Below are 71,513 nucleotides of genomic sequence, written 5' to 3'. Positions count from 1 at the left end.
TCATTGCAACAAGTAGTAGACATAGCAAAACTAGCATCCCCAAGCTTAGGGTTTTGCATATCATTAACACAATTGACATTAATAGAATTTATAATAACATCATTGCAATCATGCTTTCCATTCAAGGAGCTATCGTGAATCACTTTATAATTTTCTTCTTTCAACACTTCATCACAACTTTCAGATTCACGAATTTCAAGCAAAACCTCATGAAGATAATCTAGTCACTACAAAAAAAAGACACATCCGTGACATTTTGGGCCGAACGAAAAAAAATTCTGTCATACATATGACACTTCTATGACGATAATTGTGACAAAACCCGGTATCATCATACATGTGGTGGGCTCCTACTTCTATGACAAAAAATCATGACAGAAAATGGGCTTTTCGTCCTGGGCGGGCCAGAGACGCGGCTGCATGACATTCTTTGGGCCGTCCAAGATGGAAAAAACCGTGGTAGAAGCGAGGGCGAGGAAAATTTCGGGGAGTTCCCGATTATGGTGGGAGGTCGGGGGCCGAGCAATGCGCGTTTCTCTCGTACACGTACGCGCGTGTGTGCGAGGCGTTGGCTCTAACTGAACCCGAGCGAGGCATTGGGCTCTAACTGAACCCCAGCGATTGCACTGCAGGCTACGCGTTACTGAACCCGAGCGATCGATCGATGGCTGTTAACTGAACCCGATCGAGCGATTCCTTCGCTACTGCTGCTAACTGAAGCCGATCGATGCTACCTCTGGGATGAACAGTGAGCGTTGCGGGGGGGTTGGATGAACAGTGAGCGGTGGCGTTGCCTCTGGATGAACAGGACCCCATGGTGTGGAGGGCTGGGTGAACAGTAGACGGTGGAGGGGTGCCCATGGAGGGGTGGTTGAACAGGACCCCGTGGTGTGGAGGGCTGGATGAACAGTAGACGGTGGAGGGGTGCCCGTGGAGGGGTGGTTGAACAGTAGCCGGTGGAGTAGAGCGCGGTGGAGGCTGGATGAACAGGAGCCCGTGGAGGCTGGAGGAGGTCGACAGTGGAGATGAACAGTATCCCGTGGAGTCCCGTTTTGTGGTACGCCACACCCCTCCCGATGAACAGGACCCCCGTTTCGACCGTAGGAGGTCCGTTTCGTCCGTTTTGCGGTACGCCACACCCCTCCCGATCAACAGGACCCCCGTTTCAACCATAGGAGGTCCGTTTCGTCCGTTTTGCGGTACGCCACACCCCTCCCGATCAACAGGACCCCCGTTTCGACTGTAGGAGGCCCGTTTCGTCCGTTTTGCGGTACGCCAAACCCCTCCCGATGAACAGGATCCCGTTTCGAACGTGGCCGGTCGAACACAAGGCCGTTTCCTCCGTTCTGCGGTACGCCAGGCCTCGTTTCCATCGCCTATTCCGTCAAAGCCCTCCTGATGAACACAACCACGCATTCCGTTCCGACCCAGCCGGTTGGCTCCCACGCGTTCCGTTGCCTCCCGATGAACACGACGCATTCCGTTGCCTCCCGATGAACACGACGCATTCCGTTGCCTCCCCATGAACACGACGACGACGCTGTTTCTCCGTTCCGACCCAGCCATGTCAACGAGTCCTTGCCGTACGTATGCGCAAGTAGGCGTTCGAGACCCCGCCCGTATGTACACATACGTGGCCGTATTTTCTTTCTTGCACCCTGGCCGCTGTACGTACGTGTACATGCTACGTGCGCGCCTCTACTACGACACGTGCGCGCCTCTACATCCACCAGTATATATGTACGTACACGTTCGCGACCAGAATGACAATGCTACGTACGCTTCGACCAGGTGGGTCCTGACTGTCACGCACTTCCTTGCGTGCGAAGATGTAGCTGGTGGGTCCCAGCAGTCAGGGGGGTGAATCGTTTTTTTTTTCGGATGCACTTCCATGCGTGCGAAGGTGTAGCTGGTGGGTCCCAGTAGTCAGGGGAAAACGTTTTTTTCGCGAAATACGGTGGCCCGTCCGGTGGGTCCCCGCTGTCAGGTGGAGGAATAATTATTTTGCGCGTAATAAGGAGGCACTTCCTTGCTGCGGCCGTGGACCCAGCTGTCAGCGTCTCCACGCACAGTACTCTTCCGATGGAAGTCGGTCGTTGACCACATTGACCACGCCGCGCCGAGAGCACCACGGCGGTGGACGACGGCGAGGCCTAGGAAGGGGACGACACGGAGGTAGGGAAGACGCGGCAGTTGTTTCCCACGCGGAGGGGAGTACGACTGTACGAGGGTTTACTGGTTCGTCTACCGTCGCTGGAGAATAACATCAGGTGTGGGTGAGTACAGGGATGGCTAGGCCAGCAATGGGAGTAAGGTGGGGCGGTGAGGCTTGCGCGGCAGCACAGCCGGCCGCGGGGAGGAGGGAGCAGGTAGTCCCGCCGGCGCTTGTTTGAGCGGCCGGAGCAGGAAGAGCAGAGATTGAAGAAGCACGACGGTCGTTGGATGGACATCCAACAGTCAGTGCTTGTGCGTCAACCTTTTTTTAGGAAAGCCTCAAATCTGTGGAAAACAGCATACAACCCATCTGCCATTATTTCTAATAATTTACAGCCCATTTGCTAATTCTTAAGGTTTTTTTTAGCCCATATTCTTTTTGTTAGCATTACAGCCCATATTGTGGCCACGGTTAAAAAATTATACGAAATTTTGCATATTTCGGTGCGGTCCGAATTGTTTTTAATCCTGAAATTTCGACTCACATTCAAACTGATTTTAAAAATAAATGTATATCAATATAAAATCCAACAAATTCTCCACGCATAAAAATTAATGTAATTTAAAATCTTGAAATGAAAAAAAAGATATTTGAAACTAATTGCCGGTTTGATGTGTTTTAAAAATGTACAGCCCATTTCTCATTACCGATGGGCCATTTTCTCGGCCAGCCGAATGAAAGCTCTCCTCGTCTTGAAAGATTTGCAGCCCAACAGGCCTGACAAAGCGACTTACTTGGCAAATCACAAAAAACTAGGCTGTGGCCGTGGACCCAGCTGTCAACCTCTCCACGTACAGTACTCTTCCGATGGAAGTCGTTCCTTGACCACGTTGACCACGCCGCACGGAGAGCACCACGGCGGTGGACGACGGCGAGGCCTAGGAAGGGGACGACGCGGAGCCGGGGAAGATGCGGTAGTGGAAGCCCGCGCGGAGAGGAGTACGAGGGTTCACTGGTTCGGCTGTGGTGTGAGGCTGCCGTCGCCGCAGGGCCTGGCCAGCGGTGGGAATAGTAGGGGCGGTGAGGCCTCTGTGGCAGCACAGCCGGCCACGGGAGGCAGGAGCATGCGGCACGACCGGCGCTGCTTTGGGCGGCTGGAGCAAGAAGACCAGAGGTTGAAGAAGCACTACGGCCGTTGGATGGACATCGTACGGTCACTGGAGCTAGAATCGTTCATATTTACTAAGTTGACAAAGCCCTTCGTCCCCGTCAACTTAGTAGGCCCACAAGTCAGCCTCCTACCAAGGTGGGTCCCAGCTAGCCGGGGGAGTATTCATTTTTTTTGTGCGTAATAAGGAGGCACTTCTGGTGGGTCCGAGCTGACAGCGGGGGGAACGTTTTTTTGCGAAATACGGTGGCCCGTCCGGTGGGTCCCAGCAGTCAGGGGGAAACGATTTTTTTCGCAAAATACTGGTGGCCCGTCCGGTGGGTCCCCGCTGTCAGGTGGAGGAATAATTATTTTCCGCGTAATAAGGAGGCACTTCCTTCCGGCTGCCGTGGACCCAACTGTCAGCCTCTCCACGTACAGTACTCTTCCGATGGAAGTCGGTCGTTGACCACATTGACCACGCCGCGCCGAGAGCACCACGGCGGTGGACGACGGTGAGGCCTAGGAAGGGGACGACGCGGAGCCGGGCAAGATGCGGCAGTGGATGCCCACGCGAAGAGGAGTACGAGCGTTCACTGGTTCGGCTGCGGTGTGAGGCTGTCGTCGCCGCAGAATAACAGGGGGTGTGGGTGAGTGGAGGGATGGCCTGGCCAGTGGTGGGAGTAGTATGGGGGCGGTGAGGCCTCTGCGGTAGCACAGCCGGCCACGGGAGGCAGGAGCAGGCGGCACGACCGGCGCTGCTTTGGGCGGCTGGAGCAAGAAGACCAGAGGTTGAAGAAGCACTATGGCCGTTGGATGGACATCATACGGTCACTGGAGTATTGACTAAGTTGACAAAGCCCTCCGTCCCCGTCAACTTAGTAGGCCCACAAGTCAGCCCAACAATATGGTGGGTCCCAGCTAGTAGGGGGTATTCATTTTTTTGGGCGTAATAAGGAGGCACTTCCTTGCGTGCGAAGATATAGCTGGTGGGTCCGACCTGTCAGCGGGGGGAACATTTTTTCGTGAAATACAGAGGCCCTTCCTGTGGGTCCTAGCTGTCAGGTGGAGGAATCATTATTTTGCGCGTAATAAGGAGGCATTTCCTTGCATGCGGCCGTGGACCCAGCTGTCAGCCTCTACACGTACAGTCCACTTCCGATGGATGTCGTTCATTGACCTCGTTGACCAGGCCGCGCCGAGAGCACCAAGGCGGTGGACGACGGCGAGGCCTAGGAAGGGAACGACACGGAGCCAGGGAATACTCGGCAGTTGTTTCCCACGTGGAGGAGTACGAGGGTTTACGGGTTCGTCTGCCGTCGCCGGAGAATAACATCATGTGTGGGTGAGTAGAGGGATGGCTAGGCCAGCGATGGGAGTATGGTGGGGCCGTGAGGCCTGCGCGGCAGCATAGCCGGCCGCGGGAGGAGGGAGCAGGCAGTCCCGCCGGCGCTTGTTTGAGCGGCTGGAGCATGAAGAGCAGAGATTGAAGAAGCACGACAGCCGTTGGATGGACATCCAACGGTCACTGCTCTCGTGTGTTGACTAAGTTGACAGGGCGTTGCGTGTGCGTCAACCTTTTTTTTATGAAAGCATATGCGTCAACCTGTAGTATGCGCACAAGTCAGCCTCAAATCTGTGGAAAACAGCATACAGCCCATCTACCATTATTTCTAATAATGTACAGCCCATTTGCTAATTCTTAAGAATTTTTTTGGAGCCCATCTTCTTTTTGTTACCATTACACCCCATATTGTGGCCATGGTTAAAAAGTATACGAAATTTTGCATATTTCGGTGCAGTCAACTGTTTTTAATCCAGAAATATCGATTCACATTCAAACTATTTTGAAAAATAATTTATATAAATATAAAATCCAAATAATTTTCCACGCATAAAAGTCAATGGAATTTAAGATCTTGTAATGAAAAAAATTGAAACTAATTCCCGATTTCATGTGTTTTAAAAATGTATAGCCCATTTCTGGGCAAACCGAATGAAACTCTCCTCGTCTTGAAAGATTTGCAGCCCAGCAGGGCCGATAAAGCAAGTAGGCCTTGTTTGGGTATTTCTTTTTTAAAAAATAGAACTGGGCTAGCCATTTTCAGCAAGAAAAAAACACAACTGGGCTCATGATGTTGTAAACATAAATAAAACCCTGGCTAGACGGGCCACAGCCCCCGCATAGCCCCTCCATCGCCCGCGCGCGCTTCCCGCCCGAAACGGCCAGCGCCGCTCCAAAGAATCGGTGCCGCATTCATGCCCGGGCAGAGCGGACGCGACCTCTCACTGGTGCAAGAGTGACGGTTGCTTCGTCCGTCCAACTTACTGTTGGGTCTATGTGATTTGACGGCTCATTGGTCTTTATTACTGAGGTGGTAGGACTGCTGGATGTCCCACTCTTTCGGCGAAAGGAGGTACTACTACTAGATTACAATTTTCTCCATTCTTACAGCGGAGGCGTGCAAGAGCAGTGAAAACATGCAGGCTCAGTGATTACATGGCCCACCTCACACTATCACCGTGCGACACCTAACTCTTTACATAGTACTCCCTCTGTTCCTATATATTACTAGATGAGTCCCCGCGCGTTGCCGCGGAACAGCGGTATATCTCTCTGCGCAAAATTATCGATTTCATAGAACTAAAAAAAACTCTATAACCGCATGATAAATGTGGTAGCCAAACTAAATAAACTCCCATCATCATTTAGATCATCCCACGTAAGGAAAAAAGATCAGCCAATTCCTACTGCATAATGGGATTATATTTTTCTTTTTGACATGTTAATGGGACTTAAAAGCTCACTTACATGCATGCTACCGGTGCATGCTTGCATGCAGACATGTTGATGTGATTTAAAACCCACTCACATGCATGTGCCATGGTATTTCTGCATGCTTGCATGTGGCTTAGTGCGGAGCCTCTTAACGTCTAGATCAGACGGCTATTATGGACTGGTTTACTTCATCTGACGGCTACATCAATTTTGATGATGTGGCTCAAGGAGAGGATAGAGAATTCCTAGTAGTGGGGGCTAGCTATTACTAGTAGATAAGTCTTTGTAGAGATTCCACTACATACGGAACAAAATGAATGAATCTACACTTAAAATGCATCTATATACATCCGCATGTGGTTCATGGTGAAATCTCTACAAAGACTTATATTTAGGAACGGAGGAAGTACTAGTATAGTACGTACTGTAATTTATCAGCGAGATAAATTTGTACAATGCTATGAAGCTTCTAGCTTCTGTTACATGTATCTTGCGTCCAAGGTTGCCCGTTGCAACATTTCATCAAATACAAAGGAGACTAACATGCATGCTATTGCATCTCAATGATTGATAGATCATAGCAAATATGTACTCCCTCCATTCCTAAATAAGGGTCTCAACTTTGTGCAAACTTTAGTACAAAGTTGTACTACTACTAAAGTTGACACTTATTTTGGAACAGAGGCAGCTAAAGAAAAAAACAATCCATGCAGTCCCTAGCCCTTGAACCGTGAACCCTGACCAGGCTTCAATTTGCTGGCAACGTTCGAGCTTCCTAATAAATGAAGTTTGCAACCTTTTGACCATCGGATCATTTTGTGCAGTTTCACCAAAATCGAGATGAGCATCCATGTGGCAAAGAAATTGAAGAAGCGTGATTGAATAAGATTACTGGGACTAGTTGATGAGACATAAAATCCTCACAAATACAGTACGTAGAAGCCAGTAGAGGTATGTGCGGGGCAAAGAAGTAGAGAAATATCCACAGGGAGTGATGTGGGCAGCTGGAGCAGTGGTGCAAGCCGGCTGTAAAGGGAGTTGTACCTGAGGGACGGAGCTCAACCTTGAGGAGGGCGGCGGGAGGCGGCAACTGCCCACGTCGCGGCAGTGAGCAAGGGACGAAGGCAACCTCACCAGCTTTGTGAGAGAGAACGGCGGGGACCCCTGATGGGGACGTGCCGATAGTGGGTTTTCGCCGTCGGCGACGGCCACCGCATCTACACTAAGCATCCACCCCTTCCCCAAGCGGACGTGATCCACCGGGATGTTAGAGATGTGGCCACAGTCGTTTTATGTGAGAGAGTGTGAAGAGAGCAACCCCAGCAAGCAACCGTGTAGGCTGGCCCATCCTGACTATGTATATAGTGGAGCGGTTTCCTTTTCTCTCCATATGAACCTATCATATTGCGTACGTGCCACTGAAGAAAAAAAACTTTATTTATAAATGACGCGGCACCTACTACTCGTTCTCCTATAACCTTGCGCTTGGCATCTCCAAAATATTAACCTTGTGATTGGCTCTTCGCCTCTTCGGGAAGTCGAGCAATAATGGTAGTGCAGTATATATCGTTCTGGCTATATGAGACCGAATGAATTGCTGCACGTCCACCACGTGGGCGAGGGTCGAGGGGCGAGGGAGAGTGCTACATACGGAGAAAAATGAGTGAATCTACACTCTAAAATACGTCTACATACATCAGTGTTTGGAGTATGTACTAGTAGTTCATATTGAAATCTACTAAAGGACATATATATTCCAAACAATATGATATAATCTCTATAACCAAAGTAGTAGGGACGAGGAGTAAACGGAGGGAGTAGTAAAATTTTCTCCTCGTCCTGCGAGCCACCGCGCGCATGGGCGAGGGAGCGGGCGTAAGGCGGAGCAAGCTTCACCTCATCCTGCGAGCCATCGCGCCCGTGGGAGGGGGAGACGGCGTACTAAGCAAGCTTCTCCTCGTTCTGCGAGTTGACGGGACACATCAAAAGTACTCCAGTGTATAGAGCCTTGCCTCTAAGGTAGGCCCCACATGGTTTGCCTCTTTTTTTAACATAACACGTCAAGTCGCAATTTGTTTGTTCACCCGTGGTAGACGATCCTCCCTCCACCAAGTGGACAACTAGTACACGTGCCAAATTACCTCGTGGGCTGCCTTTTTCGTACAAAAATGAGCTCCACCATGTATCCGCGCGGGTGTGGTTGGGAAAGAGACGGGAGTACGTGCGCCGTGCATGCACCTCTTCTCTTCGTGCACGTCCCCCACCTACGTGGGTGTGTGTGATAGATACAAACCGCATTCGTGAGTGTTTTTTGTTTTGGGGTGGGGGTGGGGTGGAGGGTTGATTTCGTGAATTATTTGTGGGAATATATGTCGATGACATCTCAAACAAAATTTTGCATGCAATGTGTGTGAAATGGAGGCCTATCCATATCATACATAGAGGGTCGGGCAATCCACGAGAAGAGAGGGAGCGGTCATAGCTATCGATAGAGTCTAAGAGAGGATCAAGTGGGTGGGTGCGAGATCGATGAAGAGAGCCATCGAAATTGTGTGTGTGTGTGTGTGTGCAAGTCAAAGATATAGGGCGACTGGCCTACCGGAACGTTAGAGGGCACATGTCAAGTTTGTGTGTGGCAGGGAGACATGACTAGAGCGCTTGATGTATCGATATGTGTGGGGGGAGGGGGTGGGGGGAGGGGTAGGGGTAGGCAGAGGCCTAACTATAGAGGTAGAACGACTCGTATATGTGTTGAGAAGGAGAGACCCAGCTATGTCTTGAGGGAGATCGGTCGACATCCATACATAACTAAAGGACGGGAAATATGATGGGACAGAGAGAGAGAGGAGAGAGAGAGGGAGGGAGAGGGAGGGAGAGGGGTATAGTGTTGGATGGGTGATGGAGTTGCTTCTCGAAGATGGTGGGAGAGGCCTACTAGACAAACTGAGGGTGGAACTGCAATGTTATCAATAAGAGTGGGGATGTGTTTCTGTGTGTGCCTGTGCGTGATAGATCTGTCGGGACGCATCCATGGATGATGAAGGGGAACCATGTGTTTGGTAAGCAAACCTAACTAGATCGGTAGATCAATTGTTGTTTGTCGGAGGAAGGGAGAGACACAACTAATGAGGTAGATCGATTAACGTGTGGGTAAAAACGAGTTATAAGGACCTAGCTAGCTATATGTATAGCGAGAGATCGGTCGGTGTACGTCCATTTGTTAGATGCAAATAAGGCCCAGCGAGACGGATAGACAGAGAGAATGGAGCTAGGAGGTGGTGCGAGAGGCCCAACTACTAGCTAGATAGGGGGAGGAGTGTGCGGTTGTGAAATCGATGAAAAGAGGGGCGAGAGTTTACACGTGTGACTGACTGTATGAGAGACACGAGGCAAGGACACATAAAGGAGGAGATTGAAGGTGTGTGTGTATGTTGTAGGCAGGCATCGCTGGAGAGGTTTATCGATCGGTGTGTGTCGGAAAGGAGTTGTGGAGACTCTGGGAGAACGACCTAAAGAAAAAAATGAATGTGCCCGGTGGATAGAATGCCGAGGGAGGGGGAGGGCGAGGAGGGCGTGTGCATGCACGAGAGAAAGTTAGTGGTAGCTACAAAGGTTAGAGGATTGTGTGGGTGTAAGAGACTAACAAAGATCATAATTTGATATGAAAGCGGATTCATATATTTGAATAGGAGATCATAGTGTTTTAAACATTGCATGCATGAATATAGCGGTGATACACGTGCTGTGCACATGTTATACCATAATGTGATAATGCATGGCGTTTGCAACTCACAGCTAAATGCCGAACAATCTAAACCATACTATACATCAAACAATCTCACATTTTATTTGAATTTGTGATAATGTGTGGCGTTTGCAGCTTACAACTAAATATCGAACAATCTAAACAATACTATATATCGAACATTCTCACATTTTATTTTTGTGGTAATGTGTGGTGTTTGCAACTCACATCTAAATACTTGTAGGCGTAGGGGGCGGGGCACCATACATAATGTGATAAACACATTATACATATGAGATATGGTTTAGATTATGAAGATCTAGCTAGAGCTAGAAATGTAATGTGATTTGAAATCAAAATAAAGTGGATTCAAAAAATCTAGTTCGAGTTCATATAGTACACATAGTTCATATGTAACTCGAGACTAATCATGTGGTGTGCTGTGAAGATAATACACAAACGATGGTTTAACTTGACAATAATGATGATTATAGATCTTATTAAAACAGAGAAACGAATCCAAATGCTTTGACTTCACAACAATCATTACTGTAGATCTTATTCAAATAGAGAAACGAATTCAAATTTAGTTCATATTGAAGCGGTAGTATATACGTTTGGAATGCACTAAAACGTTCATTTGAGTAGTAGGTTGCATGCATTATACACGTAGCGAAATATTTTAATTGAACATAACATGAATTCAAAGTTTTGAATGACATTTGTAGTGCGCATTGATTTGGTACAGTACATGTTAGGATTGTCCGGAAATTTCAACCCGCGCCTTGTTAGCCCGAAATATTTAAGATATATCTTTGTCTCATTGTGCTCCGACAACTCCCTCCATCTCAACCCGCGCCTTGCTATTCCGAAATTACAACGCGCACGAAAACTCCCACCTCCTGTGAAATCCCGACACGCGAAATGCCTGTGGTACCCCTGAACCGAAAGAACCACCTCAAATTGGCGGGGGTACTTTCATAACTTACCCCACATTTCGGACAAGCGCGTCTCTAAGCCATGGTTCCCCACTACCATCCCATCCGCCCACCCATTCGTACACCGAGGCCGCGAAAACCCGCGACAAAACCCCACACCCTGCTCCGTCCGCCACCCAGCCGGAGCCTCTTCCCCGACAACGTCGTCCACAGCAACACCTCGACGTCCCTCATCCACCGTACCGGATGAGGATCCGTCGTCGATCTCATCGTCCCGCCGGTTCAGCCACCCCGTCCTCCACCTCCAAGGAGCTGCCCCGACGTTCCCCTCGTCTTTTGCGCCACCTCCATTCCCAGACCGCCGTCTTCACCTGCACCACCGGAAGAGCATCATCATCACCGTTTCCTCGGATGAAGCTGCGGCCTAATCGGCGCCACCAAAGAGGTTGTACACTAATCACCGCATTTTCTTCTTGATTCGATCTCACGGTGCTACTGGCGCTCGGTCCCGAGCCGACACGGCGCGGCTCCATCCACGGCGGCGTCGCCGGCCACTTCCTCCACGGCGTCGCTCCCTCGGCGGCGACGTCCACATCAGTAGGAGTTGCTGCTGCTTTAGCTCTCGCTTGCGCTGCTGCTCTGCTCTTGCTCTCGGTCCCCTGCCTGGTCTGCTCTTGCTATTGCTCTTGCTCTCGCTCTTGCTCTTGCTTGCGACTCTGCTCCGATTTAGCTACACTTCAGTCGACTGAATCGACTTTTGGGTCAGTCAATTTTCAGGGGGTGGGGGGCTCGCCGGGTGAAGGAAGAACCAGCCGCAGCAGGGAGGGGGGCTCGCCGGAGAGGTACCCCACTATCTATCTTAGGGTTCAGGATGGGGGCGGTGGTCGCCGGCGGTGGCGGGGCGGTGGCGTGGGGATCGCCGGAGAAAAAGCTCGGCACGGGGGGGCCTAGAGGGATGGCTGGGGCGGCGGCGGACCGGCGGTTGGGAGTGTTTTTGGGGCGGGCGGGGCGGCGCACCGCCGGCCGCGGGAGGTGGGGGGCTGCTGTTTGGCCGGTGGTGGCTGGCGGCTCAGGGGGGTGGAGGTTGAAGATGAACCGCAGGCCCTTGATTTCGTATCCAACGGCTGCAAAATCGACTGACCAGAGATGAAAAAGTCAGTCGACCGACGTGTAGCCTCACCTTGCTAGTGCGTTCAGTTTCGACAGCAAAATTCAGTTTCGACAGTTAAGTTCAGTTTTGACAGTTAAGTTCAGTTTCGACAGTTAATTTTAGAGATGAGCGGCTGATGTATTTTACATCTAGCACTTTGTGGTTATGTATTTTACGTCATGTATTGGAGATGCTATTAGAATTCCACTCAGGTTAATGTTGTTCGTTGTCTCTCTTGTCCTGCTTCAGCCTCGGCGTCGTACAACTCACCGGAGCTGCTCCAACGACGAAACCCTCCATCACAGCGGAGCAGTACCTCGGGCTCCATCTCCAGACGCCTAAGATCTTCTTCCCCTCCTCCGACAGCAAAGTCAGCCGGAGCATCCTCACCGGCCAACCCAATCACGCTGAGATCGACATGGCTTCGCCAAAGAGGTTGTACACTTGTTGCATCTCTTTTTTACTCTACATGTTATATATATTGTCCACTGAGCACATGGATTTGTTCCTTTAGTGTCTCCTTGAAAGAAAAAGCATAGGAATTTTAATTTTCACTTGTCCTCCTTTTCAAATTCCTATTCATGAAGCACAAGACTAAGAGATAGTAGCATAATAGCATTATAACTGTACATTTTCTTGTGGTTTGACTTAATCTCACCATGCTTCTTTGCATCCTGTGATCTTCCAATTGTTGTGAATCAAACACCCAGATTGGCAGAAATCCTGTGTTTTTAAATTCTCTGTTTTGCACGTGCATTCCTATCCTATTCCTGTCTATTTCCTATCCCTGCATTGTTGGAATCCTCCAATTCAAACGAGCCCTTACAGAATTACTTCTCTTACAGATAGTTGTCAAAGAAAACCTTGCGTGGTTTGTCCCGCTCCTGCTGCGCCGTCGTCCACCCCAGCTCAGCTGCTCCAACGACAGAAGGGTCCAGCACAGCAGGGATCCGGCCTCCAGACTGTCTTTCGCCGCCTCGGATCTTCTTCCCCGCCGCTGGCAGCCATGAAAACTGCATTACCATCATTAACCGAGCAGATGACCTCGAGGACTACATGGGTCCGCAAGAGAGGTCGCACTCTTTCGTGTCTGCTTACGTTATGCATCGCTTAATATTACATGCTACTTTATCGTCCTGTTCACCGATTAGACTCTGAGTCAGCTCCAAACTAATGGTCAAACTTGAGTTTTTAAATGGTTGTGGGGTACATATCGGGGCCACTATCAATAGTATCTATCTACTATCTGGTTAATCTCCGGTGTCTACTATGAGTTTCATGTTGGGTGGGAAATAAACAGTAAAGAAGCCATTATCTGTATTTTTTAACTGAAGCCACTATCTGCCTGCTATTATTGGTTTTGGGTCTATCCACAGGTTGCTACCATCACTCTGGATTTCTGCATGCACTCCTTACATAATCTCACTATGTTTTATTCCTATGCATGACAGTTATTGTAAACAATGGAACTGAACATGTAGAGCAAAAGAGACGAGCCTTGCGTGGCAATAAAATTTCATGCAGACGTCGCTCCATGGTAGGCGCAAAGGCAGCCCCCCCTCCACGCATTTCGGATTGTAATCGAGAGGAAGATATGTGTTCTAAGGGGGATTCAGAAGGAGAAGACAACTCCTATTTACCCCTGAGGTCTTCGCTCTAACTTGGCATGCTGATGTTGGTTATATCATGCATATGGTGTCTTGCATTGCTTACTTTATACATCAAATATGTCATATGCTTAGTTTAGACATCCTTTGTGCGAATGCCATCTGTTCAGTTTATTCATCGTTTATGTGAATTATGCAACGCCATCTTGTTTAGCCAGGCATCATATATGTGAATTTTGCAATGCCATCCTGCTTAGCCAGTCATCTTATATGTAAATTATATTAGGCCATCCTTTTTTTCGTTACATATTACATTTGTCAACAATGTTAGTACATTCAACTGCTCTTCGTGTGCATCAGCCATTTGACACGGTGATGGCAAATTCTGGAGTGAAAACAAGGTCTTTAGAGCAGACTATGCTATCTGACGAAGCGCATATCTCGCTGGTTACTGATAGCTCCTCAGAGGAGGATTCAGAGACAGATGACCAGTCCTATCCCCCCCCCCCGAGGTGTATGCTCTAACTTGGCAGGGTTATGTTGCTCATATCATGCGTATGGTGTCTCGCATTGCTATGTCATTTGATTAGTTTAGACATGCTTTGTGTGAATGCCACCTGTTCAGTGTCTAATTACCATATATGTGAATTATGCATTGCCATCTTGTTGCAAGACATTATATATGTGAATTATACAATGCTATCTTGTTGCAAAGGCATTATATATGTGAATTATGCAATGCCATGCTGTTTAGCCAATCATCATGTATGTGAATTATATCATGCTATCATTTTTTTGTATTACGTGTTCCATTTGTCGACAACGTTTGTATATTCAACTACTCTTCCTGTGCATCAGCCATTTGAAGCGGTGATGGAAGTATCTGGAGTGAAAACAAGGTATTCAGAGCAGACAATGCTACCTGCTGAAGCAGACATCTTGCTGGTTACAGAGAGCACCTCACACTACAGGAAACAGCTACTTTGCCGTCTGCCACGGCGGACGGCAAAGGCTCGAAAGGCGGACGGCAAAGACCTTTGCCGTCAGCCGCGGACGGCAAAAGGCTCCGGCAAAGAAGGCTACGGTAAACAGCTGCTTTGCCGTCTGCTTCCTGGAGGCGGACGGCAAAGGCTCTTTGCCGTCTGCGGCGGACGGCAAAGAGGGCGGACGGCAATAATTGCGCTGTCAGTCCGTTAAGTGGCTAACGGCAGACCTTTGCCGTCCGCCGCAGACGGCAAAATTTCTCTGGTCTTTGCCGTCCGCCTTATGATGTCATCTACACGTCACTAGATGGCAGGTTCTTTGCCGTCCGCCTTATGATGTCATCTACACGTCACTAGATGGCAGGTTCTTTGCCGTCTGCCACTGATGGCAAAGTGCAGGTTCTTTGCCATCCGCCACGGACGGCAAAGTCTTTGCCGTCTGCCACTGTAGGCAAACTGACCAAATGGGTCAGCTCCCAGGAAGCACAGTTGGCTGCCACGTGGCTTCTTTGCCGTCCGCGGCAGACGGCAAAGAGCTCTTTGCCGTCGGTGGCAGACGGCAAAGAGCCTGCATATTGTCTGTTTTTTCTGTTTTTTATTAAATCCCACAATTTGCACAGAAAATATATAAGTTTCATATCACATATCCAGCACATATCCAGCACATAAGTTTCATATCACATATCACATCAGTTTCATCCATACACATTGTTCATACATAAGCAAGTTCCATCCATACACATAGTTCCATCCATATATATATTACAATGCAAAGTTTCATCAACATAGCAAGTTAGATGCAATGATCCATATCACATAGTTCCATCCATCATAACAAGCTAGATACAATGCAAAGTTTCATGAAAGGAAAAGCAAGCACTCCATCATAGCAAGCTAGCTTCCATGAAGTGAATGAAATCTGCAAAATGGTAAATAAGAAAGTTAGAAATAGGTGACTAGAACAAGAAGAAGACTAGAACAAGAAGTATATGTCATTTATGAGCTAACTTAGGTGAAATGGATCATATATGAGCTAACTAAGTTGAAATGGGTTGTTTATGATCTAACTTAGTTGAAATGGATCATTTATGAGCTAACTTAGTTGAAATGGGTCGTTTATGAGCTAACTAAGGTGAAGGGCATCGTTTTTGAGCTAAGTAAGGTGAAATGGGTCATTTTGGAGCTAACCTGGGTGAAATGGGTCATTTTGGAGCTAATCTAGGTGAAATGGGTCATTTTGGAGCTAACCTAGGTGAAATGGGTCATTTTAAAGCTAACGTAGGTAAAATGGATCATTTAGGAGCTCATCTACGTAAAATGGGTCTTTTTAAGCTAATTTAGTTGAAATGGATCTTTTTGAGCTAACTTAGGTGAAATGGATCATTTAAGAGCTAATTTAGGTGAAATGGATCGTTTTTTAGCTCACTTAGGTCAAATGGATCGTTTATGAGCTAAATTAGTTGAAATGGATCGTTTATGAGATAACCTAGGTAAGATGGGTCATTTTGGAGTTAACCTAGGTGAAATGGGCCATTTTAAAGCTAACGTAGGTAAAATGGATCATTTAGGAGCTAATCTAAGTAAAATGGGTCATTTTTGAGCTAACTTGGATGAACTGCATCATTTATAAGCTAACCTAGGTAAAATGGGTCATTTTGGAGGAAAATAAGCTAACTCTAGGTCATTATGGTAAGCATATTGGAGGAAATAAAGCTAAGTCTAGGTCTTTATGCATTTGTTAAGCAAAACACTAGAGAAACTTACCGTGATCAGGGAGGTGTAGGAGCGGGGTGGCTAGTGCCGCTACCTGGAGAAGGATCGTGCGATGCGTTTCTGGAGTTAAGCTGCACCAAAGATCATTTCCAATGTCTCGTTAGCATTACGACACACAAATGTTAAGACTACCAAGTAATGTCCATTCAAACTAAACTCACCGTGCTCCCAGGAGCAATCACTGGCATCGGCGGAGCGGGCTGACCGGACTTCTCGCACACAGACTGCACATTTGGTTTTCAGAACAGAGTCATACTAGTTAGTAATGAGACTCAAATGTTAAGACTAGCAAGTAATGTGCAGAAGAAACTTACCACAAGGAGCTCGTACATGGCCCTTGCCTGCATGTCATTCCGTGCCCTCTCCTCCTCCATCATCTTTCTCGTCCTCTCCTCCATCTCCCGCTGCCTCTCCGCCGCCTCCGCCAGAAGTTTCTCCGTTCTATCTCTCTCAGTCTGTATAGCAGCCTGCAACACCACTCACATGACCATTTGTAATCATTGATGGAAGCGCACACAATGTAATGGAGAAAGATAACTGAGTACGTATCACTAACCTTGATGGCGAGTTGCACTGGCCGTTCACGAGGCCTTATCTCAGGAGCGGAGCTCGACTGGCGCGCCTTGATCTCCGGGAGAGTGCTAGGACAACGGATAAGTCCATCTCCAATGGCTATGGAGCCATGGACCTCCCGCCACCAGATATCATCACCAGCTCTGGATCAATGGGACCCTGGCTCGGGTTAAAGTCCTCCCCTTTCCTCGCCTTCCCCTCATCTCTATATCTCACGAGCTTGTTGTGGGAGGAGATGTTGGTGAAGTTGTTTGCATCATCGAGGTCAGACTGAGAGAAAGCCTTGACTTTCTTGAAAGAGCCAGTGTGGGCCATGGCATACAGGTCATACACCTCTGGCACCTTATCCGCCTTATTGTGGCGTGCCTGAAAGAGAGAAACAATGAAAATTAGTAATTAAAGGGCTCAAGCTAGCATGATGAATGAATTGCATGAATCATGAAGCAAACCACATACCCAGTTGCACCCGAACTGATATAAGTTGGAGCTGCCTTGATGGTGTGGCACACCTTCCATTTGGGCACGTTTGTCCTTGGCCTGGTTGTGGAGGGCTAGCCATTCTTGTGAGCACCACTCATCGACCAACACCTCCCAACAATCCATCCGATCCGCACACCATCTCGGAGGCGCCTATAAGTTAGCAAATAGAAACTTGAGCGTTATGGCTAAGAATTACTAAATGAAGGAACTTAAGTAGAAGGCCTTAAGAATTACCTTCATGTACTGCTCCTTACTCAGGAACTTATCGCGGCACGCCGGCTTGGTCTTCTTGATACCACGCAAGGCGTAGTAGTCTCGAACAGCCTGCACCCGAGCCTCGTGCCGTAAGTTCTGGAGTAGGCGCTTGCAGACGTTCTGGATAACATTTGCGCTGTCCTCCTCGTATCCCTCCTCACACCTGTGGAATGTCTGCAATCAAATGAGACAATATTGATTAGTACAATTAATAACTAGCTAGTTGAAGATTTTGAAATGTGTAAAGGAGAAATTACCCAGAACGTCCTGATCACCATGTCAGCCCTCGTGTCGCACACGACACCGTCGATAATGACATCCGGCGGGGCCGGGGCAGCCACGTAGTGCTCCCAGCTCAACCCAAGCTCTGGAAGCCGACCCTCACCAGGCAACGTGACAAACCCCGGGAAGTTTTGCCGGCAAAGAACTCCAAGGACGGAGTTGGGCCGGCGGACACTATGATGGTGGTCCCAACCCCTGCAGCATGACAAGGCCAACGCATTAGTTATTTCAAGAAACGTGAATGCAGAAGGTACAAAAATATTAAATGCACTTACGTACCTCTCCCCATCAGGGAAGATCAACCACCTCTGCTCGCGGGTCGCCGGCACGGACGGGAGCCGTGTAGCACCACGCTGGTAGACGGTGCCACCCTCCTCCTCAAGATCAGTCGGCTCCCCGCCATCATCAGCATGGCCACTCGGCTCCTCGGGCTGATCCGGCCAGGTACCCCATCCGGACGTGTGCTCCTCCGGGGTCTCGTGGGCCGAACTCTCGTGGGCCGAAGGCCAGTCAACCCGAGGCTCGTGGGCCCAAGACCCGTGGACCGGAGGCTCGTGGACCGGAGTCCGTGTAGCCTCCTCCTCGGACGAGTCCACCCTAGCAGTCACGTGCTCGGGTGAAACAGTTGGGGGTGGTGGCGAGGAAGGTGCCCTAGCAGTCACCCTACCTCCTCTCCCGCGACCACGTGCCCCACCTCCTCTCTTCCTACCTCGTCCCCTGCTGGGCACCGCGGTCGACGAAGAAGGGCCCGGCGGTGTGGACATACTGTCCAGCAACGCTCGGCGGAGAGGTACGTCTGGAATCGAAGACCTCAGACCACGCGCCGACGAAGAAGGGGCCTTGGCGCGCTCCCGACCAGCGCCCACCATCTTTCAACACCTGCCATGACAAACAGTAAACGAAATTAGTACAACATAAAAAAAAGACCGACATGAATAATAATATGTGTATCACTTAAGTGTATCATCATCAAGTACAACATTAAAAAAATTAATACCTGACACTACTAATAATCTCGATCAGTATCATCAATAAATGCATAATCATCATCATCACTATAATCAATGACGGGCTCATAGGGTTCAGTGGCATCAACATGTGCAAGGCCACCTTGACGTAATCGGTCAAGCAATGACAGGTCATCCGCAGCAGTAACCTCTTCTTGTTCCGGCTCTTCTTGTTCCTCCTCTGGGGTGATGTCGGATTCACTGTCGCTGTCTACTTCAATGTTTTGGGGTGAAGTATAGCGGTTCTTGAAACGCTTTTTGGAAAGACGTGTCTCTTGGAAGAATTCTCCTTCATATGTGTCTGGGTTAATGTGAGGTTCATAATCCTCTTCCTTTGGGGGAGATAGTCTAGCACGTGGCGGCACTTCATAAACGACATCCCAACCTTTTAGATTTGGATTAGTTTGGCAGGCCCACGGTAGATAGAATACTTGGGCCGCCTGTTGAGCCGTAATATAGACATTAGGAACATCTAAATGGGTGCTTTGGTTGATTTCAACTAGCCCTATATGTTCATGAGTCCTTCTAGTCTCCTTCGGCTGAAACCAATAACATTTGAAGACTACGACATTCGGTGGGTTTTCACCATAGAATAGAAGTTCATAAATTGCTTCAACTCTCCCATAATACTCGGTACCTCCTTCGCCGATAGCAGATACACAACAATTTGTAGACTTTCGGTCGGCCATAGATAGCTCTTTGCCATAGGTACGAAAGCGATACCCGTTGATGTCGTATTTGTCAAATGAACGGACCTTATAGTCAAAACCATTAGCCACTTGTCTCAATTCGGCGTCCATAGACTCTGAATTAGCCTACAAGTTTAATATGAAAGGATTGTTGCATTACGCACAAATTAGCGAATGAAACCGGGATAGCCGCCTACAAATTAGCCTACAAGTCTAATAGAAATTACCGTTTGTTTGAACCAAGAGATGAAACCGGGATAGCCGCCTCCTTGCTTTGCGAGAAGCTCATACTCTTCGACAGAATCCTTTTGGATCACCGCTCCATACGAGAATAAGGCGACGTATCGACTGTATGAAATATCCAGGAATAAGAGCAGTTCAAAGGAAATAGAAGTTGCGAAACTATGTACCGAGAAATTACTCGATGTACGGCCGCACTTCTATCAGGTTGTTGAAGATATACAACGAAATGGTCCGCCATTGTTCGTTATCCAAAGATACTGGATTTGAAACACTGGCTGGTGCGAGATTCCCTTTGAAAAGGCTGAGGTTGGATCCACCCTTTTTAGGGTCGTCAGCATTGTACCGAGGCTTCGGATTATGCAAATGACGATTTTTGGCTTCGTAGTGTGCTGTCACGAAGTTTGCCGCCTCCTCAGTGATGAATGCCTCAGCCATCGATGCTTCAATTCTACGTTTATTTTTACATTTTTGTCGAAGCGTCTTCTGCATCCTCTCAGTTGGGTAGCACCAACGATTTTGCACGGGCCCCCCCAATCTTGCCTCGGTCGGGAGATGCAAAATCAAATGTTGCATTGGATTAAAGAAGCCCGGTGGAAAGATCTTCTCTAACTTGCAGATCAACTCCGGCGCCAACTCTTCCATTTCTTCTAGCATGCCAGGCGATAGTTCTTTCGCACAAAGAACACGGAAGAAATAGTTGAGTTCTGCCAGTACTAGCCATTCATCCTCAGGGATGAAGCCACGCAACATCACCGGCATTACCCGCTCAATCCATATGTGCCAATCATGACTCTTGAGACCAAATATCTTCAATTTATCAAGACTGGCTCCCCTCTGTAGATTCGCTGCATACCCATCAGGGAACATCAACTGCATTTTCACCCACAAGATAATTTCCCTCATAGCTGGCCTTCCAAGATTGAACCATGCCTTTGGCTTCGTCCAGTTCTGCTTTCCTTTCGGTTCTTTCATGTTTTGTAACGGCCTATCACATAGCGCCTCCAGATCGACTCTAGCCTTAGTATTATCCTTTGACTTCCCATCTATGCCGAACAATGTACCAAAAAGTGCATCGGCGATATTCTTCTCAGTGTGCATCACGTCGATGTTGTGTGGGCAAAGGAGGTCTTTGAAGTAAGGCAGATCCCATAAGCATGTTTTGTGAGTCCAGGCGTGCTTAGAATTATACCCCTTGAAGTACCCTGGACGCTCTGGATCTGGCTCGAGAGCGTTTAACTGATCCAGGGTCTGTTGGCCTGTCAATGCATGTGGTGCAGAGTTTTTGACAACTCTACCTCTGATGAAGTTCTTCTTGTCTTTGCTGAACTTATGGCGAGGATTCAGGAACTGTCTATGCATGTCGAAGCAAGAAAACTTGCGACCGGCCTGAAGCCAACGAAACTCAAGAGCTCCCTTGCATGTGGGGCACGGGAACCTTCCATGCACACACCAGCCAACGAATAGCGCATACGCCGGCAAGTCATGTGTCGAGTACATGTACCAGACACGCATTATGAAGTTCCGTTTGCTATAGGCATCGTATGTCTTGAACCCATTATCCCAGGCTTCTTGCAATTCGTCCTTAAGCGGTTGCATGTACACATTCATATTTTTCCCCGGATAGTTGGGCCCTGGAATTATCAACGTCAGGAAAATGTTCTTTCTTTGCATAATCTGTCCGGGGGGGAGATTGAGTGGAAAGACAAATACGGGCCAACAACTGTATTGGGCTGCCGTCATACCAAACACACTGAACCCATCCGTGCTGATGCCGACTCGAGGATGCCTCGGATCTGCCGCTTTGTCACCATGTAATTCATCAAACTTTTTCCACGCAACACCATCCGATGTGTGTACAATCATCAGATTCCCATCTGCATCTAGTTCGGTTCTTTTGCCCGTTTTGTGCCATGTCATCTGTCTGGCCGTCTCTTCGACCATGAAAAGACGTTGAAGTCTTGGTACGATTGGCATATACCGAAGAACACTAACGGGGATTTTGGTCTGTGTCTTCTCACCCATACCGTTGTCTACCACAACATACCTGGAAGACTTGCAAATGGGACAATAGTTCAAGTCCGCATAGTCAAGCCTAAACAAGACACATCCTTTCTCACAGGCATGTATCTTATCATAGGGCATCTTCAGTGCACGGAGGATTTTGTCCGACTGGTACAGGTTTGCAGGCATTACATGGCCTTTGGGTAGAAAGCGTCCAAATACTGTCATCATTGCATCGTAGCATTCTCTGCCCAAGTTGAACTGGGCCTTCAGAGCCATTACTTGTGAGATGGCATCCAACTGACAAAGCTCAGTGTGCTCATGGAGCGGACGTTTTGAAGACTCCAACATTTCATTGAAGGCCTTTGCAGATTCCTCCATCTCCTCGTCCGAATCCCGAGCATCATCAAAGTATTGCACCATGTTTTCCATCCCGGTACCATGCTCGTCGGTGCGACGACGATCCACCTCAGCTCGGTCACGTTGGGCAGACTCACCATGAAATGTCCACACCGTATAATCGGGCGTAAAACCACTCTTCTGCAGGTGTTTGCCCATTTCAGCCTCTGTCCTCTTTTCCCAATTGCCGCACCGTAAACAGGGGCACCAGGTTTTCCTCTGGCCATTTGCAAATGCGGCTCGCACAAACCCCTTGGTTTTTGTGAACCATTCAGTGCTCCATTTGTTCTGACCAGTGTGACCGGTGTACATCCATGCACGATCACTCATCTTGACTTTCAGAGCTACTAGACACACAAAAAATATATATATATAATTCACCATGTATGTATTCATCAGTTGATCTACTTTGTCAATTTTATTACGTCCATGCAACCTACACTCTAATAGGTAATGATAGGTCCTAATCCCACCCGAGTATGTTTAGATTGGGTTCATTTTCCCATGCTATGCCCCGGATCCTACGCAAAATTTTGGCAGCACCTCCCCGCTGTTCTCCTGATACACGTCTCTGCAATAAACAGAGAGGATGTGCACCCGGAGAACAACAGGGGAGGCACTGACGAAATTTATGCGTCGGATCCGGAGCAAAGCATATGGGAAAACGAACCCAATCTAAACATACTCGGGCTGTCCATGGATAGCGTTGGACAATTCGAAAGAATCAAGGTTATAAATATGCAAATGCATGCATATTTATAACTATGACGCTTTCGAATGGGAGACACATATTGGTTACGCATACTGATGATTCAAGACACATATATATCTAGCTATCAAGTTTCATCGGAATAGATCAAATAATTAATGGGGGAGGAGGACATGTCATTTGTGCTCACCCATGAACGAAGGGGCAGAGCTCGTCAAACGCACGGCGAGGTCGTCGAACACCAAACCTCGCAGCGATGAAACAACTGCACATTTAAAACTACCCGATCAACACAATTATATATGATGTTTTTCATAACAAAATCGAAAGATATATGACCTAACTAATAATTCACAAATATATGACCCCGTCGGCTTCTGGAAGGCCAAAGAACACCTTTTCGGGAGGTGTCGGGGGTCGGGGTGTCGTGTCGGTCTCGGGGTGCCGTGTCGGGGTCGGGGTCTCGGGGTCGGGGTGTCGGGTCGGGGTCAGGGTGCCGTGTCGGTGTCGGGGTCGGGGTGTCGGGTCAGGCTCGGGGTCGGGGTGTCGGGGTCGGGGTCGGGGTCTCGGGGTCGGGGTCGGGGTCTCGGGGTCGGGGTGTCGGGGTGTCGGGGGTGTCGTGTCGGGGGTCGGCGTGTCGTGTCGGTGTCGGGGTGCCGTGTCGGGGTCGGGGTGCTGTTTCGGGGTCGGGGGGTCGGGCTGTCGTGTCGGGGTCAGGGGGTTAGGGGGTCGGGGGGTCGGGGTGTCGTGTCGGGGTCAGGGGGTTAGGGGGTCGGGTGTCGGGGTGGAGTCGGGGTCGGGTGTCGGGGTGTGGTGTCGGGGTTGGGGGGTCAGGGGGTCAGGGGGTCTTCTCATTCTTCTACTACTTCTACTTCTTCTCATTCTTCTACTTCTTCTCATCCCCCGTCTTCTTCTTCTTCTTTCTCCTCCTCCTCCTCCTCCTCCTCTTCTTCTTCTTCTTCTTCTTCTTTCTCCTCCTCCTCCTCCTCCTCCTCCTCTTCTTCTTCTTCTTCTTCTTCTTTCTCCTCCTCCTCCTCCTCCTCCTCCTCTTCTTCTTCTTCTTCTTCTTCTTCTTCTTCTTCTTCTTCTTCTTCTTCTTCTTTCTCCTCCTCCTCCTCCTCCTCCTCCTCCTCCTCCTCCTCCTCCTCCTCTTCTTCTTCTTCTTCTTCTTCTTCTTCTTCTTCTTCTTCTTCTTCTTCTTCTTCTTCTTCTTCTTCTTCTTCTTCTTCTTCTTCTTCTTCTTCTTCTTCTTTCTCCTCCTCCTCCTCCTCCTCCTCCTCTTCCTCTTCTTCTTCTTCTTCTTCTTCTTCTTCTTCTTCCCCCTTCTACTTAACCTAAACCTAAACTAAAAACCTAAACTAATTAAAACTAAACTATTTAAACTAATTAAACTAAATAACCTAAACTAATTAATTCTAAACTAAAAAAACATAAACTAAAAAACCTTATCTAAACAGAAAAAAACAAAAAAACAGAAAAAAAAATGGGAGGGGCTCACTGTGGGGGGCGCCGACGGGTCGGGGAGGGGCCGGCGACGGGGGGCCGGGCGGGGCGGTGGAGGAGGCGGGGCGGCGGGGGCCCGGCCGGCAGGGGGCCGGGGCGGGGCGGTGGAGGAGGCGGGGCGGCGCGGGCCCGGGGCGGCGGGGGGGGCCGGGCGGCGGGGGGCCGGGGCGGGGCGGTGGAGGAGGCGGCGGGGGGCGCGGGGTGGCGGGGGGCCGGGGCGGCGGTGGGGCGCGGGGGCGGCGGGGGGCCGGGGCGGGGGAGCGACGGGGCGGTGGGGCGGCGGGGAGCCGGGGCGGCGGGGGCGACGGGGCGGCGGGCGGCGGCGGCGGCGGCGGGGTCGGAGGAGAAGGGCGCGCGAGGACGAAGTGAGTAACGGGCGGGGGGGCACTTGCCGTTAGTCAAGTGCCCTCTTTGCCGTCCGCCAGCCTTTGCCGTCCGCTTTTTTGCCTCTTTGTCGTCTGCTAGCGGACGGCAAAGAGGTGGGCCGTTAACATTTTTTCAAATGAGCGGGGGGTGGGGGCCACCACACTCTTTGCCGTCAGCTGGCAGACGGCAAAGAGCTGGCAGATGGCAAAGAGCTTCTTTGCCGTCAGCCTTTTCTTTGCCGTCTGCTTATGCGTAGCTGATGGCAAAGAGCTGCTTTGCCGTCAGCTAGCAGACGGCAAAGAGCTGGCAGATGGCAAATTAGCTGATTCCAGTAGTGTCAGAGGAGGATTCAGAGACTGATGACCAGTCCTATTTCCCCCCTGAGTTCTGTGCTCAAACTTGGCAGGGTTATATTACCCATGTCATGCATGTTGTCTTGCATTGCTTAGTTTTTACATCATATATGGATTGCCATCTGCTTACTTGCTTACTATATAAATCATATATTTGAATTATATCATGCCATCATGTTTACATAGTACATACACATCATCTATCTGAATTATGGCATGGCAACCCATTTAATAAAGACATCATATAGTTATATCATCTCATCCTGTTTAGTGTTTACAGTCATCATATTTTGAATTATGGCATTCTATCCGTGAATGTATGTGAATTATGGCATGCCAACCTATTTAATAAACACATTATATAGTTATGTCATGTCATCCTGTTTACATAGTCTCATATTTCGAACTATGTCTTTCCATCTTTTTTAGTTAGCCATCATAATGTGAAATTGTGTCATGCTATCCTGTTTAGTTAGCCATCATATATGTGAAATTGTGTCACGCTGTCCTGTTTGGTTAGACAACATAAATATGAATTATTTCATGCCCTCTTTTATTCCCCACTATCCATTGCACCTGTCTATCATACAATGTCTATACTTTCAATTACTTTTCTTGTTTATCAGCCATTTGAATTGGAGAGCGTGATGGCAGTATCTAAGGGAGTAACAGCACGGTCTTCAGAAAAGATAGTGCTACCAGTTGATGCAGATAGAACCACGGTTGTACTTGCCCAAGGACCAGATCCACCACACATAACCCAGACTCCCGCAGATTGTACCCCTACCCAGTTGGACAGAGAACCAGCTACACCCCTTCTAACCCCAACCCCGGCAGATAGTAACCCAGTTCCAGTTGACACAGCACCGTCTCCACCACAGAGCACCCAAACACGAGCAGTTAGTAAGGGAACTGTAGTGCCCAAAGCACGAGGACCACCACTCCGAATCCCAACTCAACGCTTAAAGGAGAAGAAGATTTGTTCTTAGGTCAGGTTCTGTAGCTATGGTTCATACTCCTTTGCTCTTGCATTACTGTATTTACTCATACCAACTATTTTCAAATTTGAAGGATGGAATTGAAACTCCAATGGCGCAACAGGTATGTTTTAAACCTGTTTCTTTAACTGGTTTGCTGTTGTAACCTGCTTTATGTTGATTTCAGTTTCAATTGAATAAACAGTTATGTTCTCATGTCATGCACATTACAAGTGTTGTTATTGCTCTATAGTTACCCACACTTATATTCTGTCTATTCTGCTTTGTCTTGAACAAATATTATTTGAACTGTGTCTCTATCTTGATTTGGCAACAAAAACTAGAATGATATAAACCATAAAGTGACCATGGTACATAGATATATGTTTGTTTCATGATGTTATCCTGTCCACTTTACTACTGAACTCATTTACCAAAATGAGTTTCATATACAACATGGTAAACATGTGATGTGTCTACTTGTTTCTCTTTTAGAATGCGGACAAAATATTGGAGAACAGTACCGCGTTATCCAATGGTAAAGGAAGTAATGCAGATAAGGTTCAAGATAGTGAGACATCCCTGTTGGCCTCCAAGAAAGCTGATAAAAACTATCTTGACGACAGTGAGGGAACCCAAAAGTCCTGTCTTGATGTAGTGTTCGAGTTACTGGCCACTACTGCTGGCACAAGCTCTTCGAACTCGCTGCCTGAATCAGTTCGTCTTCTTGAGTCTCAACTTCAAGTTGAAAGACATCGATCAGATGTGCTGTGACAGGGAGCTGAAGGACTAAGGAAGTCCCTGCAGAATTCAGATGCATATTTTCTGGTGCAACAGCAAGCGCTGGAGGATTTAAGCGCCAAACAAGAGAAAGTTAATAAGCTTGCTAAGCATCTTGCCAGCATTATGGGTACCCAGGATATTGTTTCTTGAGATCTTCTGAAGTGGTTTCAGTTCTGGATTTGTTTTGCTGCGGCGTTTATTTGCGCTGGTTGCCAACTTTGACAACCAGTGTATATGATATGCTGCTTTGTTCCCTATATTTGCACTGGTGGCGAACTTTGATGCCCAGTGGATGTAATATGTGTAATAGCCGTGATAGCCTAGCGTTAGTTGCTTGCTTATTTATTTCCTTGTTCTCTTGTTTATTTGTTTGCTTGTAGTCATTGCAGTTCTTTTTCCGCGGTTAGCTAGTGGCTGCAATAACCTATTTTTTTAAAACTAGGCCACAATAACCATGGGCTAATATTTACTGTAGTGACACTGGGCCTCCTACTGGCCGTAGAAACAGTGGGCCTTCTACGGGCCGTAGAAACAATGGGCCTTCTACGGGCCATAGAAACAATGGGCCTTGCGGGCCGTATCATCAATGGGCCTTATACGGGCCGTATGATCGATTGGCCAAACATGGGCCAAACAGACCGCATTATGGCCGTAAACGGGCTAGAGTTGGAATCGTTCGTTCATGGGCCGACCATAACGGGCCATCGTTAATAGGCCGTATTTGGTGATTCTATGAAAATGGCCCAACAGACTAACGGTCCACAAACGGGCCGACTGTAACGACGGGCTGAATTTGGCCCACAAGCAGAAAATGACAGTAACGGGCCGTAAGTAACCGAATGCTGCAAATGAGCCCAAGAATAAATGGGCCCTCAGAAGGCCGAAAGTTAACTTGGGCTGGAAACGGCCCAACGGAATAACGGGCCGTTAATGGGTATAAAGTGATACACTGTTCATTACGGGCCAGTTTCACCACAGGTCGTTAATGGGTGTAAAGTAATACACTGTTCATTACGGGCCAGTTTCAGCACGGGCCGCTAATGGGCCAAGAGTTACAAAGGGCCTCATATGGGCCGAAAGACGTCATGGGCTATACATGGGCCAGAAGTGAAAACGGGTTGGAATCATATTGGATGGCCCAGATGACGCTACTGGGCCTAATTCGGATAGGGCGTAACGGGCCTTGGGTTAGCGGGCTGTAAATGGGCTATATGCGAACAGGCCGTTAACAAGCTTTCCATGGGCCGGCCCGCCAGCTTTTGACCAAGTCAAACAGGCCGGCCTTTTCACAGGAATGGGCCACTGTTGGGCCGTGCCACGTGTCGATGTCTTATAGGCGCCTTCTGTCCAGTGAGTGGATGACATCTGTCCCAATGATGAGCCGACACGTGTTTCCTCTAGCCAATGATGATTTTACACGTGGAAAATCCCCATTGGTTGGGGCTGTTAACGGGTTACCGGATCCAAAACCCGACCCGATAGCTTAACGGCATTCCGTTACGGTGGATGCCACGTGTCGATCACCCTTGACGAAAGCACTTTTGTGACGCGCGATTTATCATCATGGAAGTGGACACTTCCGTGATGATAATTTTGGTAATGTCATGGAACACTTCTACGACAGCACAGGTATGACTATCTTGATTCTGTCATAAATTTGTCATGGATGTACATGCATGACAAAAACGCGACCTACTGTGACAAACACGTATCATCACGGAAGTGTATTTTTTTGTAGTGAGTGCACTCAACTAACTACCAATAGGTTCATCATAGTTGGATCTTTTAAAAAGATTAGCAAGTGGATGAGGATCCATAAGCTTTTTGTTCTTGGTTCCCAATAAACACACAATTATGCCAAGCGAACAAGCAAACAAACCAAGTAAGACATAAAGGCAAACGAAAAGAAGGCGGAAAGAAAAAAAACAAATATTTTTGTGTTTTTCTGAAAAAACATTTTAGAAGTGGGGGAGAGGAAAACGAGAGGCAAATGGCAAATAATGTAATGCAAGAGATGAGAGTTTATGATGGGTACTTGGTAGGCTTGATGTAGAAGCTCCCTGGCAACGACGCCAGAAATTCTTCCTGCTACTTCTTGAGCTTGCGTTGGTTTTTTCCTTGAAGAGCAAACGGTGATGCAACAAAGTAGATAAGTATTTCCCTCAGTTAATAACCAAGGTATCAATCCAGTAGGAGAAACACGCAAGTCCCCAATATATGCACCTACACAAACAATCAAACACTTGCACCCAACGCGAAAAAGGGGTTGTCAATGTTGGAAATATGCCCTAGAGGCAATAATAAATGGTTATTATTATATTTCTTTGTTCATGGTAATTGTCTATTGTTCATGCTATAATGGTATTGTCCGGAAATCGTAATACATGTGTGAATACATAGACCACAAAGTGTCCCTAGTAAGCCTCTAGTTGACTAGCTCGTTGATCAACAGATAGTCATGGTTTCCTGACTATGGACATTGGATGCCATTGATAACGGGATCACATCATTAGGAGAATGATGTGATGGACATAACCCAATCCTAAGCATAGCATAAAAGATCGTGTAGTTTCGTTTGCTAGAGCTTTTCCAATGTCAAGTATCTTTTCCTTAGAACATGAGATCGTGCAACTCCCGGATACCGTAGGAGTGCTTTGGGTGTGCCAAACGTCACAACGTGACTGGGTGACTATAAAGGTGCACTACGGGTATCTCTGAAAGTGTCTGTTGGGTTGGCACGGATCGAGACTGGGATTTGTCACTCCGTATGACGGAGAGGTATCTCTGGGCCCACTCGGTAATGCATCATCATAATGAGCTCAATGTGACTAAGGCGTTAGTCACGGGATCATGCATTGCGGTACGAGTAAAGAGACTTGCCGGTAACGAGATTGAACAAGGTATTGTGATACCGACGATCGAATCTCGGGCAAGTAACATACGATTGACAAAGGGAATTGCATACGGGATTGATTGAATCCTCGACATTGTGGTTCATCCGATGAGATCATCGTGGAACATGTGGGAGCCAACATGGGTATCCAGATCCCGCTGTTGGTTATTGACCGGAGAGGCGTCTCGGTCATGTCTGCATGTCTCCCGAACCCGTAGGGTCTACACACTTAAGGTTCGGTGATGCTAGGGTTGTAGAGATATATGTATGCGGAAACCCGAAAGTTGTCCGGAGTCCCGGATGAGATCCCGAACGTCATGAGAGGTTCCGGAATGGTCCGGAGGTGAAGAATTATATATAGGAAGTCCAGTTTCGGCCACCGGGAAAGTTTCGGGGGTTACCGGTATTGTACCGGGACCACCGGAAGGGTCCCGGGGGTCCACCGGGTGGGGCCACCTATCCCGGAGGGCCCCATGGGCTGAAAGTGGAAGGGAACCAGCCCCTAGTGGGCTGGGCGCCCCCCTTGGGCCTCCCCCCATGCGCCTAGGGTTGGGAACCCTAGGGTGGGGGGACTTCCCCCTTGGCTTGGGGGGCAAGGCAACCCCTTCCACCCCTTGGCCGCCGCCCCCCCAACCCTAGATGGGTTTTGGCCGGCACCTCCTCCCAAGGGGGCCTATATAAAGGGGGGAGGGAGGGCAGCAACCTACAGCCTTGGGCGCCTCCCTCTCCCCCTGCAACACCTCTCTCTCTGGCAGAAGCTCGGCGAAGCCCTGCCGGAGACCCGCTACATCCACCACCACGCCGTCGTGCTGCTGGATCTCCATCAACCTCTCCTTCCCCCTTGCTGGATCAAGAAGGAGGAGACGTCGCTGCACCGTACGTGTGTTGAACGCGGAGGTGCCGTCCGTTCGGCACTCGGTCATCGGTGATTTGGATCACGGCGAGTACGACTCCGTCATCCACGTTCATTGGAACGCTTCCGCTCGCGATCTACAAGGGGATGTAGATGCACTCCTTTCCCCTCGTTGCTAGTATACTCCATAGATGCATCTTGGTGAGCGTAGGAAAATTTTAAAAGTATGCTACGATTCCCAACAGTGGCATCATGAGCCAGGCCTATGCGTAGTTACTATGCACGAGTAGAACACAAAGAAGTTGTGGGCGTTGAGTTTGCCAATTCTTCTTGCCGCTACTAGTCTTTTCTTGTTTTGGCGGCATTGTGGGATGAAGCGGCCCGGACCGACCTTACACGTACGCTTACGTGAGATAGGTTCCACCGACTGACATGCACTAGTTGCATAAGGTGGCTAGCGGGTGTCTGTCTCTCCTACTTTAGTCGGAATGGATTCGATGAAAAGGGTCCTTATGAAGGGTAAATAGAAATTGGCAAATCACGTTGTGGTCATACGTAGGTAAGAAAACGTTCTTGATAGAAACCTACAAACCACGTAAAAACTTGCAACAACAATTAGAGGACGTCTAACTTGTTTTTGCAGCAAGTGCTATGTGATGTGATATGGCCAGAAGATGTGATGAATGATATATGTGATGTATGAGATTGATCATATTCTTGTAATAGGAATCACGACTTGCATGTCGATGAGTATGACAACCAGCAGGAGCCATAGGAGTTGTCTTTATTATTTTGCATGACCTGCGTGTCATTGAATAACGCCATGTAAATTACTTTACTTTGTTGCTAAACGCGTTAGCCATAGAAGTAGAAGTAATCATTGGCGTGACGACTTCATGAAGACACAATGATGGAGATCATGATGATGGAGATCATGGTGTCATGCCGGTGACGAAGATGATCATGGTGCCCCGAAGATGGAGATCAAAGGAGCATGATGATATTGGCCATATCATGTCACTATTTGATTGCATGTGATGTTTATCATGTTTTTGCATCTTATTTGCTTAGAACGACGGTAGTAAGTAAGATGATCCCTTATAATAATTTCAAGAAAGTGTTCACCCTAACTGTGCACCGTTGCGAAGGTTCGTTGTTTCAAAGCACCACGTGATGATCGGGTGCGATAGATTCTAACGTTCGAATACAACGGGTGTTGACGAGCCTAGCATGTACAGACATGGCCTCGGAACACACGCAATACACTTAGGTTGACTTGACGAGCCTAGCATGTACAGACATGGCCTCGGAACACGGAGGACCGAAAGGTCGAGCATGAGTTGTATAGAAGATACGATCAACATGGAGATGTTCACCGATCTTGACTAGTCCGTCTCACGTGATGATCGGACACGGCCTAGTTAAACTCGGATCATGTTTCACTTAGATGACTAGAGGGATGTCTATCTGAGTGGGAGTTCATTAAATAATTTGATTATATGAACTTAATTATCATGAACTTAGTCTAAAATCTTTACACTATGTCTTGTAGATCTAATGGCCAACGTTGTCCTCAATTTCAACGCGTTCCTAGAGAAAACCAAGCTGAAAGATGATGGCAGCAACTATACGGACTGGGTCCGGAACCTGAGGCTCATCCTGATAGTAGCCAAGAAAGATTATGTCTTAGAAGCACCGCTAGGTGATGCACCAATCCCACAGAACCAAGACGTTATGAACGCTTGGCAATCACGTGCTGATGATTACTCCCTCGTTCAGTGCGGCATGCTTTACAGCTTAGAACCGGGTCTCCAAAAGCGTTTTGAGAAACATGGAGCATATGAGATGTTCGAGGAGCTGAAATTGGTCTTCCAAGCTCATGCCCGGGTCGAGAGATATGATGTCTCCGACAAGTTCTTCAGCTGTAAAATGGAGGAGAACAGTTCTGTTAGTGAGCACATACTCAGAATGTCTGGGTTGCACAACCGCTTGTCTCAGCTGGGAGTTAATCTCCCGGATGACGCGGTCATTGACAGAATCCTCCAGTCGCTTCCACCAAGCTACAAGAGCTTTGTGATGAACTACAATATGCAGGGGATGGAAAAGACCATTCCCGAGGTATATTCAATGCTGAAATCAGCGGAAGGGGAGATCAGAAAAGAACATCAAGTGTTGATGGTGAATAAAACCACTAAGTTCAAGAAGGGCAAGGGTAAGAAGAACTTCAAGAAGGACGGCAAGGGAGTTGCCGCGCCCGGTAAACCAGTTACTAGGAAGAAGTCAAAGTATGGACCCAAGCCCGAGACTGAGTGCTTTTATTGCAAGGGAAGTGGTCACTGGAAGCGGAACTGCCCCAAATACTTAGCGGACAAGAAGAAGGCCGGCAACACCAAAGGTATATGTGATATACATGTAATTGATGTGTACCTTACCAGTACTCGTAGTAGCTCCTGGGTATTTGATACCGGTGCGGTTGCTCATATTTGTAACTCAAAACAGGAACTACGGAATAAACGGAGACTGGCGAAGGACGAGGTGACGATGCGCGTCGGGAATGGTTCCAAAGTCGATGTGATCGCCGTCGGCACGCTACCTCTGCATCTACCTACGGGATTAGTTTTAAACCTCAATAATTGTTATTTAGTGCCAGCTTTGAGCATGAACATTGTATCTGGATCTCGTTTAATTCGAGATGGCTACTCATTTAAATCCGAGAATAATGGTTGTTCTATTTATTTGAGAGATATGTTTTATGGTCATGCCCCGCTGGTCAATGGTTTATTTTTGATGAATCTCGAACGTGATGTTACACATGTTCATAGTGTGAATACCAAAAGATGTAAAGTTGATAACGATAGTCCCACATACTTGTGGCACTGCCGCCTTGGTCACATTGGTGTCAAGCGCATGAAGAAGCTCCATGCAGATGGACTTTTGGAGTCTCTTGATTACGAATCATTTGACACGTGCGAACCATGCCTCATGGGTAAGATGACCAAGACTCCGTTCTCCGGAACAATGGAGCGAGCAACCAACTTATTAGAAATCATACATACCGATGTGTGTGGTCCAATGAGTGTTGAGGCTCGCGGAGGATATCGTTATGTTCTCACTCTCACTGATGATTTAAGTAGATATGGGTATGTCTACCTAATGAAACACAAGTCTGAAACCTTTGAAAAGTTCAAGGAATTTCAGAGTGAAGTTGAGAATCAACGTGACAGGAAAATAAAATTCTTACGATTAGATCGTGGTGGAGAATATTTAAGTCACAAATTTGGTACACACTTAAGGAAATGTGGAATAGTTTCACAACTCACGCCGCCTGGAACACCTCAGAGAAATGGTGTGTCCGAACGTCGTAATCGCACTCTATTGGATATGGTGCGATCTATGATGTCTCTTACCGATTTACCGCTCTCATTTTGGGGCTATGCTTTAGAGACTGCCACATTCACTTTAAATAGGGCTCCGTCGAAATCCGTTGAGACGACACCGTATGAATTATGGTTTGGGAAGAAACCTAAGCTGTCGTTTCTAAAAGTTTGGGGATGCGATGCTTATGTCAAGAAACTTCAACCTGAAAAGCTCGAACCCAAGTCGGAAAAATGTGTCTTCATAGGATACCCTAAGGAAATTATTGGGTATACCTTCTACCTCAGATCCGAAGGCAAGATCTTCGTTGCCAAGAACGGGTCCTTTCTAGAGAAGGAGTTTCTCTCGAAAGAATTGAGTGGGAGGAAAGTGGAACTTGATGAGGTGATAGTCACCCCTTCCGAACCGGAAAGTAGCGCAGCGCGGGAAAATGTTCCTGTGGTGCCTACACCGACTGGGGAGGAAGTTAATGATGATGATCATGAAGCTTCGGATCAAGTTACTGAACTTCGTAGGTCCACAAGGACACGTTCCACACCAGAGTGGTACGGCAACCCTGTCCTGGAAATCATGTTGTTAGACAACGGTGAACCTTCGAACTATGAAGAAGCGATGGCGGGCCCGGATTCCGGCAAATGGCTAGAAGCCATGAAATCCGAGATAGAATCCATGTATGAAAACAAAGTATGGACTTTGACTGACTTGCCCGATGAGCGGCGAGCCATAGAAAACAAATGGATCTTTAAGAAGAAGACGGACGCAGATGGTAATGTGACCATCTACAAAGCTCGACTTGTCGGTAAGGGTTATCGACAAGTACAAGGGGTTGACTACGATGAGACTTCCTCACCCGTAGCGAAGCTGAAGTCCGTCCGAATCATGTTAGCAATTGCCGCATACTATGATTATGAGATATGGCAGATGGACGTCAAAACGGCATTCCTTAATGGCTTCCTTAAGGAAGAGTTGTATATGATGCAGCCGGAAGGTTTTGTCGATCCTAAGAATGCTAACAAAGTATGCAGGCTCCAGCGCTCAATCTATGGGCTGGTGCAAGCATCTCGGAGTTGGAACATTCGCTTTGACGAAATGATCAAAGCGTTTGGGTTTACACAGACTTATGGAGAAGCCTGTGTTTGCAAGAAAGTGAGTGGGAGCTCTGTAGCATTTCTCATATTATATGTGGATGACATACTATTGATGGGAAATGATATAGAATTCTTGGAAAGTATAAAGGCATATTTGAATAAGTGTTTTTCAATGAAGAACCTTGGAGAAGCTGCTTATATATTAGGCATCAAGATCTATAGAGATAGATCAAGACGCCTCATTGGTCTTTCACAGAGTACATACCTTGACAAGATATTGAAGAAGTTCAGTATGGATCAGTCCAAGAAGGGGTTCTTGCCTGTATTGCAAGGTGTGCAATTGAGCACGGCTCAATGCCCGACCACGGCAGAAGATATAGAAAAGATGAGTGTCATCCCCTATGCCTCGGCCATAGGGTCTATTATGTATGCCATGCTGTGTACCAGACCTAATGTAAACCTTGCCGTAAGTTTGGTAGGAAGATACCAAAGTAATCCCGGCATGGAACACTGGACAGCGGTCAAGAATATCCTGAAGTACCTGAAGAGGACTAAGGATATGTTTCTCGTTTATGGAGGTGACGAAGAGCTCGTCGTAAAGGGTTATGTCGACGCTAGCTTCGACACAGATCTGGATGACTCGAAGTCACAAACCGGATACGTGTATATTTTGAATGGAGGAGCAGTAAGCTGGTGCAGTTGCAAGCAAAGCGTCGTGGCGGGATCTACATGTGAAGCGGAGTACATGGCAGCCTCGGAGGCAGCGCAGGAAGCAATCTGGATGAAGGAGTTCATTACCGACCTAGGGGTGATTCCCAATGCGTCGGGCCCGATGACTCTCTTCTGTGACAACACTGGAGCTATTGCCCTTGCGAAGGAGCCCAGGTTTCACAGGAAGACCAGGCATATCAAGCGTCGCTTCAACTCCATTCGTGAAAGTGTTCAAAATGGAGACATAGATATTTGTAAAGTACATACGGACCTGAATGTAGCAGATCCGTTGACTAAACCTCTCCCTAGGGCAAAACATGATCAACACCAGGACGCAATGGGTGTTCGATTCATCACAATGTAACTAGATTATTGACTCTAGTGCAAGTGGGAGACTGTTGGAAATATGCCCTAGAGGCAATAATAAATGGTTATTATTATATTTCTTTGTTCATGGTAATTGTCTATTGTTCATGCTATAATTGTATTGTCCGGAAATCGTAATACATGTGTGAATACATAGACCACAAAGTGTCCCTAGTAAGCCTCTAGTTGACTAGCTCGTTGATCAACAGATAGTCATGGTTTCCTGACTATGGACATTGGATGTCATTGATAACGGGATCACATCATTAGGAGAATGATGTGATGGACAGGACCCAATCCTAAGCATAGCATAAAAGATCGTGTAGTTTCGTTTGCTAGAGCTTTTCCAATGTCAAGTATCTTTTCCTTAGACCATGAGATCGTGCAACTCCCGGATACCGTAGGAGTGCTTTGGGTGTGCCAAACGTCACAACGTAACTGGGTGACTATAAAGGTGCACTACGGGTATCTCTGAAAGTGTCTGTTGGGTTGGCACGGATCGAGATTGGGATTTGTCACTCCGTATGACGGAGAGGTATCTCTGGGCCCACTCGGTAATGCATCATCATAATGAGCTCAATGTGACTAAGGCGTTAGTCACGGGATCATGCATTGCGGTACGAGTAAAGAGACTTGCCGGTAACGAGATTGAACAAGGTATTGGGATACCGACGATCGAATCTCGGGCAAGTAACATACCGATTGACAAAGGGAATTGCATACGGGATTGATTGAATCCTCGACACCGTGGTTCATCCGATGAGATCATCGTGGAACATGTGGGAGCCAACATGGGTATCCAGATCCCGCTGTTGGTTATTGACCGGAGAGGCGTCTCGGTCATGTCTGCATGTCTCCCGAACCCGTAGGGTCTACACACTTAAGGTTCGGTGACGCTAGGGTTGTAGAGATATATGTATGCGGAAATCCGAAAGTTGTTCGGAGTCCCGGATGAGATCCCGGACATCACGAGAGGTTCCGGAATGGTCCGGAGGTGAAGAATTATATATAGGAAGTCCAGTTTCGGCCACCGGGAAAGTTTCGGGGGTTACCGGTATTGTACCGGGACCACCGGAAGGGTCCCGGGGGTCCACCGGGTGGGGCCACCTATCCCGAAGGGCCCCATGGGCTGAAAGTGGAAGGGAACCAGCCCCTAGTGGGCTGGGCGCCCCCCCTTGGGCCTCCCCCCATGCGCCTAGGGTTGGGAACCCTAGGGTGGGGGGACTTCCCCCTTGGCTTGGGGGGCAAGGCAACCCCTTCCACCCCTTGGCCGCCGCCCCCCAACCCTAGATGGGTTTTGGCCGGCCCCCCCTCCCAAGGGGGCCTATATAAAGGGGGGGAGGGAGGGCAGCAACCTACAGCCTTGGGCGCCTCCCTCTCCCCCTGCAACACCTCTCTCTCTGGCAGAAGCTCGGCGAAGCCCTGCCGGAGACCCGCTACATCCACCACCACGCCGTCGTGCTGCTGGATCTCCATCAACCTCTCCTTCCCCCTTGCTGGATCAAGAAGGAGGAGACGTCGCTGCACCGTACGTGTGTTGAACGCGGAGGTGCCGTCCGTTCGGCACTCGGTCATCGGTGATTTGGATCACGGCGAGTACGACTCCGTCATCCACGTTCATTGGGACGCTTCCGCTCGCGATCTACAAGGGTATGTAGATGCACTCCTTTCCCCTCGTTGCTAGTATACTCCATAGATGCATCTTGGTGAGCGTAGGAAAATTTTAAAATTATGCTACGATTCCCAACAGTCAATCCCTTCACGGTCAATCGCAACGGTGAGATCTCATAAAGATAGATATAAAAGATTACTAAAACGTAAAACAAAATAAAAGTAAATAAAACTCAGCGAGGTATTTTTGGTATATAGACCTGAAAATATATGAAGGAAAATAGACCCGGGAGCCATAGGTTTCACTAGAGGCTTCTCTCTTGAAAGAAAATAATACGGTGGGTGAACAAATTACTGTCGAGCAATTGATAGAAAAGCGCAAAGTTATGACGATATCCAAGGCAATGATTATAATATAGGCATCACGTCCGTGTCAAGTAGACCGACTCCTACCTGCATCTACTACTATTACTTCACACATCGTCCGCTATCCAGCATGCATCTAGAGTATTAAGTTCATAAATAACGGAGTAACGCCTTAAGCAAGATGACATGATGTAGAGGGATAAACTCAAGCAATATGATGAAACCCCCATCTTTTTACCCTTGATGGCAACAATACAAATACGTGCCTCGTTACCCGTACTTTGTCACTGGGTGAGGGCACCGCAAGATTGAACCCAAAACTAAGCACCTCTCCCATTGCAAGAACTACCAATCTAGTTGGCCAAACCAACCAATAATTCGAAAAGAAATACAAAGATATCAAATCATGCATATAAGAATTTAGAGAAGATTCAAATAATATTCATAGATAAGCTGATCATAAATTCACAATTCATCGGATCTCGACAAACACACCGCAAAAGAAGATTACATTGGATAGATCTCCAAGAACATCAAGGAGAACATTGTATTGAGAATCAAAGAGAGAGAAGAAGCCATCTAGCTACTAGCTATGGACCCGTAGGTCTGTGGTAAACTACTCACGCTTCACCGGAAGGGCAATAGGGTTGATGTAGAAGCCCTCCGTGATCGAACCCCCCTCTAGTAGAGTACCGGAAAAAGCCTCCAAATGGGATCTCACGAGGTCAGAGACCTGCGGCAACGGAAAAGTATTTTAGTGGACGCTTCTGGTCATTTGGGAATATTTGGGAATTTATAGGCCAAGAATTAGGGTTAGAGGACCTCCGAGGGGCCCACAAGCCAGGGGCGCCCCCCACTAGGGCTCGCCCTGGAGGCTTGTGGCCTCCTCGGGACTCCTCTGACTTCATCTCCAAGTCCTACGTATGTCTTCTAGTCCAAGAAAAATCATCGCGAAAGTTTTATTCCGTTTGGACTCCGTTTGATATTCCTTTTCTGTAAAACTCAAAAACAAGGAAAAAACAGAAACTGACACTGGGCTCTAGGTTAATAAGTTAGTCCCAAAAATAATATAAAATAGCATATTAATGCATATAAAACATCCAAAACAGATAATATAATAGCATGGAACAATAAAAAATTATAGATACGTTGGAGACGTATCAGTAGCCCTTTGTGCCGATGTCGAGGTAGCCGAGAGTGTAGGGGTGGTGTAGCCGTGGTCGAGGTAGCCATGCGAAGATTGCCATGGTCGATGTCGAGTCGGGGTAGCCGGTGTCGAGGAAGTCGCCGTGGAGCCGCTGGCGCAAAGAGGCGCCGAGTTAGTCATGGGCGCAGTGGTGCGCCAGGAAGAAGACGTTGTTGACGAGGTGTCGCACCGGGTTTGCCAAACCCGGGGACACGTCGTAGACGAAGACACATGTCAATATTGTCAGCACCAGGCATGCGTAGACGGACGAAGGCGAAGTTGACGAAGCGCCACACCAGGCTTGCCAGGCCCGGGAACACGTCATGGACAAAGGCACACATCGGTGTTGCCAGCATCGGGCATGCTTAGACGAGGGACCTACACAAGTTGTACGCCATGTAGAGGAGTCAGAGAGGCCAACAGAGAAGGAGACTCGACGACAGTTGTGGCGCCAATCGGCGTGGGGCCGATGTCACCAACGGTGGACGAAGTAGACGAAGTGGTCGGGGAAGATGATGGTGACGCTGGCAACGGGCTGGTGTTGCATGAAGACGAAGGGAGTGCAAGGGCGTCGCCACTCGGGTGAGCGAGCGGAAACAACGCCGAAGAAGAGCGACGGCGGGCAGCAGCAGCTGTGTTAGGAGTGCGGCATCGACGCTCGAAGTAGGCGAGAAAAACCCAACAACGTGACAAAGACCGGCGCGGACGGTGGCGTTCACACGCCAAGGGAGGCGCGCGCGGCGCATACCACAGGAAGTCGACGTGCGGGGACGGCGGGGTGGACCGCGGGGCGCGGCGCTACGGCCCGAAGGGGCGACAGCGGGAAGACCTAGGGGCAGCGGCGTGGACTGCGGTGCTACGACCTGAAGGGGCGGCGCAGCGCGGGTCGGTGCAGCCACGGGAATGGCCTTGTGCAATGGCAGGGACCGCGTGTTGCGGCCTTACAGCCTGAAGGGACGGTGTAGCGGCGGTGCAGCGGGTCGGTGCAGCCATGGGAACGGCCTCGGGCGGCAGCGGGAACCGTGTGCTGCGACCTTACAGCCTGAAGGGGCGGTGTAGCGGCGGCTCGCGGGTCGGGGTGGCCGCGGTGAGAACCACTTGCCGGTGGCGACAACCTGACAGGCGGCGGCGGAGGTAGCCGTCGGGAGGATCGCGGGGTGGCGGTGTGAACCGTGTGTTGCAGCAGGATGTCCCGAAGGGGCGTCGACGGGAGTGGCGTGCGGGCAGGGCAGCCGGCGGGATGACCTCGGGGCGGCGACATAGCGATCCAAAGGGACGACACGACAACAACCTGTGGCTCAATCGGCGGTAGGCGCGTGCTAGGGGACGGCTTGGTGGAGACAGGCGCGTGATCGGTTGATCAGACCGACGGCGGCGCTATACGCGCCATGGCGGGGACAATGCGCATATCAGAGTCGATGGCAACATTGTCGGTGATGTCCCGGTCGATGACGACGAAGACAGACCGGCAATGGAGACCACGCGGATGAGCGACCGGCGTCGACGCACGAAGGCGTCCCCTTGGCGGCGCGTCCAGTCTTGCCGCGAGGTTGATGACGAAGTGGCCAGTGTAGTCGACGCCGATGTCGAAGTAGAGGTGCAGGGGTCAACGGCGGCGGCGGGCGACGCAAACCAATCCTAGATCGGAAAACTAAAAAATAAACGCCGATCAAAGCGACCGGCGAGAGAGAGAAAATCCGGATTAAAGAATCGGGAAAAAGACTCTCTAGGGCAGCCGGTCGACACGGCCGGCGGACGAACCCTAGGTACGGACGACGCGGCCCCCAGCGACAGTCATGGAGGCCGACCGCCTGGGGGTGGCGCGCGGGCGGCGGCTAGGATTGGATCGGTTAGGCTGATACCATGTTAGAAGGATAGATAGGAATTGGTGGAGTTGTTGTTTATTGCTTGAGCCACGTGTACATATATATATAGGAGTACAATAACCAATTTAAAGTAGTACTCCCTCTGTAAATTAATATAAGAGCGTTTAGATCACTACTTTAGTCATCTAAACGCTCTAAAAGCATTTAGATGACTAAAGTAGTGATCTAAACGCTCTTATATTAATTTGAGACTAAAGTAGTGATCTAAACGCTTTTATATTAATTTGAGCGTTTAGATAACTAAAGTAGTGATCTAAACGCTCTTATATTAATTTACAGAGGGAGTACAAAACAAGGCAGGAACAAATCCTATTCTATCATATACTTCCTAATAATCATAATACTCAACACTTCAAAATATTATTTCATCACGAAATTTTCCACGCGGGTCAAACATTCATCAATGTTTATCGTAAAAAGAATTCAAAATATCTTGACATTTTTCTACTATTGTTTTGAATTTTACTGTTCATCCAAGTGCATGTGAGCTCGGGATTAGAGGAGGGCTTTCGAAAAAGAAAACCCTAACGGGGAAGCAAACGTAACGTGATAAAACGTGAGCACAAGCAAGTAAGCAACCGGTGGCCTTGCCAAGTGTGAAGCCGGCGCCAACCTTACTGACAGGTGGGGCCCACGCCCGCGGTCCTCACACTGACAAGGCGGCCCCGCGCACCGTTCGTTGGCTTCTCGTTAAGCTAAACTACTAGTCGGCGAGAAGAAGGAATCGAAGTAGACGCAAGCCCACGCGAATCCCCGAACCCAATCGGAGCGACGAGAGGAACAAACCGGCCGACGAGGGGAAGGAAGGCCCGCCGCAGCGATGCAGACGCAGAGGTCACCGGCGATGGTGGGGGGAGGGCCCGGGTCAGCGGTCGGGTCGCCGTCCCCGGCGACGGTGCCGGTGAGGCGGCGCTGCGAGGGCACGGCCATGGGGGCCGTCACCCTCGACCTCCGCCCCGGCCTCGGCGTCGGCCCCTTCACCCTCGGTGAGTTTCCCCCAACAACCCTAGCGAACCAACCAACCGCCGTCGCCGCGTCGGTTGGGATCCGATTTCCGAACCCGTCGGTTGCTTCCTTTCGCCCCGCACGCGACAACGGAAGAGAAACCTGCGTTTGAAGCAACCGCTTAGCTGAAAGTTTCGATTTTTTTTGCCAATTCTGACACAAGAGCTCGGGGATGGTCCGTGCAGGGATGCCGATTTCCGATGCATTTGCGCAGATTGAACACCAGCCAAACATTTACGATGTTGTCCACGTGAAGTACTTCGACGAGGTTCGTGATGGGCAGCCCTTGTTTAGTGTTACCAGAGCCACCAAAATAACCTTAACTGATTGGTGTGGTTCATTCTGTGATTCCAGGAGCCTCTAAAGTTGGACTTCGTCATAAGCTTTCCGGATCACGGGTTTCACTTGCGCTTCGATCCTTGGTCGCAGGTTTGTTTCAGTCATATGCTTGGGTTTTCCTTATACTCTGGTTGCATTGTAGACATCGTTGATCTCACTTGTACTGAATTCATATATACAGTAGCATTTGTTTGTTGGTATTGAATACTGTACTGAAATGTTTATATAACCAAATTATAGTGGTTCTATGCTTCGTTGACAGTAGGAAGTGTAATGCAGACCCGTCAGTAGTTTAGTGCCGTAGTTATTTGAATTCTGCAGCAAAATTTACTTAAAGAATCTGGTATAAAAACTTGTACATGCTTTGCATTTGAGATTTGTGAAAAAATTCACTATCGATCAGGAAATCTTGTTCTTTTATTTTTCTCCTGCAGAGGCTTCGTCTCATCGAGATTTTTGATGTTAAGAGACTGCAATTGCGTTACGCGACGTCTTTAATTGGGTGAGGAGCTTCTACGCATTCCCTCTTTTCTGTTTAGTCTATTTTCAAGAACCCTTGGGTCGAGTAAAGCTTATATGTGGCATGGTCACTCATTTTTTGCCCTAACCGTTCAGCAAAAGGTTAGGTGCTGTGTTACTGACGATTTCCTTCTCCCTTCTATTCTTTCAGCGGTCCATCGACGCTAGCTACTTTTGTATCTGTTTATGCTCTATTTGGACCGACTTTCCCTGGGATATATGATAAAGAGAGGGGCATGTATACCCTCTTCTATCCAGTATGCCATGACAAATAGCCCTTGCTTTGTTTTATTTCTTTCAAGATTTTGTTCCATGTTCCATTTCTTGGTCTGTTTGGGTTTATCTTATTCACAAGATTTTGCAGGGTTTATCATTCGCATTCCCTATCCCCAGTCAATATACAAATTTCTTCAACAATGGGGAAGGTATGTTGCTAAATAGTCACATTCATTTCTGCATAACTATCATCCGCAGCATTTCTTCTCAGCTTCTTATTGCACTTGCAGTGGCAGATTTGCCCCTGGAATTTCCCGATGGAACAACTCCAGTTACGTGCCGTGTTTCTATATATGATAGCTCAACAGATAGCAAAGTTGGTGTTGGATCATTGATGGATAAGGCAGTTATTCCTGCCTTACCTGCGGGCAGCCTATATATGGAGGAAGTACATGCAAAGGTACATTGCCTATTTATTGATGATATTTCCAGTCCATTAATCCTGTGAAAACTGCAGAGATTTTCCTGTTTCATGATTCAGTAATCCATACGATCTGGTTTTACAACTGCACACCACCACCACCACCACCACCACCACAACAACAACAAAGCCTGAAGTCCCAAACAAGTTGGAGTAGGCTAGAGCTGAAACCTATAAGATCTCGCAACCAACTCATGGTTCTGGCACATGGATAGCTAGCTTCCACGCACCCCTGTCCATGGCTAGTTCTTTGGTGATACTCCACTCCTTTAGATCTCTCTTTACAGACTCCTGCCATGTCAAGTTCGGTCTACCCCGACCTCTCTTGACATTATCAGCACGCTTTAGCTGTCGGGTATGGAGCTTCTGGAGGCCTACGCTGAATATGCCCAAACCATCTCAGACGATGTTGGACAAGCTTCTCTTCAATCGGTGCTACCCCAACCCTATCACATATGTCATCATTCCGGACCCGGTCCTTCCTTGCGTGGCCACACATCCATCTCAATATGCGCATCTCCGCTACACCTAACTGTTGAACATGTTGCCTTTTAGTCGGCCACACTCAGTGCCATACAACATTTCGGGTCGAATCGCCGTCCTATAGAACCTGCCTTTTAGCTTTTGTGGCACTCTCTTGTCACAGAGAACACCAGAAGCTTGGCGCCACTTCATCCATCCGGCTTTGATTCGATGGTTCACATCTTCATCGATATCCCCATCCTTCTGCAGCAAAATGTTTTTGAGCAAGTATATACACCAAAAGAAAGTAAATGCAGAATTGTAGGTGAACAGCTGGTAGTGTATGTGTCATGCACCATTGTTACTGTCTTTTGTGCGTATGATAAAATACATATGTGACTGAATAAGCTCTCGACATAACATCACTGGAGCAAACCTTTTTTAAAGCTTCATCTTGTTTTCAGCTTGGTGAAGAGCTTTGGCTCACTACTGGGGGGCAGCATATTCCTTTCGGAGCATCGCCACAGGTGTAAATCATTGTACTGTCTGCTCTCTTTTTCTGAAGCATGCTTTAATGGTTTCTTACGTGATGATGCGGTATCTTTGGCAGGATATCTGGACCGAATTGGGTCGTCCATGTGGTATCCACCAAAAGCAGGTGTGCCTGTAATTTTGATTTTTTTTACTGAAGCATTGCAATATGGATTTTCATAGAGATTGTGGCAAGCTAATCTTTCAATTGTTACAAATAACATGTGCTAGATTACTAGAATGCATACTTTCCAGTTTATTCTTTGGAAACATGTATCTCTACCTCCATATTTTATCCTATACTGAGCTGGTGACGATAACCAGGATGTCACTTCTAGTTTATATTCTGGGCATGCTAGAGAAGCCAGAGTTTTCTGTTATTTCAAAGATCAGTAAACAATAAATGATTCCATGCACTCAAGCAATTCAACATATGGTCAAAAATATCCGAGGACATCTCAGTCTCATACTGAACTAGGTGTTTGGTGCTGTTGCAACATGTGAGTATTGGTAGAATACAATGTGGAAATTTGATCGAATAACCCAAAAAATATGCTTGGAACATGTGAAATGTCATAGTTCGACAAGTACTTTTCTTGCACTTGCAGATTGCTTTGAGGTTTGAGTGTTACTTGCAAAACAATGCTGCGTCAGATGCAGTTTAAAGATAAAGTAGCCAAAGCCCAAAAGGCTGTTTCACCTTTCGCTTTCTGATTTTCTGATTTATATTTTATATCCAGAACCATTATTTTACCTCTTGGTACATGTCAACTCTTCTGTAATATATGCTCTCCCTTTTTTGTTATTGAAAGAATAATATAAGGAAAGACCAAAATCCTAAGCACTCTCAATACTGCATTCTCATCTTTAACGCTTAGCACATCGTGCTCTCATGTTAGGTGGACCAAATGGTTATACACTCCGCATCCGACCTCCGCCCTCGGACTACTCTTTGTGGAGACTACTTCTACAACTACTTCTCGCGTGGTATAGATATCTTATTTGATGGTCAGGTATGGAGCTTTGTATAGTAGGTGTGCCTGCACACTTCAAAGTTTACAACATTTCTTTTGTGAGGTTCAACCAGCATGTTGACCAGTTGATTTTGTTTCATTGCAGACTCACAAGATAAAGAAGTTTGTTTTACATACAAACTTCCCTGGCCATTCTGATTTCAATTCGTACATGAAATGCAACTTTGTTATCTATGACGCTGAAGGTACGAACTGCTCGCTACAGTCAGTTTGCTGCTGATGAGGTCAATACTAATTAACTATTGGCTTTGTTTCAGCTGAAGGGGCGCAGCAGCCGGGTAACACTTCCAAAAATTGCATAACACCTCGAACAAAATGGGAACAGGTCAAGGTATGGTGTTCACCATGAGTTTATGCTGCATTGATTCCCATATAGATTTATCAGTTAACCTATAACTATCAGCTTTGCTTTGAGTTGCCATTTCATTACTAAACCTTTTGTGCTCCCTTTATGACAACTTGTTTTTCCTAGATTTATTTATGAGATATCTTGATCTTTTAATGGTCCTTCGTGAAAAGTTGGTGAATGACAGACTTTTTGAACTTGTATGCAAATAAATGAGTTACTGATGCTTCTTTGACCCCGGTAAAGAAAATGTTTCTTTGATTGGCATACAACTAAAAGTAAAATCAGGTCGTGGGCAATGTGCTCCCATATTTAAACAGCATCAGTTCTTTTACTTCTTAAAAGCAGCTCAGCATGCCATGTAGCAATTGTTTGAGCAGTAACGCTGTTTCTCGGTCATGGCCATTATTTTTCTTTTGATTTCTCATGCTTATTTGCTAACTGACTAATGTGTGTTGATTCTACTGTATTAGGAGATCCTTGGCGACTGCGGTCGAGCAGCAATCCAGACGCAGGGCTCGATGAATAACCCATTTGGATCAACTTTCGTCTATGGATACCAAAATATTGCTTTTGAGGTGGGCTACCTATTACTCGGCATCAGAAACCTTCTTTTCCTGCGCGAACTGTGTCATCAATTTGTTTGTTATCACTCTGATCTGACATTGGCAACTCTTCTGTTCCCATTGACCAACAGGTGATGAAAAATGGATATATCGCCACCGTTACTCTCTTCCAGTCATGATTAGCATAGTCGCACCAGCACCCGCACCTGATGTACGCGGCATGCAATGTCTGTGAAGCATGCCCCTTCTTTACGTTGTAAATTAACCTGTATATCCCACTCATTGTACAGGAACTGCGTTCCTCGGGTCTCTCTGTAAATATCATTCCATCACTATTGTTTTATGAACTAATTAATCATGATGTCGGCGTGATTCCGTATCACCCTGAACACAACCTTGTACAGGGCTTCTTTTGCTGTCAGGATACCTTGAACAATAATTCCGTGCAAAATCAAACTCCTTCCATTCTGAGTCGGCAAAAGGGAACAGAAATGTTAAAATCTGACAACTGGGTTGGCAAATTATGTTGTCGTGAGTATGACAATTTCCTTAAACCAACACGGCAAATCCAAGAATGAAAATGCTTAAAAAGAAAACTATTTGCCAACCGGGGAGTTAACCTTACGTGTGACAACCTCTAAGGCAGCCTTAGGCACAAACCGAACACCTTTATAGCGAAATCCAAGGACAGAAATGTTAAAAAGAAAATTAGTCTCTCTGTTTCAAAATAGATAACTCAACTTTGTACTAACTTTAATACAAAGTTAATATAAAGTTGGATCATCTATTTTGGAACGGAGGGAGTATTTTTTTCTAGCGCAACCAAGTGACATAAATGTGTATCCCTTCAGACGGGTAGTACATAGGGTGTGCGCGTTTTTTATGTCGCTGATTCTGACTAATTTAATATATGTTATACGCCATCAAAATTGTATATTTAGAAACTTTGCTTGAATATGAATCCAATGACATGCTTTTTATGTCCGGCATGCGAACGGAATATGATACAAGTACATGTTTAGAAACTTTGTTTGAGTACGAATGGTATATGATACATGTACCCGGCACACCTGACCGGTGTGACTGAGTTTGATGAAAAAATATCAACATTTAAAATATCAAATACTATCTCCGGAACAAAATGTAAGACCTTTTTATGTCCTATGCAAAATCAAAAATTTGGTCAAATGGACCTTTTTTTTTGAATTGTGGTCAAACAGACTTGGGATAGAAGCAATATGCAAAGTACTCCTATCTGAAACGGAGGGAGTGCTCCAAATTCTTGATAAGACTGCACAAAACGAAATCAAAAAACAAACACAAGAAGCTCCGACTGAATAAACGCCAGAGGCGGCGGCACCAGGAAAGCGAAGCCCTCTCCCTCTACAGTCTCTCCACGCGGGGCACAGATCACCACTCGTCGCCGCCGCACCTCCACGCCGGTGGATATGGAGCGCGCCGGCTCCGGCGCCGGCGCCGCGCCGGGGGTCCCTGCGGCAGGGGAGGGCGCCGCGGCGGCGGCGGCGGCAGCGGCGACCCCGGTGGCAGGGGCAGGGGTGGTGAAGGGGAGGTCGTGCAAGGGCTGCCTCTTCTACTCGTCGGTGCTCAGGTCCAAAGGGCGCGGCCCCGTCTGCGTCGGCGTCACCCGCGGCATCCCCCAAGGTCGAAGATCGCGCCCGCACCACCCTCCTCCTCTCCTCTTCTCTTACCCTCGATTGCCTGCTGCTTGCTTTAGGGTCTCTAGTGGGCTAGGGTTCCCCTGTTCCTAGTTCAGCCATTAGCCATGCAATCTGTGCCCCCTGAGCTTTCGCTGGGCTCCCTGTTCTGCACAAGATTTCGTTTTTTGCGGTGATGCACACACGCACCAACCATGGGGATGCATAGGGATTAGGGCTCCTGTGTTGTTTGCAAACAGGGATACCCATTCCCACACACCGGGAAGAAATCACCTTGATTGCAACTCATGTCTTCAGTGGAATTCGACAAAATTGCAATGCTCACATCATAGGTTTATCTGGAAACTAAGCTGTATTGTGGTACTGGGTTTCCCCATTCTGTTAGTTGCATAACGGAGACAAACAAAGTTCGCAACCGTACAATGGGAAAACATGAAACGGGAAACAGCTCGGCACGCCTGAGGAAAACCCACTGTCCGCCCCTGCTTCCGGAAAAAGACAATTGGACGAAAACAAATCCTAGCACCATCCCGTCAAACATTCAAAGTTATCACATCCCATACTGACGTGTAACATCAGTGCCACAAAAGAGTTCTACCAATCAATCTAGTAGGCTATCGATCATACAGATCCCAGGAAGCTTGCTGTAAAAGTATTCTCTACTACTGCCAGTTAGTGTTAATACCTGGACCTGTGGGAAGGATAAGCGCCTGGGTTTGTTTGTTGACTCTTCAGAGCAGTACAAGAAAGTCACTGCATTTATGTGATTATGTCATTACGTATCAGATTCTGGATCTTCTGTTGAGTTTATATGTGCCACCGATGTTCTGGGAACCGCACAAGGACAATCGAGTGTATGAGATTAGGTCCTCATTATGTGACTGCAAAGATGGCTAGAAGCAGATATCCAGAATGTTGTTGATCAACCTAGGTTCACCAATAAACTCTTGTATTTCATTTGTACTCTGTACTGATGATCAGTTGAATATGCAAAATCAGTAAAAAAAATACGATCCATTCTATAACTTTGAGATTGTCTCTCATGACAATCTCTGCAGAACAGCAGAAGTACCGCTTCCTATCATGAATGTTTATCTCTGTATCATGTGCACTGGATTTATCGTCTCACCAGTCACCATAGCAGTAATAATAGCTGACTTAAATTCCTGACTTAATTTTATCTGATTTTTGTGATTCTTAACTTTTGGGTTGACTTGTTTTGTCCTATTCTGGGTGTTTTGAACTTGCTACGGATACCAGTTCCTGATCGTATGGTTGGAGAAATTGAGCTGGGAGCTATCCAAGAAGGTCGCAACCTGTCCAACTTCAAATATGCATGTGCTGGATATTCCATATACCTAGATGACAAGGATAGCTCTACAGTGAAGGGAGAGAAGCATGCAGAGCTCCCTATCTGTGTTGGAGTTGAGGTATTTCTTCTTCTTCTTAAGCATTTATTGCTCTGAAATTGTGCTTAACATGTCAGCTCACACATAAGCAGTATGTCAGTGTGACTTAATGTGCATGGGAATTATGCTGTCTGTTTATGGTTTATACTGTATAGGCCGTCTTAGTATAGCAGGCATAGTCTATGACAGTTGATTTTTTTTATAAAAGAAGCAATTTAGTGTGCAAGCCTAGTTCTGTATTATGTATATGGAAAAAATGGCTGGCGTGTTCATGGCAATCCATATACCTTTTATTTGTTTACAATGATGAATTGATGCCACTTCCCTTCTTTTCTCAATCACAGTAGGAATGAATGCTGGGCATGCCATAACAGTAAACATATATTCTTGATCTTTTCCCTAATATGTTTATTATTATTATTGAAACTGCTTGGCCAGTATCTTACTGTAAGTATATGTCAAAGGATAAATTATGTGTAAGCAAGAAGTGTTTTTCTTTTTTCTTTTTCTGCAGCTATTGACAGACAGAGCTCCAACTAAACAAGCTCCAGCTCACGTGACTAAACAAGCTCCAGCTCACATGAAAAAAGATGGTAAGGAAAATATTTATTTTATTGCCTGACAAGTATGTAACTGTATAAAATAATACTACAATAGCAACTGCAAAGCCTACCACGGTATGCTAGATCACTGCCAGAGCCCAGAGGTGCTTAACATGTCACACTTTCCTTCAGTAGCCTCTGTACTGCAGATTCTCTGTAGAATGTAATGAACGGTCTCACCTGTTACTTATAGCCTGCCTGTTAATGAAGAAATGAGTGGATATGCTAATGTTGCATCGTTGGTTATTGCATGATTCAAAGCTGCCAAATCTTATTCTTAAAGTTAATTTTGCCACAGTAGACAAACAATACAGAAAATGTTCCCTAAAACATAATATCAGAAAAGGTACTTTAATTTACTCGCGGTGATTGGAGGAACTGGATCCTAAAGTAGTCTGCATTCTGAGTCGAATAATCTTGGAGCTCGCCTATATCTCAGTGTGCCTGAAACTAAACTTATTTTACGTTGGTTAGTAAGACTCGCTCTTCACGAGAAAGATGTGATGATTAACTTATTGGATCTAGAAATTTCACTCATCTTGATAACATTGCAGCTACTCAAGCACATGGGCACAAACCTGCGCTGACACAAGCCGATTTCATAACCAAGTACGTTGCTCTTTTGGTTTAAACTCTAATCGAGTCCATGGATTTGCATTGAATTTTAACAAACGGCGAATTTTCAACTGAACCTGCAGATTTCAGAGGAATGCTGGGCTTGTGGCCAGTGGTGTGGTTAGGAACATGAATAAAGTTGGGACTTACGTCAAAGACACTGTGGATGACATCCTGTACCCATACCGCAAGCGTCCCAAGTAAAACCCAGCTCTTGTTCTCCTTAAATCCTGGAGTAGAATAGAGAAAAAATGTGGGAGCATGTAACCTATTACTTCAGGGGACACTAGCGTAGGAGTAGCCTTGCTTGGTTTCTGAGGCTCTGGCTGGGATTTCGCTGTTTGTCAGTTGCCTAACGCTAGCAGGCTGTTGTATGCCTGTTTTGCTTCTTATCGTGTTTCCTTCGGTAGAGCCTCTCTGCTCCCCAACTTGCAATGCCATCTTCATTCTGCTGGTTCCTCCAGCAATGTATGGGATGCAATGTAACAAAACTATGAAAGAGCTCATCTTTCGCCTATTTGAGGCTAGCCTTTGGAGAATAATAAATTAATAATAGGCTGCCATTTTGGCTTCCTTTGCTGGATTTATTTGGATTCATGGCAGTGTCTTGGTATTACTGAGGAAATCTTATTTGCAGTAGTCAGAAAAACCGTCGATTTGTTGTTTCTTACTTCCTGGCATGCCGGCGTGCTCCTCATATTACTGGAACCATTGTGTAAATCATATATGGTGTGTCATCGTCATAACAATGTCATCGTCAGGTATTACCGTTGATTTTTTCTTTCTTGCCCTGGAACTGTATTTTCCTTTCCTTTATCCTGAAGCATCCAAATGGCCCAATTGCCTTCTATACCTCTTCGTATCCTCAATACTTTATTTACTATAGTCGTGTGAGCCATTCGTAAAGCTCATTTCTGGGTACAAGTATATACTACAATAACAATATCTGCGTGTGTATAGCAGAACGGACAATGTAGTTCAAATCATGTTGCCGCCGCGCTTCAGTGGAGGCTTCAGCTCCGTTGTAGTGTGGCCGCGGCTGCGGTCTTCTCCCAGACGGCGTAGTCGTTGCCGTGCGCCGTGGTCACGAACCCGGCTGGGATCACCGCCCCGACGTCGTACCTGGACCCGATCTTCACCACCACCTTGCCGTCGATCTCGGCGACGTAGGCGTCCCCTTCGTGCATGAGGATCTTCAGGGCGCTCGTCGCCGTGATGCCGTTGCGCTTCCTGATCGCCACCAGGGCCGCGATCTGGTCCTTGAACCCCAGGTTGAAGAAATGGTCGTAGAACTGCAAATCATTGAAGCAACAATTCTGAGTTTCCTGAATGAATGAATGGTCGTGACTTAGTGAGAGTGAAGGCGAGCTCGGAGCTGTTTGCTTACGATGCATGGGATGCCGGGATGGGTGAGGATGTACGCGTAGCCCTGCATGACCTTGTCGTAGGGGAATGGCCACTTGGCCTGGGTGGAGCCGGTGTCGTGGTTGTCGACGAAGGTGACGGCCTTGGCCGGCCACCACCCCATCACGCCGGGAGCCTTCCCCTGCGGGTCGATCAGCCGCCACAGCTCGCCCTCCACGGCGGCGTTCAGAATCCCTTTGGTCGTGAAGTCGAACACCATGCCCGCAGACGCAACGCCGCCCACCTTGTCCACCCAGTTCACCAGATTCTGCCGATGCGCGTCCTGGTCGTAGTTGGGCTTGCCGTCGCCGCCGGGGACCATGTCGTCCCAAATCTCGGCCACGGCGAGGCTCGGGGACGTGCCGTCAATGTACACCTTGGCCATCTCCGGCGAGTAGCCCTTGGCGAAGTCCAGGCGCCACGCGTCGAAGCCGAGGTCGCTCTTGAGCCAGAGGAGCCACTCCTTGAGCTCCCTTTGGACGCGTTCATTGAGGTGATCGATGTCAGGCGCGTGGTCGAAGTCAGCGCCGGTGTCGAGGTTGGCGGTGCCGTCGGAGTAGGTGGTGTCGTCGCGGCAGATCATGTGGGGGCCCCAGTCGAGGCGGCCGTCGGAGGTGCCGCCCTCGTAGATGCAGTAGATGCCGCGGCTGTCCTTGTAGTCGGCGCACCGGTGGTTGATGACGATGTCGGCGATCGCCTGCACGCCCTTGCCGTGGAGCGCCGCGATGAGCGACTTGAGCTCCGCCGCGTTGCCGTACTTGGATGCGTCGATGTCGTACAGCCGACCTGGCATGTAACCTGCACCCAAGTCGATCGTTTTAGTTTGTATCTATACCTGATCCTATTTGTACATTTTTCTTTTTCGTCACTAGTGTAGTACTAATATCTTTTGAAATCTATTGCCCGCCTCTCCTCCAGTTCAAATTTTTAGACAGTGCATGAATTTAATACGATATCACAGCCGGAGGTCGGGAAGTGTTGAAACATATGGTCTGCCTATTCCATGGGTTCGGACTTTTGGATAACCGGATTGGTTCATGGATGCAGTCAACTCATACTGTACTTTGCATCGCAATCGAACTTAGCATGTTGTCCGTCCCACGGCCACGCGTCTATGATTGAATGATTCCCTCCCTTCTTTTTTTGTTGCCTCTAGATGTTGAGACACGAATGATTTAGTGGGAAGAGGGAGGGGGAGACTGGAGGAGGACCTTCGTTGGCGACAGAGTGCGACGGCGGCGGGAGCCAGACGTGGGTGACTCCGGCGGCGGCGATGTCATCGACCTTGCCCATCATCATGTTGTACCACCCACCGCTCTGCTTCCACGACTCCCAGTTGAACCCCTGCAACATGATTTCGCGCCATGAACAAACATCCATTAAGCTCCCACAGTTAATGAAACCCCTGAGCTCAAATTCTTTTCCTCAGAGAATCAAACCAAACCCCCACAGATACGCACGCGTACCTGAAACAGGACCTGGTGGCCGGATGCCAGCCCGGCGAACAGAAGCAGCAGCAGCAGCAGCAGCGAGAAACAGCACAGGTGGGTGTTCTTCCCCATGGCTCTATCTCAAAAGGCACTCTGCTTCTTCTCCGAATGACTGGCCGGTTGATGGCTACAAGGGTACTACGTGCTTGGTATTTATAGGCAGGGGACTCGATGGTACTCCAGAATTTAGCACGAGCTGCTACGCACTGTGGAGTGTTGCTTGCAGGCAATGCAGGGGTACCGAACTCTGTTATGGAAAAGAGAGGGAGTAATTGATGATGGTCAAGTCAAGTAGGGGCGGCACTGGCACAGCCTCCATGGAAAACGATCGATGATCCAAGTTGAGATCGCAAAGCAGCATTGCCTTTTGCTTTCGGAGCAACCGATTGTCTGAAGAAAAATAAGCATGGAAGGATTCGTGCAAAAGATTGTCATGCCTTCAAGGCAGAACACACCTCTCGGCGATTGACTTACCAATGTTCCAAGATTGGCTTGTTGATTTGCACGTAAATATTCTGACGCGGAGCAAATCTGAAGCTGGAACCGAGAACTGCGGCGTGCTTGGCAGAAGGGCCATGGAAACATCAGATCGAAGACACTCCTGTTGTGTCAGAGGAATGAACGGCGGGAAACGAAGCCGTAAAGTAACTGCTGCGCCTCCACAGCATGATGGTGAGTCATACAAGTATGTACTGTTGTAGACGAATGGCGTGTCAGTGTTGCGTGAAGGCGAGAGCGAATTGCGACAGTGACACCTTTTGTCCTCGGTACTAGCGCGTCCGTGTTGCAGACACTGTCAGCAGCAAATGCAGGCAAAATTTCGTGTTTTGACCCTTTTCACATCTAAAATCAGGATCTGATCCCGGTTTGATTTTTTTTGACATTTGACCCTTTTGGCTACCGCCGGAACCTTCGGCGGTAGATGTGTACAGGCTACCGCCGTCCTCCCTGGCGGTAGGTTGCTTTGACGGCCGTCTGGCCGTTAACGGGGTCTGACGTGGCAAAGGGACCTACCGCCGCACCCCTCAGCGGTAGGCTCCAACACCCTACCGCCGAGGTCTCTGGCGGTAGGGTCCTGGAGATAAGGTTCGGTGGGGTTCACTCACCACCCACCCACTCCACTCATCTTCTTCCTCCCCGAGCTCACACTCTCTCCCCCTTTTCTCCCCCACCCAAGCACCCACTAGATCCACCTCCATTGCTTGAGATTTGTCCCGTGGATCGAGGCCATTTGCATCACCCAAGGTACCTCCCCCATCCCCCTTCATTTGGTTGGTTCAAATCATCTAGTTTTGTTGGAATCAACTAGTTTTGCAACCCCCCTAGTTCTTCCTCTAGTTTAGCATTTATTGTGCATTTATGGCACATTTATGGGGCATTTATGGTGTATTTATGGTTGATCTAAGTAATATGTGTCACTCTTTGTTGTGGCAAGCTAGCTTAAGAGTTAGGGTTAGGGGTTTAGTTAGGTTAGGGTTAGGGTTAGTGCTATGATTAAGGTATACTAGTTGTTAGATTCAAAATCTTATATTTTAGATAGTTCATCCATATGAAATGACTGGTCCATGGATGACTCAATTTTGTTCCATTGTTTTTAGATGGATAAACTAGTGAATGTGCATTATTTGGACAAGGCGGCTTTCATGGATGGAAATGCCGACGAAGGGGAGGAGGCCATGGTTTTTGACACAAGCCCGAGCTATGATGATATTGTCGTGAAAGTGAGAAACGTCCTCAATTGGATTAACCCAAGTGATGGTGTGAAGCTTATTGGACGGTATGATGTGGGAGTGGGAGTAAGATCTCGATTAAAGAGTATGCCCATCACCTCTCAATTGCATTGGGATGTTTATAAGGAGAAAGTTGAGGGATCACAAGACAAGTCACTTGAGTTATTTGCCACAAGACAAGTAAAGGTTGAAGTTCCTCAGCCACTACTTGACTTGAACCGGAATGTGTCCTCCCCAATACATGATGCTGTCGTGGTGTATGACCACAATGCGGCTAGCCAACCACCAAGTAGCCAACCAAATGAAGAGGACATAAATGCTAGAGCAATAGTTCTTGTAGGTGATGATCATGTTGAAGATGAGGCCGTTGCTCATGTTGATGAACATGCAAATGTTCATGTTGATGAAGATGCCATTGCTCATGTTGATGGAGATGCTATTGCTCAAGAAGATGTGTATGCGGAAGAAGAAGAGATTCATTACAATCCCCTTGGTGACTTGGATGTCATTGTGCATCAACAAGACATGGACCGGAACCTACCTTATAGCCGTATGTGTAGGTATGAGTCGGATGATGAGGGTCCACCGGAAGAATTGGATGAGGATGGATTCACGCCGCAAGAAAATCAAATTTACAAGAAGGTCAATGGCAAGGAAAGAGGACCCTCTTTGTTTCGTGATCTTAGCCTTGCCGACAAGGCCGTTGTTGATGGTGGCATGAGGTTGGGCTTGATCGAGCCATCGCCTTGCCCGAGGATGGGTGATCCAAGGCCACCGGGTGAGGACGAGAATGCTCATTTGAAGAAAGGGATCAAGTTTGGTTGTTTGCAAGAGTTCAAGATATGGTTGAGTGACTATGCCATTCGGAACCATAGGCTGTTCGTTGTTGGTCATTCCAACAAAAAATTGCGCTACACAATCAAAATGTGACAAAGAAGGTTGCCCATGGAAGGTCCGTGGAAGAAAGATCAAGGAAACCGGGCAATGGGAGTTGAAGAGTTGTGTGGCCACCCACAAGTGCATACTGCCGGAGAAAGCGGACCGAAGCAAGGGACACCGCCAACTCACGTCCGAGTATCTAGGCTATAAATTGTTGAATGAGATATCCCATGATCCAACCGTGAAGGTGAAGTTCCTCATGAGTTCGGTCTTCGAAAGATTCGGGTACCCGGTCAAGTATGGAAAGGCGTGGATGGCCAAGGCAAACGCTATAAGGATGTTGCATGGTGATTATGTCGCCGCGTACAACATTCTTCCGAGAATGTTGGGAGCCATTGCTCATCGGAACCTGGGCATGCGCCATAGGGCCGAGTCAATCGAGGGAGTGTTTCATCGAGCTTTTTGGAGCTTTGGGAAATGCATCGATGCATTTAGGCATTGCCGCCCGGTGTTGTCAATTGATGGCACGTTCTTGACCGGAAAGTACAAGGGCACGTTGATGGTAGCAATGGCCCACTCGTCCAATGACAATGTGTTGCCGGTGGCATTTGCGTTGGTGCCTTCCGAGCACGATGATAATTGGCAGTGGTTCATGGATCATGTGAGGACGAAGGTGATTGGCCCCAAAAGAGAGGTGTGCATCATATCGGATCGCCATCATGGGATTCTCAAAGCAATAGAAGTTGACATTCCAGGCTATCCAAAGCTCCAACACCGTTGGTGCATGAGGCATTTCATGGCAAACTTTTACCGTGCATGCAAGAGTAAGGAGTTTTGCAAAGATCTTACCCATGTTTGTGTGGCATTCAACACCGACACATTCCAAAGCTGCTATGATAAGCTATTCAAGGCGTTGGAGAAGAACAAAGGAGGGAGAGAATTCTTGACAAGGAATTTTCCGGAGAAGCATAAGTGGTCACGTGCTTACGACGAAGGAGGTTTCCGACACGGAGACATGACAAGTAACATGGTGGAATGCTTCAACAATGTGCTCAAGGGTGTCAGTTCTTTGCCGGTCACTGCAATAGTGAAATATACCTTCTTCAAGCTCAACGAGTATTTTCTGAGGCATTCCGAAGAGACGGCCAAATGGATAGGTGAGAAAATGGAATTTCCCTTCAAAGTTGAGGATGGGTTGAAGCATCAAGCGCGCAAGTCTTGGCGTCAACAAATCATTAGTTTCAATGAAAAAGAACAAATCTACCAAGTCAATGAGCCGGGTGGCACAACAAGGGACGGCATGACATACGGTGGAGTAGCATATGAGGTGGGCCTCAAGACCCGGTGGTGTCAGTGCGAGAGACCTCACAAGTATCATTGGCCTTGCTCGCATGTGATGACCGCCGCAAGGTTTAGAAACTTGAAAGTATCCGATGGTACCACCTTGCGGTTGCATGAGTTCACATTGGAACGAACGAGGTTGACATGGGCTCCTAGGTTTCATCCCTTCTTAGATCAGTCACAATGGCCTGAGTATCATGGGCCACACATTGTCCCCGACCCCGAACTCATGGTGCCTACAAAGGGAAGAAGAAGAAAGAAGAGGTTTAGGGGTGACATGGATGACCTAGCTGGATACACCGGAATGAAACAATTTGGTAGCGGCCATTTCATGGAGGCACCGGACATCAACAGTTGTGGTAAATGTGACGAGCCGGGACACAATGTTAGGAAATGCACGAAAAAGCCACAGACCGATGCCAACACTCCGAATCCTAGTCAAAGTGGTGCCCGAAGAGGAGGTACCGGTGGCACACGAGGAGGTAGGAGTGGTAGTGGACGAGGAGGCAGGAGTGGTGCGCGTGGAGGACGGACGAATCTTGGCGGTAGTGGACGAGGAGACATTATTTAGAGGGCGTGGGGAACAGTCGGGTACCGGTGGCCGTGCTCGTAGGACGAGAAGGGTTGATAGAGGAAGGCCTATTGACATCTTGCTTAACCCAGATGGTTGAAATAAGGTGAATGGTACTTGTTATTTGGTCTTGTTTATTTGTTTTTTGCATACATACATGTTATTTTACTTTACTAACTACCAAATTTGTCTTTATAGGCATGGCTTCTTCCGGTTCCGTGACGAGGCCACCGTGTGCTAACCGCGAGGATATGCCGGACAAGTGGACAGACGCCGAGTTGGATAAGGTGAAGGACAAAGATATGAGAACTCCATCATGTTGGTGTGGAGATGTTTGCAAAGTTAAGGTATCCACCGACCGCAAGAAATCATGGACGGAAGGAAGAAGATATTTTGTTTGTCCCAACTATGCCTACGATCGTCCTCGTCCAGCTCACGCCTATGATGTACCGCCGGTAAGTTGTTCAAGTTCAAACATGTCGTCAACCATTGAATCTATCTTACTAATGACACCACATTTCTTCTTTATTCGTACCTAGTCATCGCCTCCACTTTGTAAGTACTTCACATGGATAGATCAAGATGTGCCAGAAGATGTTAAGAAAGATCAACATCGAGATTGTCTAAGGAGGCAGCGGTTGTTTAAAGAAGCATTTCAGAGAGGCTTGGATGAAGAGCGTCGTGAAAAGGAGAGGATGGAGCGCAAGAAGCGTGAAGAGGAGAGGGCACGCAAGGAGAAGATTGCTCGTCAAGAGGAGAGAGCAAGAAAGCTTGCAAGGGCTCGTGAAGCCCAAGAGGAGGATGAGGCACGCGACAAAAAAGGAAAATGGCCTCATGTGACCCAATAGGGCCTTCGTTTCGAAAAACTAGTCATGAATTATGCCTTCGATTCGAGAAACATGTGATGAACTATGTCTTTGATTTGTGATACCTATCATGAACTATGTGCTTTATTTGTGAAACCTGTCATGAACTACGTCTTCGATTTGATGAAACTATGTCATGAACTATGTTTGTTTTGCTCTTGCTGTGACTTGATTTGTCTTGGAAGTGATGAAGAAGAAAAATAGAGCAAACAGAGAAAAACAGAGCACCCTACCGCCAGTCCTCATGGCGGTAGGATATGAAACCTTACCGCCAGTCGGCTCGGCGGTAGGTTGACGAAATGTTCTGTGACCGAAATGGTCCCCTGTTCTGCGGTAGGGTTGGCCACCCTACAGCCAGCCGGCTCGGCGGTAGGCTGCTACCGCCAGGGATCATGGCGGTAGGGTTGGCCATCCTAGCAGCCATTTTTCTATGACCAAGCCGGCCACTATTTTTCTGGTAGGGTTGGTTAACCTACCGCCGGTGCCTATGGCGGTAGGGTTGGCCATTTTTCTGTGACCAATTCGGCCACTGATTTTGCGGTAGGGTTGGTCAACCTACCGCCAGTGCCTATGGCGGTAGGGTTGGCCATTTTTCTGTGACCAAGTCGGCCACTGATTTTACGGTAGGGTTGGGCACCCTACCTCCGGAGCCTACGGCGGTAGGTGCTGATCTATGTTATTTTTAGCCCTTTGCCTTTCCATTTCTTACAACTTTCTATGAGCTAAGCATCCACAAATGATCGAGTAGCAAATACATCAATAACTGAGCATCGTTCATTACATCCACAAATGACACTTTTTTAACGATTCATGTCCCGCTTCTAACGATTCGAATGACATAAGTTCAAACTAGAAATGATCAAGTAGAAAAGACATACATAACTGATCCATGTCCATGTCCCCCTTCTAGCGATTCGAATGACATAACTTCAAACTACAAAGCTCAAGCTCGGAGCATACATTTTCTACTTCGGAAAGAAAGATCTAAAACGCATAAGACGTTCAATTTGTGCGTCACGATCAGGATTAGGCTTTAGTTGATAATCCGATGATCCCGCCCAATTCTCCAACACACCTTTTCGTTTCGCCGAACCAGGCCCATCGAGCACGGCGTTCCGGAATCTCTGACTTTCCTTGTGTGATTGCCCATCCAATGACCTGTCCGAGTTTTCTCAAGTCCAGCTCGCGGAATTCTTCTATGTTCACAGAGAAAAATATCTCCGTTGCCACAGAATGTCTGCAAGCATATGCCTTCTCATGCAGCTCATCAAGTATCTTCTGTTTTTCTTTCACAAGCCTACGGAAAACTTTTCTCTCCTTAAGATCAGAAGGTTCCTCCATGAATGGATACTCGTTGAAATCCATGATGGCAGCAAACTCCTCATCATTGCTCTTGAACCATGCTTCAAGCTCCCTCTTGATAGCAAGTTGTCGCTCCGGTACAATCTTCTCAGACGCTGCCGCCAAACTCTTAGATGCAATGCCACAACACTTCTCATATACTTTCTTCAACTGCTCCGGGGTCATGTTTTCCATGCTACATGAAATGGAACAAACCATAACTCAAATCAAATGATACAATACAAACACAAAGCATAACTTATTTATAATGTTCTCACTGGTTCAAATGACATAGGTTGCATAAATGATAAGGGTACATGCCATTACAGTCCAAATGACACCACAACATCATTTGTTTCAACCCCCTCTACTACTCCATCAACAAGACATCATTGTCGTACGGCCCGGGGTTGCAACAAATGACATCATTTCTTTCACGGACCCAAGCCCAACGAGTTGCCCGACTAAGTATCGCCGACGATGGTTGCCTAACTAGCCAATCAATGATCTGGCCAGGGTTGTTAAAGTCCATCTCATTCACTTCATCCCTTGTTCCACACAATGCAATTTGCCTTGCAAGAGTGCGTCTATGATTTTTCTCTTCATTCTTGAGGTTGCTTATGTTTTTCTCTTTAGCTTGGTATAACTTAACTCTGGCATCGTCGCACTTCGACACATAATACTTTGAAAAATCTCTACAAGCCGCATTCAATGCATCAATGGCTTTGACCCACAAGTCCATCTTTTCCTCAATGACTGCACGTTCACGCTTCGCCGCCGCCTCCGCGGAAGTCTCAACAAATATGATCGATCCCATCCTACAAGTCGAGGGATTACTGTAACGGTCATCCAAGGCAAAAATCCTAACCGTCTCTTGACAAAAACTAGAACCCTAGGAGTAGATCGAGCTATAATTCAAGAGGTACCTACTCTAACAAAACCCTAATTAAACTATAACCATAACGTTCGTCATATAAGCATTTACTTAAGCATAACCATAAACACAACCTTAACCCTAACCATGTCATTAACCCTAACAAAACCCTAAATGATATTTCTTACTACCCAAACAATGCTAGTGACACAATACATTGTCAAAGCACAAACATTACCCTAAATGCATCATATACATTGATTTCACCACAACAAAACCATGAACTAGTGATTCCAACAAAATGAGCAAAATGCATGATTTGAACCAACCAAATGAAGGGGGGATGGGGGAGGTACCTTGGGTGATGCAAATGGCCTCGATCCACCGGCAAAATCTAAAGCAATGGAGGGGGATCTAGTGGGTGATTTGATGGGGGAGAAGAGGAGGAGAGAGTGAGAGCTCGAAAGAAGAGTGGGGTGAATGAGTGGGTGAGGGAGCAGCACAACCCCCTCCTTCAAAATCTTATCCAGGAACCTACCGCCAGAGAGCCCGGCGGTAGGTTGCAACAACCTACCGCCATAGACGGCGGCGGTAGGTCCTTTGCCATGTGTACACGACCGTTAACGGCCAGACGGCGCCAGGGAACCTACCACCATGAGGGGCGGCGGTAGCCTGCACACATCTACCGTCGGGGTCTCCGGCGGTAGCAAAAGGGTCAAATCTCGAAAATTTTCCATAACGGGGTCCGATCTCGATTTTAGACATGAAAAGGGTCAAAACACGAAATTTTGCCGCAAACGCAAGAGGTTGTTCACGTCTATGTCATGGTGTCGGAGTATCGGAAGTACCACGTCGACGATGTTAGTGATGTGAACTGGGGACCCGATCTTTCGATGAGAGAGGATAACTACGATTTTGGGTGGGACTTGACCCTCACGATCCGGCTACCAACCATACAGGGAGAACCGTACACGACTAATATCCACGGCAATCGCTGAACCAACTCCACGGCATGATCGACCGAGCCAACGACGCGATCGACCTATCCACGAAGGATTTTTCCTACAAGCAAATCGAAGAACATGCAAGAAAGTAATAGCCAAGCAATCTCAAAATTGCGAATATGCTAGATGGGATTAATCTCACAAGATGGGTTCCGATAGGATGTCTTAACGGTCGCACTAGCCGCTACGAGCGAAGACAAATAAAAATAGCAATATAGCTAAACTTCTCTAAACAAAACCCCAGTCTAAAACATAATCTAGGGTAGCTATTTATTAGAGGCAGACGTGCGGTCGAGTCGGTTCGCTGTGTCCCATCCGGACTCTGCTTCGGGCGTACGTGCACGGGCCGACGTGTAGAGGCCGCAGCGTTCCAGGGCCAGACTGCGAGTCCACGTTCTGATTCCTAATCCAAGTGCTTCGGTCCTGGTGCCATCTGTCCTTGTGCACGTAACATCAAATGATGGTTGTGATGGTTCGATGGTGCATGCATGACATGTACATGCATGTGTATGTGTTCCATGCATATGAACTGCTCCTCATTTTCACACGGCTCTTGGAAAAATATTCTGGTATTCTGCATACAATGAAAGAACGTGTTGTATTTCTACTCCGAGTAACAAAATTATAATTTATATAATTATTAATAGAAATCACCTGATTATTGTATATGAGGATAATATTTTTGGTCTCATCGGTGGAGGCTATGTCCACATCATCCTCCCTTTCTTGAAAACAAAGCCGTCCTCGGCTTTCATTTATCTGAAACACATCATAGAGCAACGCAAAAATAGATGCAACATATATAGGCCGTTCCGAAGGCATTAACTCATGAGGATGAAATAAATTTGTTATAGCATCATTAAGAATATCATGAAAAGTTTGATCCCACACAAAGTCTATGTATGAATTATGGGGATGCAAACTAACTATATGGGTACACTGTATATCCGGATCACAAGTTGGGACACTCAATGGAAACATTTCAGAATTGATAGCAAGCATAGTGTGCATAGCATGATCCGTTGATTTAGATTTCCCATCATTTACTATTTCATCAGGGGTCATAGGAAGCAAGTTGATGGTTTTTCCTTCAAACACAAGAGTATACGAATTTGTTCTACCATGATGAGTAACACTATTATCATATTGCCAAGGTCGACCTAACAATAAAGAACAAGCTTGCATAGGTACAACATCACAGTCAACGTAATCACGATATGAACCAAGTGTAAATTGTACTCGCACACGACGTGTTACCTTCAACTTACCACAGTCGTTGAACCACTGGATGTAATATGGATGGGGGTGTCTCGTAGTGGCGAGGCAAAGTTTCTCGACCATCTCTATACTCGCCAAATTATTGCAGCTTCCACCATCAATGATCACACCAACGGGATGTCCTTTGACAACAAACTTAGTTTGAAAAAGATTATGGTGTTGAGGCATCTCAGCATGCCCCACCTGGGCACTAAGTACCCGCATGGTTACAAGGCTTGGGTATTGATCGGCCATGTCAACATTAATGTGTATCTCCTCCGTGTCATTCTCCTTGGTGTCACCTGCATTATTAGTGGCAAGCATAGCACACGTATCTTCATCCAAATCACTAGAAGAGGAGTACTCACCATCTTCCCGCACAATGAATGCACGTTTATTTGGGCAGTCCTTCATCAAGTGCCCGCCACCTTTGCATATATGACACTTCATGTCTCTTGTGCGTCCAGATGAAGTAGTGGGTGCTATAGACATTGCTTTCGAAGCCTCAGATGATTGTGGAGCTGATTTTGAACTTGATGGGTGTGCACCATTGTTCAAGATAGGTGGTGTAGACTCAGTAGTGGATGAAACAGTAGGAGAGGGTGTCCATGATGAGCGGCGACCTGCAGAAAAGTTACTTCGTCCCTTGTTGTGTCGTCCCTGTACTTCCCTTTCAGCTTTACAAGCGAAATGAAACAAACGAGTAATAGAATTGTACTCCTTATAGTCCAATATATCTTGAATATCACGATTCAAACCACCTAAAAATCTAGCCATCATAGCATCTTCTATTTCAACTAATCCACATCGCACTAAGCCAATTTGCAATTCTTGGTAATAATCCTCTACAGAACTGCTACCTTGTTTTAAACGTTGCAATTCATTCAGTTTACCACGAGCATAATAGGAAGGAACATAACGTTGTCTCATAGCTCGTTTTAAAGCATCACAAGTAGCAGGTATATTGTTTGCATTAATACGATAATATTCACTCCACCACATAGAAGCAAAGTTTGTAAATTCACTAGTGGCTTCCCTAACTCTTTGGTTCTCAGGAATATCATGACATGCAAATTTTTGTTCAACGGAAAGTTCCTAGTCAAGATAAACATCTGGATTATATTTACCATTGAAAGCAGGCATAGTAAATTTAATTTTAGCACTTGAGTGGTCGTAGTCTCAAACATCATACCTATGCGGACCTCGTGCCATACCTTGACGGTTGAAACGCAGTTGCTGATGAGCACGGTCATTGTGGTGGTCGACCTCGGTGTCACCAGAATAATCCTCGTAATTGTCCCCATGTTCGTTGGTGACGCGGGGAGGAATTTGTTGGTGCTGGTTTATGGTAGCAGCATCAGTGGCAGTAGCTGGGTGTTGTGGATGACCCATGGGCACACGCCGAGCGCGCGGAATAGCGGCGCCACCCGAGGAGTTGCGAGGATCAACGTTGTTGTTGACCGGGGGTGCAGTTCGCAACTCGTCCAGGCGTGACAAGATGTCCTTTAGTTGTGTGTTCGCAACACCCTGTGCATCCTCTATGGCTTTGAGCCTCTCTTCGGCCGCAATCTGAGCAACCTCAAGTTGGGCGAGATGCTCGCTGGTGACTTTCACATCCGCGGTGAGGCCCTCAAGTGTGGGTTGATCCTGTGCCATTGTTAGCGAAAGAGAGAAAAACACCATGTATAATCCCTATCAACTAATAGGATGTGGTGGACAAAATTCGCTCACACTCAAGCTTAGTATCAAATTCTTACTTGTTCTTACCAATGCAACAGGTGGTGATCGGCGCGTTGGTGTTGGCTTCAAACGACCGATGAAGATTGGTTGGAGCGATAACCAGGAATCAACGGAACCGGGACCTGTACTTATTGGTAGGAAAGAGTGTAGCTTGGAAAGGCTTCTCAACTCACAACATCGGTGGCACAATTTAGCAAAAAGCAATGCAAGTTGAATAATTGCTCAAACTCCTAACTAGTGCTGGCAGTCGACTAGCAAGAGATAAAATAATCTAAGCCCAGATACTGAATCAAATGAGTGGAAAGCGATGAAAGTATGCTAGCTCTAAATAGCGAGATATAAGTGAGGTATAAACACAGTATATGGCAACACTCGAAAATACTCCCTCCGTCCCATAATATAAGAGCGTTTTTGACACTGCACTAGTGTAAAAAACGCTCTTATATTATAGGACGGAGTGAGTAGATGATAGACAAAGTTGCGAGCAAGTAGCAGAAAAAAATAATGTACGGACTAGCAAACAGAACAAAGTAGTCCAAAAGAGATGAGGCGGCCTGATATATTTTTTTCAATTTTTTCCTTTTTTTTTTCTTTTCTTTGCTTATTTTTTTTCAAGCCGGTAGTAAGCAGGAAGTCACGTACCAAAGATGATAGCTGATTCACTGAAAAAAAATTTGATTGCTGATGGCACGTGTGCTGCTAGCGGTGGTACAAATCAAGTACTGATGGATGGATGTCCTGATGGAATCGATATGCTTGGGCGCTAGCGGCCGAAGGCTCGGGCGTGCGTGCTACACAAACAAGCTGCAGGAGGGGACGTGGCCAACCTCAGATGAGAACGTGTACGCAAGCACGGAAAGCAATGATTTTTTTCTTGGTAGGACAGCGGATGCTAACCAATGCGGTGTCAAATTGCACGCAGTTAATACACGGACTAGAGATAGAAAAGACCGACCGAGAATCAGCAAAACCTACGAACAAACCAATGTGATCTTTTTTTGAAGACGAGCGTTGCGGCAAAGATTTGGAGGGTGGACAAAAACAGATTGATCTAGTAGATGATTTTCTCTCAAACAAATCTATACCAGCACTAATTCTAGGATGAATGCAACCAAAAATTCAACAAAGCAAATACTAGATGCAAATATTGCTAAAGGCTAAAAAGATAGGTGCAATGGATGAACTAATATTTTTTTTTTTGCTTTTTGTGGGTTGCAGGACTGAAAAACAATCTAACCTAATAAAACTGTAAATCTCTCATCGATGAACCTGAAAACTGATACCACTTGATGTGAACTGGGGACCCGATCTTTCGATGAGAGAGGATAACTACGATTTTGGGTGGGACTTGACCCTCACGATCCGGCTAGCAACCGTACAGGGAGAACCGTACACGACTGATATCCACTGCAATCGCCGAACCAACTCCACGGCGTGATGGACCGAGCCAAAGGCGCGATCGACCTATCCACGAAGGATTTTTCCTGCAAGCAAATCGAAGAACATGCAAGAAAGTAATAGCCAAGCAATCTTAAAATTGCGAATATGCTAGATGGGATTAATCTCACAAGATGGGGTTCCGATAAGATGTCTTGACGGTCGCACTAGCCGTTACGAGCGAGACAAATAAAAATAGCAATATAGCTAAACTTCTCTAAACAAAACCCCAGTCTAAAACATAATCTAGGGTAGCTATTTATTAGAGGCAGACGTGCGGTCGAGTCGGTTCGCTGTGTCCCATCCGGACTCTGCTTCGGGCGTACGTGCACGGGCCGACGTGTAGAGGCCGCAGCGTTCCAGGGCCAGACTGCGAGTCCACGTTCTGATTCCTAATCCAAGTGCTTCGGTCCTGGTGCCCTCTGTCCTTGTGCACGTAACATCAAATGATGGTTGTGATGGATCATGGATGGTTCGATGGTGCATGCATGGCATGTACATGCATGTGTATCTGTTCCATGCATATGAACTGCTCCTCATTTTCACACGGCTCTTGTAAAAATATTCTGGTATTCTGCATACAATAAAAGAACGTGTTGTATTTCTACTCCGAGTAACAAAATTATAATTTATATAATTATTAATAGAAATCACCTGATTATTGTATATGAGGATAATATTTTTGGTCTCATCGGTGGAGGCTATGTCCACATCAGTTAGTTTGCGCAGAGTACTAGTAGATCTTTGCAATTTATTGGTAGTATTTTGCATCAGGCAGGTGACTAGTTCTCTGTATGTAAAAAAAAAAAACCAGTCGCCCTACAGGAAGCCGAATTCCGCCAGTTCGGCTTATTTTTTGAGCCCGGTGATTCCAGGCCGAACCCAGCGCACTGGGGGGCATTTGGGGGCTCCGGCGGAAGGAAAAGGGGTGCGTGGGACACCACTGTCAGGCGAGAAATGCCTTTTCCCCGCCTAGATTCGCTCCGCGCGCTGTAGGACGCCACTTCCCCTTTCGCCGCCATGCCGATCCCGGCGCCGCCCACCTGCCCAGCCGCTATAAAGGCCATTTCCCCGCTGGAAAGAGAGGGTTTCACCGCGGCAGCCTCCATCCCGCACCTAGGCGAGCTTTCCAGGGCTCCGACCACGCAGGCGGGGGATATCGGCGGCTGCGCACCCACCACGCCCATTAGCTGTTCGGCGATTTGCTTGTTCGGCAATGGACTCCGATGAAGAGGAGGCATTCACGGCTCTGATGGAGGAGGAAGCCGAGGCCGACACCCAGGACAAAGAGCACCGCATGATCCTCGCCGCTCTGGTGTTAGGGCATTTCCCGTCTTTGTGTTTTGGTGATGATGACAACTCTGTTTGTGGTCTAATCGTGTGCCAAGATCTCTAGGTACTCTATGTTTGGGTACAAGACGATTAGGCATTCCCTCTGGACAGAAAAGATCGAAGATGGCGTTTTGTCTGCGTGTTTATTTCTTTGGTCGTAGGGAACCCGTACTATTAAGAGGGAATCCACATCGGAAGGTATTGGGTGAATCAACGCACGTACACATTTCTCTTCACCCACCGTTCCATTCCGTTTGAGTAGAGAGAGGTCCCCTTTTCCTTCTAAACCAGTGTTTTTACCTCCTAACGGTTGTACCGCCCTCCAGGGCAGTTGTACCGCCTGCCCTGTTATACCGGCTCAACCACCGCCCCGGGGGTGATACCCTAGGGTTGCACCTCCCAAGTACATGCCCAGCGGAAGTACTGCTGCCCCTGGGCAGTGGTACTGCCTCTGCTCTAGGAAAACCCAGGAGATGCTTCACGGGCGGTTGTACCGGCCAGGTACCGCCCAACCACCGGACTTTGTTCTGTGATGGGGCGATCCTTGGGCGGTGATGGCCCAATTGTCCCGGTTGTGCTATGCTAAACGGGTACTACCGGTGTCCCGAGCGGTTGTACCGCTCTGGAGTTAGTCATCTCCGGTTCCAGGGTCAGGCGGTAGTTCTGGTGCAACTATCGCTCAACCACCGCCCATAGGGGTGACTCCCTTCTGTCTTCAGAGCGGTTGTTGAGCGGTAGGCGAGCGGTTGGTCCGGTTACTCATTGTTAATCGGTACTACCGCTCGTGCCACCAGTTGTACTGCTTGCTAGGGTTACTGCAGCCTTCCCGTGAATCCCAGTTGTACCGGGGTCATGAGCGGTTGTACCGCTGCAGTGTAAAAACTGCTGTAACGGTTGGAAAAAGGGGGTCCCTATATAAAGGGGGTTTCTTCCACCTAGCTCCTCACCTCTTGCCCCTCTCTCTCTCCTCCATTAATGCCCTTCAAGCTTTCTAGCCCAATCTCTTTCCTTAGCCACTCAAACTTGTTGATTTTCTCGAGATTGAAGGAGGAGACCTGGATCTACACTTCCACCCACTGTTCAAGATATCTTCCGATATTCCGATAAATCGGCCGATTTATCGCTTATCGTGGTCTGATCGATAAGATAAATCGGCCGATAAATCAACCGATATGGCGATATATCGGCCGATATGCCGATAAACTGGCCGATTTACCACTTATCGTAGGTCGGCCGATAAGTTCCCGATAAGCGATATCCCCAACATTGCTTCCACCAAAGGAAATTTGATTCCCCCATACTTTCTTGTGTGGATTTTGTTACTCTTGGGTGTTTGAGCACCCTAAATGGTTGAGGTCACCTCGGAGCCACATTCCATTATGGTGAAGCTCTGTGGTTCGTTGGGAGCCTCCAATTCGGTTGCACTACTAGAAAAACGCCTACTAGTGGCGCACCAGTTTTGCCTACTAATGGCGCACTACTGGCGCACCACATAGAAGTGCGCCATTAGTAACAATTTTTTTTCAAATATTTTTTCAGAAATATTTTTTAATTTTTTTTCAAAAAAATTTCAATTTTTTTTCAATTTTTTCTTAATCTCGGGTCACTATGGCTTAATCTCAAGTCAATATGCTTAATTTCAAGTCAAATCGCACTAAGTGGTCAAACTTCCCGAAAGGTCACCCATCCTCACACTACTCCAGCCCGAGCACGCTTAACTTCACGGTTCTATCCAACCCCAGCACCACCTCACTTAACAGCCACTTGTTGATATATCTATCATATCAATCCTATTAAACCTTGTTGATGTCTAGGACTTTGTTCATATATGAGTATGATGAAATTTTGAAAAATATTTCAAACTTCCCTGTCATATTACGAATCATTTTTTGAAAAAAAAATCCAAAAAAAAAAATTCAAAACCAATATTTTGTTCTGTTACTAGTGGCGCACCTAGCAACCGGTGCGCCACTAGTAAGTTTGAAATTTTTTGAATTTTTTTGCCTCTAGATCTTGAAAGCCCCGTATCTTTTTTTCTGTTAGGTTTTTGAGGATTTTGAAAATGTTTAACGGGGTTCCCCTAGTTAAATTCGGATGTAACTTTTCGAGTAGATGATTTTTCATATAAAAAACTTTTTCATCCGAGTTCGTATGCAAAAGTTATGCCCATTTTAATAAATTCCAGAGAGATTTTGCAAATAAAGTCGAAATTCATATTTGTTAATTTTCCCAACAACTAGACCACATATCACATGGGAAACTTATTTTATTTTATTTTTTTGACATTTCCATCATTTTCTTTTATTTTTTTTAAAACTGAAAAGGCGGTCAGGGGGGTGCATTCGGTGGAATGGGCCAAGTTACTAATGGCGCACCGTGGGGGTGGTGCGCCATTAGTAGTTCAACTAGTAATGGCGCACCACCCCAATCGTGCGCCATTAGTAGTTTTTCAAAAAAAAATTGAAACAAAATTTGTAACAAAATTACTAATGGCGCACCTGTGAGTGGTGCGCCATTAGTAGTTGAACTAGTAATGGCGCACCGTGGGAGTGGTGCGCCATTAGTAGTTGAACTAGTAATGGCGCACCGTCCCACGGTGCGCCATTAGTAGTTTAACAAATAAAAATAAAAAAATTTAAAACATAATAACTAATGGCGCACCGTGGGATGGTGCGCCATTAGTAGTTGAACTACTAATGGCGCACCATCCCACGGTGCGCCATTAGTAGTTTTGAAAAAATTAATTTTTTTTACTAATGGCGCACAGTGGATGTGGTGCGCCATTAGTATTTTCACACTAATGGCGCACCAACACATGGTGCGCCATTAGTATTTAGTAATGGCGCACCACATGTACAGTGCGCCATTAGTGTCCATATTGGCTATAGCTGTTTTTGTAGTAGTGTTGTGGAGAGTGCCCCAACCTTGTTTGTAAAGGTTCGCTTGCCGCCTTCAAGGGCACCACTAGTGGAATCATGGCATCTCGCATTGTGTGAGGGCGTGAGGAGAATAGGGTGGCCTAGTGGCTTCTTGGGGAGCATTATGCCTCCACACCGCTCCAACGGAGACGTACTTCCCCTCAAAGGGAAGGAACTTCGGTAACACATCCTTGTCTCCACCGGCTGCACTTGTGGTTATCTCTTACCTTTACTTTGTGCAAGCTATTGTTGTGTAGTATCCTTTGCTTGCACTTGCACTTGTTGTTGTTAGCATC

At 47.3% G+C, this 71,513-nt stretch overlaps 3 protein-coding genes across 3 annotated transcripts; 2 read left to right on the top strand and 1 right to left on the bottom strand.

Annotated features, from left to right (window-relative positions):
- The first annotated feature begins 41,915 nt into the window (after positions 1-41,915).
- On the top strand, positions 41,916-47,125 carry LOC109773488 (PHAF1 protein At3g51130). Its single transcript, XM_020332182.4, has 14 exons — positions 41,916-42,218; positions 42,423-42,505; positions 42,592-42,666; positions 43,011-43,078; positions 43,247-43,352; positions 43,460-43,520; positions 43,602-43,771; positions 44,719-44,781; positions 44,865-44,912; positions 45,685-45,798; positions 45,905-46,004; positions 46,077-46,150; positions 46,639-46,743; positions 46,863-47,125. Exons 1-14 carry the CDS (start codon positions 42,053-42,055, stop codon positions 46,908-46,910), a joined length of 1,281 nt encoding a protein of 426 aa, XP_020187771.1. The 5' UTR covers positions 41,916-42,052; the 3' UTR covers positions 46,911-47,125.
- Positions 47,126-48,071: 946 nt separating this feature from the next.
- Positions 48,072-51,620, top strand: LOC109773487 (uncharacterized). Its single transcript, XM_020332181.4, has 5 exons — positions 48,072-48,393; positions 49,668-49,837; positions 50,331-50,409; positions 50,973-51,027; positions 51,117-51,620. Exons 1-5 carry the CDS (start codon positions 48,180-48,182, stop codon positions 51,235-51,237), a joined length of 639 nt encoding a protein of 212 aa, XP_020187770.1. The 5' UTR covers positions 48,072-48,179; the 3' UTR covers positions 51,238-51,620.
- Positions 51,621-51,897: 277 nt separating this feature from the next.
- On the bottom strand, positions 51,898-54,582 carry LOC109773485 (alpha-amylase type A isozyme). Its single transcript, XM_045230750.2, has 4 exons — positions 53,904-54,582; positions 53,649-53,781; positions 52,421-53,235; positions 51,898-52,325 (listed from the first exon to the last, which is right to left on the bottom strand). Exons 1-4 carry the CDS (start codon positions 53,997-53,999, stop codon positions 52,047-52,049), a joined length of 1,323 nt encoding a protein of 440 aa, XP_045086685.1. The 5' UTR covers positions 54,000-54,582; the 3' UTR covers positions 51,898-52,046.
- Positions 54,583-71,513: the final 16,931 nt, after the last annotated feature.

The sequence above is a fragment of the Aegilops tauschii genome, chromosome 7 (assembly GCF_002575655.3).
Source record: "Aegilops tauschii subsp. strangulata cultivar AL8/78 chromosome 7, Aet v6.0, whole genome shotgun sequence".
Classification (NCBI taxonomy): Eukaryota; Viridiplantae; Streptophyta; class Magnoliopsida; order Poales; family Poaceae; genus Aegilops; species Aegilops tauschii.
This window is presented reverse-complemented; position numbering and strand designations above follow the sequence as displayed.

Excerpts from the sequence above, each read along its gene's own strand:
- LOC109773488 (XM_020332182.4), top strand. The coding sequence starts at position 42,053 with ATGCAGACGCAGAGGTCACCGGCGATGGTGGGGGGAGGGCCCGGGTCA. Across the intron at positions 42,506-42,591 it reads ACGTGAAGTACTTCGACGAG|GAGCCTCTAAAGTTGGACTT; the intron begins GTTCGTGATGGG and ends CTGTGATTCCAG. Across the intron at positions 45,799-45,904 it reads ATATCTTATTTGATGGTCAG|ACTCACAAGATAAAGAAGTT; the intron begins GTATGGAGCTTT and ends GTTTCATTGCAG.
- LOC109773487 (XM_020332181.4), top strand. The coding sequence starts at position 48,180 with ATGGAGCGCGCCGGCTCCGGCGCCGGCGCCGCGCCGGGGGTCCCTGCG. Across the intron at positions 49,838-50,330 it reads CTATCTGTGTTGGAGTTGAG|CTATTGACAGACAGAGCTCC; the intron begins GTATTTCTTCTT and ends CTTTTTCTGCAG. Across the intron at positions 50,410-50,972 it reads AGCTCACATGAAAAAAGATG|CTACTCAAGCACATGGGCAC; the intron begins GTAAGGAAAATA and ends ATAACATTGCAG.
- LOC109773485 (XM_045230750.2), bottom strand. The coding sequence starts at position 53,999 with ATGGGGAAGAACACCCACCTGTGCTGTTTCTCGCTGCTGCTGCTGCTG. Across the intron at positions 53,236-53,648 it reads GCACTCTGTCGCCAACGAAG|GTTACATGCCAGGTCGGCTG; the intron begins GTCCTCCTCCAG and ends ACTTGGGTGCAG. Across the intron at positions 52,326-52,420 it reads ATCCCGGCATCCCATGCATC|TTCTACGACCATTTCTTCAA; the intron begins GTAAGCAAACAG and ends AATGATTTGCAG.